This window comes from Quercus lobata, chromosome 6 (genome assembly GCF_001633185.2).
Source record: "Quercus lobata isolate SW786 chromosome 6, ValleyOak3.0 Primary Assembly, whole genome shotgun sequence".
In the NCBI taxonomy this organism is placed as follows: domain Eukaryota; kingdom Viridiplantae; phylum Streptophyta; class Magnoliopsida; order Fagales; family Fagaceae; genus Quercus; species Quercus lobata.
This window is the reverse complement of record NC_044909.1, coordinates 7675311-7747399: the sequence shown is the minus strand read 5'-3', so window position 1 is coordinate 7747399 and position 72089 is coordinate 7675311. Positions and strand designations below refer to the sequence as shown.

General features: G+C 35.6%; 5 protein-coding genes across 8 annotated transcripts; 2 read left to right on the top strand and 3 right to left on the bottom strand.

Annotated features, from left to right (window-relative positions):
* Positions 1 to 14646: 14646 nt before the first annotated feature.
* LOC115950932 (E3 ubiquitin-protein ligase Topors) lies at positions 14647 to 18059 on the bottom strand. The gene is made up of 5 exons (XM_031068212.1): positions 17680 to 18059; positions 16955 to 17092; positions 16608 to 16665; positions 16006 to 16259; positions 14647 to 15573 (listed from the first exon to the last, which is right to left on the bottom strand). The coding sequence occupies exons 1-5, from the start codon at positions 18036 to 18038 to the stop codon at positions 15504 to 15506; spliced, it is 879 nt and encodes a 292-aa protein (XP_030924072.1). The 5' UTR covers positions 18039 to 18059; the 3' UTR covers positions 14647 to 15503.
* A 3985-nt stretch (positions 18060 to 22044) lies between these two features.
* Positions 22045 to 30324, top strand: LOC115995481 (anaphase-promoting complex subunit 7). Its single transcript, XM_031120063.1, has 18 exons — positions 22045 to 22316; positions 22419 to 22487; positions 22599 to 22649; positions 23542 to 23676; positions 23814 to 23876; positions 24187 to 24302; positions 25229 to 25313; positions 25541 to 25600; positions 26608 to 26653; positions 27372 to 27445; positions 27612 to 27662; positions 27826 to 28026; positions 28115 to 28159; positions 28304 to 28397; positions 28541 to 28686; positions 28782 to 29011; positions 29461 to 29521; positions 29923 to 30324. Exons 1-18 carry the CDS (start codon positions 22248 to 22250, stop codon positions 30007 to 30009), a joined length of 1683 nt encoding a protein of 560 aa, XP_030975923.1. The 5' UTR covers positions 22045 to 22247; the 3' UTR covers positions 30010 to 30324.
* An 805-nt stretch (positions 30325 to 31129) lies between these two features.
* LOC115950627 lies at positions 31130 to 32579 on the top strand. 4 transcript variants are annotated; one of them, XR_004083088.1, is made up of 4 exons: positions 31130 to 31652; positions 31761 to 31859; positions 32015 to 32087; positions 32380 to 32579. XR_004083088.1 is itself a non-coding variant. In XM_031067846.1 (4 exons), exons 1-3 carry the CDS (start codon positions 31217 to 31219, stop codon positions 32070 to 32072), a joined length of 576 nt encoding a protein of 191 aa, XP_030923706.1. In that variant the 5' UTR covers positions 31130 to 31216; the 3' UTR covers positions 32073 to 32087; positions 32380 to 32579. The 4 variants fall into 4 exon arrangements, 3 of the variants coding, with proteins under 3 accessions (XP_030923706.1, XP_030923707.1, XP_030923705.1); XM_031067846.1 differs by having other exon boundaries at positions 31778 to 31859; XM_031067847.1 differs by having other exon boundaries at positions 31130 to 31668; positions 32029 to 32087.
* A 926-nt stretch (positions 32580 to 33505) lies between these two features.
* Positions 33506 to 41345, bottom strand: LOC115994740 (acyl-CoA-binding domain-containing protein 6). The gene is made up of 18 exons (XM_031118975.1): positions 41250 to 41345; positions 40969 to 41009; positions 40753 to 40828; positions 40264 to 40342; positions 40018 to 40176; positions 39812 to 39889; positions 39496 to 39600; positions 38975 to 39041; positions 38812 to 38873; positions 38136 to 38275; positions 37837 to 37963; positions 37589 to 37703; positions 36730 to 36818; positions 36074 to 36157; positions 35639 to 35980; positions 34660 to 35181; positions 34524 to 34583; positions 33506 to 33955 (listed from the first exon to the last, which is right to left on the bottom strand). Exons 3-18 carry the CDS (start codon positions 40788 to 40790, stop codon positions 33875 to 33877), a joined length of 2148 nt encoding a protein of 715 aa, XP_030974835.1. The 5' UTR covers positions 40791 to 40828; positions 40969 to 41009; positions 41250 to 41345; the 3' UTR covers positions 33506 to 33874.
* Positions 41346 to 49294: 7949 nt separating this feature from the next.
* On the bottom strand, positions 49295 to 49964 carry LOC115995445 (monothiol glutaredoxin-S2-like). Its single transcript, XM_031120016.1, has one exon. It carries the CDS (start codon positions 49817 to 49819, stop codon positions 49511 to 49513), a length of 309 nt encoding a protein of 102 aa, XP_030975876.1. The 5' UTR covers positions 49820 to 49964; the 3' UTR covers positions 49295 to 49510.
* Positions 49965 to 72089: the final 22125 nt, after the last annotated feature.

Genomic DNA, 72089 nt, shown 5'->3' with positions numbered 1-72089 from the left:
TTCTGAGAAGCTCGAAGCCTTTGAAGTACCAGCTAAAGAGTACTGTTTTGTACTCATCAGTTGTTTGGAAGGCCTCGACTGATCTGGCAGCAATTGTTTTAAGCTTTTCCTTGGCAGAAAGGAGCTGGTCGTCCTTCTCTAGAGTCAACACCTTCGCCTTTAAAGAGGTAGCCTCGTCCATAGAAAGAATTAGATTCTTCTTCAACTTAGAGTTCTCCTTTTCTAAGGCCTCCATCCTAGATGTTAAGGATGCCACTTTAGCCTCTTGAGTAAAATACTCAGAGGTGATGTGAAGACTTTCCTCAACACCTGGGAAGAAGTTTTAAGTCATCAGTACCCAAAAAAAAGGGAGAAGGGAGGTACATTAACACCCTACCTAAACGAGCCTATGGACATGACGAGACGCAAACTCGTTAAGAGGCACATCAGAGAGGGTCTTTAAGTCTGCTACAATCACGATCTCATGAGCCCTATCCACTGCCAATCTCTCGTCATCCCATATTGTGGACAACCAAGAATCAACCTTCTCCTTCTCCTTACCAGATACACGCGGCCTTTTGGAACCTGGGGTAGGGATCTCTTCTACCGACGTGGCAAGAGAAGCCATCCTCGTCGTCTCGGTAACAGAAACTATGGGATTGACGGAGACAAGGGGAGCAATGGAAGGACCCTTCCTGGTGACACGCACTGTCTTCTTCCCAATGTTTGACAGCGGCTCATCCTTCTTGGACCTCATCTTCGCGTACATATCCTTATTGAACTTGGTCGTCATTTCTGCAAGAGAAAAACACTTAAAAGAAAACCCAAGTGTACATAAGAAGAGTCGATACTGACGAGGTCAATACTTACTTTTCTTTCCTTCAATACCAATATTACGAAGAACGTAAGGAGACGAGTCAGGTCCAAGGTTGTAAAAGGCAAGGGTCCGTGGATCAACCAGATCGTCCCAACTTTCGATCGTCTCTGCATATCCTATCGCGGTTTCAACACGCTCCTTATGCCTGCTCTTAAGCTTAGGTCGTCTCTTAACTGTGCCAAACAAAAGGTAAAGGAGTTAGTAGCGATAAACAACAAATGCAGCAAAACTAAAACGACGGGGAGAAATACTGACGCACCTAAGGTCGGGGTTCGCCACCGACGAAGCAACCTCGGGATAGCACCCCAATCCCTGCTGGATTGAGTTTCAAAATCATCCCCGGACACAAAGAAAAATTGCGATTTCCAATACCTGAAGGACGAAGGTAAACCCTTGACAATCCTTGTTCTTCTCTCCCAAAGGACTAACTCATAGTATCCATACTCTTTAGACTCTTTCAAACGGTATAGATAGGTGAGTTCACCTACCTTAATCATATCTCCATTAGCAGCCAACCATATTTGCATACAGTTGACCACAATTCTCCACGAGTTGGGCATGAACTGCCCGGGAGCAATACCAAAATGGGCCAGAAGCTCCATCAGGAACGGGTGGACGGGGAGCCTAAGCCCACAGGTGAAGGCTGACTCATAAAAACATACCTCACCTGGAAAAAAATGACAAGCCCTATCCTTGTCATTAGGTCGACGAACACGAACCTGCTCTGGAAACTAAAACCTATCCTTAAATCTACTTACAGTGTTGGCATCCAGACCACACACCTCCCCGAGGGCATAAAAAGCCCTAACCTCTCGGGGGGCAAAGACAGTTGTATCTCCCTCCACTGGGTCACCATTAGACAATAACCCAGTCTCGAGGTCTCTAGACCTAACCTCAGACATTGCCTCTCTATCTCTCACCAGACCCTCAAACCAGTTAAATGATTGGTGAAGCAAAGGTAGCAAGTCGACCAAAATAACACTCAAACAATTACCCTCAAAGACAAAATTCTCTAAATGTGGGAAAACACCCAAAGACCCTCCTAGGTGGGCAAAAAGAAAGAAAATTGATGGACAAGCTATCCTAACCTCAAAACTGCTAACCATAGAAATACAAAAAAATGGGGGCAAAGGGAAACAACACAAGCTAAATCCCCAAAAGAAAATCAAAGACAAACAAAAGGAAAAAGAAGAAGAGAATCAGAGGCTATATCGCAATAAGATGAAAAGGAAAGGTAAAAACATGAAAGAGAAAACGTACCTTAACAAACAGCGAAGCACCGATAACGCAGCACACCAGTTTGAAGAAGAGTTGTAGAACAAAGATTCGAAAAAATTGCTTAGAACAATGATTGGAAGTTTTCTTTTTTTGAGAAGAGTAAAGGAAATAAGAAGAGGAAAAGTTTTAAAAATTCAAGACTTAAAACGATTGAAAACCAGCGGGAAGCCCAATAGTCCCATAAAGCGGAGCATTAACTCCACCAATCAAAAAGCGCCACGTGGACACTCCTTGTGAAGAGCCACCACTACGCATTTAATACAGCGCAAAGTCCCAAAAGAGTTGCTTACAGGTCTACCAAAAAAAAAAACCTTTTCACCTTCCATGGTCGTCATGACATGTCAAGATGACCACAGAATCCAAGGGCAGCTGATGGGACTAACAAAATCAACTACAGAAGAACCTAACATTACATACAAGATCATCCTCATGGACGAACCAAAACAAATGCCTCCATCACTAACGAAGGTATCAGGACCATTCAATACCACCAATAACACCTCGGACGGTTACAACAAAAGCTATGCAAACCGTTGAAAGCACGTTAAAACCCCATTATTAAGCAGGAGGCGTTACCAAGAAAGGCGTTAACGTCCCATTATTAACCACAATGGTCAGAATCCAAGGCAACATATATATAAGACTCTCACATCACCAACACGAGGTACATAGACACTCTCAGCTATATTTCTTGCTCTATCGTATTACATTATTCTTCCATCGGTAACTTCTTGATATTGACTTTGGCATCGGAGACTTTGTAGCAAGCACCACACCGGTGACCACCTTGAGGACACTATCCCCAAGGCTGAAGATCGATTCCATCTACCATCTCTGACTGATGAACTTACGCTTCATCAACTACAATAAATTATATCTTGCAATAATAAAATTCGATGAGCTCTAGCTCAAATGGTATCTACTCAAATCCTCCTCTTATATGGGTATGGTGGTGTAATGAGTTTCTAATAAAGTAATTCAATACTCATTTCCCTTGTTTTAAATTTTGGCAATGAAACCTTTCCTAATGTTTGATTGCAGTTCTACTCTTTCTTCCTTGTTATTGGTCTTACACTTCCAAAACATTGTCATTAGATCTTGTGGGGAAAGCTTGCCAAAATACTTTATTTTCATTAGATCTTGTTTGATTAATCTTGTTCATTACTCATTGTTGAGGAACAAATTTTTGGGCCTTAATTTTATTAGCCCACTGACAAAAATACCCACATTGGCCCACACATTATTCTAAACTCACATAAATATTCCCCATATATATTACCCAAATATTCTTCACATTATTGGGCCTTCACAAATACTCCGCACACAAGCCCATAAATTGCCTTGGGTCTCTCACAAATATTACCCATTATATCCCACATATTATCCAACTTGGATTTTCACACAAAATACTCACCATACCATCACCATATTAGGCCACAAAATTATGCCACCTCTATAAATAGCCCAACATCATTTAGCTTGTGGGCAAAACCCAAAGAAAGCCCAAACTCTCTAAAGCCCACTACGACATGGCAACTTCAAAGCCCACTACGACGTGGCAACTTCAAAGCCCGCTATGATGCGGCATCTCTAAAGCCCGCTACAATGCGGCATCTCTAAAGCCCGTTACGATACGGCAATATTTTTACAAAATCCTACAAAGCCCAAATACTAATTTGGAAACTATCTCTAAAAGCCCAAATAATAATTTGACACTATTTTCATAAAGCCCAAATATTAACTTGGCACTTATCTTACAAAGCCCAAATACTAATTTGGCAACTATCTCTAAAAGCCCAAATAATAATTTGGCACTATTTTCATAAAGCCCAAATATTAATTTGGCACTTAACTTGCAAAGCCCAAATACTAATTTGGCACTATTTTATAAAACCCAAATCTATTTTGGCAACTATTCCTACAAAGGCCCAAATCTATTTTGGCAAAAACAATTACTTTACACTCAAAGCCCAAATGCTATTTTGACACATATTTACAAAATGCAGGTATTATTTTGACATTTGTTTTTACATATACCAAATCCCACACTCATGGGAAATATAAATATTCATCCCTCAAGAAATACCTCTCTTACAAGATTTATAAAAGCCCATGAATATCACCCATGGCAAAACTATTCATTTTGTAAGGACAACCAAGCCCAAGGAAACTTAACTACAAAGCCCAGCTGGACCAACCCAGCTCACACACAAATGCCAGCAGCAAAAGGTCACGTGAGCTAACCAGCCAAAATCCAGTACAATTAAACAGCTGGAGCCCTTTCCCATCAAGTCCCAACTTGTCTAAATCAAATTAGAAGAGGACACGTGTCCATCAGGGGTTAAACCCTTCATCCACAAGCTGAAATTCCATTATCTCTTATATGACATAAAGCTGGGAAGCTTCAGCTAGCTGTCCTTTCTTTCTTCTCCAGCCCATCTAGTCAAGAGCAGCCATGACAAGGCCCTTAAAGCTCCTAAAGCAACATGAAATTAGTTCATTTTCATACTAAAAACGTGTATTCTCCAGTTCATGGACTAAGCACATGAACCCCAAATGAGAAAACTTAAGGAAATGTGGTTTGGAGGGCACCAAGGGGATCCCAGCAGAGTTCCCAGCAAGGGCTCCAAGGTTGACACCTGGCTTGGGATAGTCCAATCTGCCCTAGGGAACTCTGATTCTAGCAGCAGCACAGCCAAAATCATTAGCCTAAAAGCATGCTCTAATCCCATCAGCCAAGGCTAATCAACGTTCAATGCTAAGCCAGAATCCCAACTGTTATTCCCTAAAACAGCAAGAACCTTCCGAAAGTTGAGCTTACTACTCTTAGCTAAAATCCTAAGAATGATTCTCTAAGGATTTTCTGAAGATAGAGAAAGATTTAACAAAGATTATTTGCTAATCACCCCCTAAAAACCCTGATATAAATGGAACTCTCCATTAATGCTTCAACAACACACTAACACATCAAGATACACTCAAACATACACCAAAAAAGATTCTTCCTGAACCTCTCTGCTTAAGCTTTCTCTAAGCTCTGAAAAAGTCACTAAGTTCTTAGTTTCAAGCCTAGAAACTAAGTCCCCAGCTCCTAGCTCATAAACACTCTTCCTAACTCAGCCCGTAAACACTTACCTATCCCCAGCAAAAAGCTCCAGCAGCCTTACTATACACCCTCACTCATTACTCATACTACTCACAAAATGACTCTCTCTACTCATTACTCACTATATATTCACAAGCATATCTTGGCATCATAATGATCTTGCTGCGCTAGCTAGGATCTCTCTCTCCCCCCTCATCTCACACTGAGTTTTCTCCATTATTTGTTATTATGGAACCCATGACATCTACTTATTTATTTACTATCAATGGTTATGATGTAACTATTACTATAGAATTTTTCCCCCATATTGTTGTATTAGAAGGCTCCTCTCCAGCACTAACGAATGATGAGTCCGAAAGTGTAGACATTTTCCTTAATTCTTAAAGTAGCTAACAGCTGGAGATTTATCATGTTTTGTCTTACTTTACCATTGGGCTATTTTCTGCAGAAACACTTTACTGCTGGGCTATTTTCTGCAGAAACACCTTACCGTTGAGCTGTTTTCTGCAGAAACACTTTACTGCTGGATTATTTCTTACAGTATGTTTTTTAACCGTGCTAACGTGTCTGCTGTAGGAATTGTTCATGGGCCACTCTTGTCAGTTCCAATCTAAGCCCAAGGCATAAAATATAATAGATTTCTTAGATCTTCACCGATAGCCTTTGGGCCATGCATCAAGCCCATCGTCGAGTTTCGATTTAGACCCCCTAACCCAATATAAATCTCATTTGTCGGAAGGAAAACTTTTTCGCCCCCAACACTCATCTTTTAAGAGATTCTTTGGTAACAACAACAATTAAGTTTTAGTCCCAAATTTTTAGGTTGGTTAAGGATCATCATATAAATTTTTTTTTTCTTTTATAATGATCATCATATAATTCAATGATATAAATGATAAAAATAAATAAATCATCTAATTACTTCTCTGCATGACATGAAAACCATACAAAAGCAGTAGATTTCTGGAATTATAGTTCAGCGTGGATTAAGGTATTAAAAGTAGTCCTATACTAATACTAAATGTAGGCAATTTACACATTCTTTTCTCTTTCTCTCTCTCTCTCTTCAAGCAATTTTTTTTTTCTTTGCCATTTTCTTTTTCCAGAAGTCTTAATAGTATTGTTTAATATATAGTACCACACATAAATGCTAATTTGATTCTGTTCCACTTCCACACATTCCAGATAATTTCATACAGAAATCTTGAACCCAAAACCTCATTAATCACACACAAGGCATGAAAAGTGAAGACCACAGGACCAACACTTGAATTAATTGCAGCGCTATTCTTTCTTTTTTTCTTTTTTTTTTTGTCTTCTTTTCAATTCCAATGGACTCTTTTTTGGTTAATTAAACTTTCAGATAGGCTCGTTTGGTAACTAAGTTTGAGTAAGGTATTTTGGGTGTTTTTGATATATGTGTGGGTGAAAAAATGTATTGAAATGTATATAAGTGTGTTTGTGTGAGAGACCGCGCCCCCCGGCCCGTTTTCATTTGGAATGTTGGGTCAAACTCACGTGAATGGGTGGAGTCGTGTTATTGCCTCTCAAAATGGAGATTCGACTAGTTATATTTTCCCCTTTAGATTAAGGGTTTTACAATGGAGTCGCCACTTATTTAATTATTGGAATAAATAAGAAAACCAAAATTGAAAAATTCATCATTTTATTAATTTGTAATTGAATTTACATTGATCATAGGAAAATTACATGGCTTTGGTCCTAGATACAATCTAAGATAAAATACATGGCTTTGTTTCCTAGTTACAATCTAAAAATCAAAAATTACATAGATAAGTATTGGTCTATCAACCCTTGATCTAAGTTCGGAGGCTATGTTACAAGGTGAGAATGTATTAGGCACCTACCTTGCCCGGTGAAACCGATCTTCTAGATTATAGTGGCCAACATTCATATCACATCATCCAATATATCAATCAATTTGTATGCTGAATTTAATGTGTGTGCATGTAATAAACCATAATTAAATTTATTAAGCATGGCATTTGGATTGAAAAATAAACTCTAGTGAATGTGTGTGGATAGTGATAACCTAGATTCAAGGATTTGAAAGAATTACTAAACAAACATGTTTTTCATATTTTTGATGTGGATTTAAGATTAAATCTAGTGATATGCATAAACATGTGATGAACAACTAAGAACATGTGAAGAACACATAAGAACATTCAAACATATTCAAATGAATTATCATGCTTTAATCTTAAATGCTCATCATGGCAATATAAACAAACAGTTAGGGAAGGGGATTATACCTTTATGCAAGATCCATATAATAGAGGAGAAGATTCTTGATGGAGGTCCTAAGAGTGGAGGAAAAGAAGAGTTAGGAGAGGGAGAGTGAGTCTCACTCAATACCTTGAGTCTCAGGAAGACCAAGATATGACAAGACTACTCAACTTCACTAGAACTCAAGAGAAGAGAAGAAAGGGGGATTTTTGTGTGTCCTAGAATGAAGGAGATAGGGGGTTTATATAGTAGTGGTGGAGGAAATATGAATGGAATGACATTTAATGAGAGTTGACAAAGAATCATGAACCTAAACCTCATTTTAGCCTTGGGGGAAATCTGGTGCATTAAATGGAAAGATTGATAAGAGTGAGGAGCAAACCAAAATTCGGTTTTCCCGTAGTTGCTGTAACAACCTATAGAGCCAACTTTGAAAAATCATATCTGCCTCAATTATGACCAGAATTGTCTCATTCTTGTGCTCAAATTGAAGCTCCGGATGTCTAGTTTCTGGGAAAAATAACCACATTCACAGATTCAAAATATTCTAAGAGATATCAATGAAATGGTGAGCAGATGTCATTTGTTAGAAAATGGTTTCAGCACAATTAACACCAATAGGTCCCAAATTAGCTCCCAATTAACATTAAATGGCTCCAATCACTCTCATTTCAGACTTAATTGGTTCCAAATTTACTCTAATTAAAAGATAATTGCACAAATTACTCATTGAATAATTAATGTTTAACTATCTAGTTAATTAGGTGTGTGCAACATTACCATAAAATGTAGTCTTAATCAATCAAATTATGACACATCATCAATCTCAAATTGATTATACTTATAACCAATTGAAATCAATTGTTCATAATCACATATAGTCGGACTCAATTTGTGATAGTGCATCTCAGCCATTAAAACTTGATTTGATGATAACTTTCAATCTAATGGTCCGATTAGGGCTCATGACCAGTCGATTTGATCGTTACAACATCAAGATAATTTTGGTGAAATGAGATTAAGAATCTAATGACCAGAATCAAAATGCTTATTTCCAATGTGAAATTACCTTTTTACCCTCCATGTGAGGTTAAATATGGGTTGCAAAATAGGGTGTCAACAATTTGAAATGTGAAAAATGTGTGTTGAGGAGGGTTACCAAATAGGACATTTAAACAACATTACACACATTTCCACACACTCCCACACGTATTTCAAAAAACTCCAAATAACAATTTTCAAACTACTCTACCAAACATCCCCTTTAGACACTTATCCCATGGAAAATTTTCTGTTTCAGGCAGATTTCACTCATTGCCAAAGTACACAACGTAGAATCACTTGGCAAACAATCATTAATTTCCGAGTTCCAAGGAACAAACTGCCAAAGTTTGTGCGCCAGTACTGTTGTACATAACACCAGCCAAAGGTGGAGATAAGATGGTCTCATTGCCCAGAAGTGCCTAAATAGTTCAATTTCATAAGGCTGGTGATTGAGATCGAGCAATTCTTTTATCATTTTAAGAGATGATTCGGATGATAAAATTAAATGGATAAATTAAAATAATAAATTACATGAATAAATCATACAATTAAGTCTCCATTTCTGAACTGCAAAAGCTGTAAATTTGTGATATTTGCTTAACGTGGAATAGGGTGACAGCAACAATGTTAATATCTCAGATCATTAGCCAGCATTAATCCTATATGATATGACAATTTCCATGCCTGCAGAATTGCGAATTTTGGAAAAATTAAATAATAAAATGGAAAAGAAAAATAGTTTGACAAATACTTCTTGAATTTATGCTTAAGGGGACAGTATAAGCAGCCATATTTGGTATGCATACTAAACTAATTTGGAAAAATCTTCTCCAATTCACTACATGGCTGGCAATGTATAAAATTATCCACGTGTATTATTTAAATAAGTCATATGACTTATTAAAAAAGTCGTGGGACTAATAATATACATAAATGATCCTTTCAATCAAGGTATAGTGAATTAAAGGATAATCCCCCAAACCAGATTGGAGAATTCAACTTTGTTAAGTAGATCTTGTTTGATTCTTATACATGGGGTGTATATTGACTTCAAATCCTCCAGTGTACATGGTTAAAGATTAACAGCAAGCCAAATCTGAACCTCAAAAAGAAAGATATTTTAAATCTCTTGTTTACTGATACATATGAGAAACAATTTTATTTGATTTATATTTCCCTACTTCCAAAATTAAAGATCGGGTGATGTGGGCATGAAAAGACTCAGCCTGTTTAATTTGCATATGTATGATGAAAGAAAAATAATAATTCTTTTTTTCTTTTTTTTTGAAATTGTAATTTACATGATTGATGAAATTGAAAACAACTATTCAGGGTGCTACATGGAGAGCAGGAGAGGTGTACAAGATACAACCTCTACTATATCACACGTGTTGGCAGTGATAAGCATGGGAATCATCATGGCTTTGGGTTACCAAAGTGGCATGTATTCATCCTAATATCAGCCATCTGAAGAGTGTTGTGCTTAGGGATTTGGGAAACTCTTTTAAAATTTAAAATTCTAATTAAATACCTTACTTTGTATGTTTTCTTTCTTTTCTTTTTTTGAGAATACTTTGTATGTTTTCAATTCATCAAATTGATGTGTGAATACTTCAAATCGTAACGCTATTTAGATCTTTAATTTTTTGTGCTAGGTTTCATCCCACTTTCAGTTCTTTCATTGATTAACAAGCACATAAATTTCACTAAGTAAACACATAAATATCGAATTAGGATGAATTGACATTAAAAAAAAAAAAAAAAATACCTCTGAGAACTCACTAAGTAAGCATCTTATGGAAATTCAGGACTGGTAAAATTGTATTTAAACATGAGTGTTAATAATTTTTACTCAAGTTTCGTTTATTGTGGTTATGTAAATTTAGGGGAAAAAAATGTTTGTTTTAATTATTGTACTTTGTTTTAACACAATTTTAGATTTAATTTTCTACCATCTATTTGTTTGGTTTGGGGAAAATTATTAAGTACTCCCAGAGTACCGTAAATGCGTACTCCTTCCTATCACATAAATAATGGGTCCCACAATGAACTTAATTAATGGGACCCACCATTCATGTGAGAGGAGGGAGTACGTATTTATGGTACTAAGGGAGTACGCATTACGTTAGAAACTAAGATATTAATCCTAAAATCAATCATGTTCTGTCACGTATAAAGTAAAAAAATCTCAGACCTCATGTAAGAGAATATGAGATTTTTCCATGTGGTGTATTCTTTAAAATTTTCTTTACTTAGGTTTTTAACTCAACAAAATTTGCATTTATAACAACTTGGTACCTTTTATTTATTGGCAAGAATTTGTCGCCATTACAAATCACGGAAAATTATTAGATACTCTCGGAGTACCATAAATACGTATTCCCTTTTCTCACATGAATGGTGGGTCCCACCATAAATTTAATTAGTGGGACCCACTATTCATGTGAGAGGAGGGAGTACGCATTTATGGTACTCCGGGAGTATACAATAATTTCTCGTAATCTTGTGATGAGGTTATAATGAAGTCCTGTTCAATATTCATCTTCCTTGCTTTAAATTTTTGGCACTGAATAGTCATAACCATTCCTAATGTTTGATTGCAGTTCTACTGCTTCTTCTTTGTTTTTGGTTTTACGCCTCGAAAACACTGCTTTGTTTTGCCATGTCAATTTTACTTTATGACTCATTGATCCCATAGCATTTGCACAAATGTAGTACCCAAATCTTGTGCGCTTAAAGCTTATAGCACCAAGGCTGAGACCATGATCTCATTGCGGGGAAAGCTTGCCAAAAAGCTTCATTTTCATTGGACTTTGTTTGATTAATCTCTTTGTTCTTTAGTCATCTTTTAAGAGATTTTTTTTTGGTAACAACAACAATCTAGTTTTAGTCTTGAATTTTTAGGTCGGCTATGGTGGATCATCATATTATTTATATATATATATATATATATAAATAATGATCATCATATAATTCAATGATAAAAATTGATAAACCATCTAATTACTTCTCTGCATTACCTGAAAATCATACAAAAGCAGTAGATTTCTGGAATTATTGTTCAGCGAGGATTAGTCCAATACTAAATACTAATAATAAGTGCAGCCTGCAGGTCATTAGCAATTTACACATTCTTTGCTCTCTCTCTCTCTCTCTCAAGTCTTCAAGCAATATTTTTATTTTTATTTTTCTTTGCCACTTTCTTTTCCCGAAGTCTTAATAGTTTTGTTTAATATATAGTACCACGTACACACATATGCTAATTCAATTCTGTTCCACTTCCACACATTCCAGATAATTTCATACGGGAATCTTGAACCCAAAACCTCATTAATCACGTAAGGCATGAAAAGTGAATACCACTGGACCAATAAATGAATTAATTGCAGTGCTATTCTTTTTGTTGTTGTTGTTGTTTTTTTTTTTTTTTTTGGTGTGTGTGTATTTACAACTCGAATGGACTCCTTTTTGGTTAATTAGACTTTAAGATATTAGACACTCTGATCCATGGAAAATTTTCTGTTCCCGGCATACTTCACTCATTGCCCATAGCACACTGCCAAAGTACACAACTTAGAATCACCTTGCAAACAATCATTAATTTCGGAGTTTCAAGTAACAAACTGCCAAAGTTTGTGTGCCGCTGTACATAACACTAGCCACAAAGGTTGAGATACCATGGTCTCATTGCCCAGAAGTGCCTAAATGGTTCAATTTCATAAGGCTGGTGATTGAGATTGAGCAATTCTTTTTGCATTTTAAGAGAGGATTCGAATGATAAAATTAAATGAATAAATCATACAATTAAGTCTCCATGTCCGAACCATGCAAAAGCTGTAAAATTTGTGATATTTGCTCAACGTTGAATACGGTAAAAGCGACAATGTTAATATCTCAGATCATTAGCCAGCATTAATCATATATGATATGACAATTGCAATGCCTGCAGAATTGTAAAATTTGGGAAATAATAAATACTAAAATGGAGAAGAAAAATGGTTTTGACAAATATTTCTTTTATGCATAGCTCCTTAGCATCCACAGCAGTGGAGCAAAAAATATAGCTATTTAGCACCTACAAAAATCACTTTATCTATTTTACCTCTTCACACCCTACAGCAATGGAGTTATACTTTTAGCTATTTGATTAAAATAATACAAATAACTCATTAAAATAATAATAAAAACATACACCAAAAAAAAAAAAAAAAACACCAGCACAGCACAGCACAATAATCCACCACCACCACCACCACCAGCAGTCCACAACAGGAAAGAAAAAACCACCACCCCTTCACACTCATCCCGTTCGTGACTCATTCGAGTCAACTCGGCCCACTCGTCCTTCCTCAGATCGTAAACCCATCCCAATTCCTCGGATCGGCCCATTCGTCCCGTTCGTTCTTGTTCTCACCCATCAAAATCAGCTTGCCTTCACAGCTTGCCAACTGAGAAAACAACAGTAACCCATTTGGGTACTTAGGAACCAAGTCAACTAAGCGATGGGGCTTGGGGTGGGTCGGTGAGCTAGGTCGGCGGAACAGATCAGTGATGAGGGAGCTGGCCGGCAAGCTAAAGAGAAAAAAAAATAGAGGAAGAAAGAAGAGAAGCCGGAGAGAGAGAAAGAAAATAGGAAATATTTGTTTAATAAGAGAGAAGAGAGAGGAGTGTAATAAATTTTTTTTTTTTTTTTTTTTTACCTTTGCGCTACGGTGCACATCTAAAGATAGATGTGCACTGTAGCTGAGAAGCTAAAAATTTTAGATTTAGCTCCACTGCTACAGCTCTTTTTTTGTGTTTTGGTGTAGTTAAAATAGCTATATAGCTATTGTGGGGCCCAATAATTTATGGGCCAGGCACATTTGCTCGTGGAGAGTCCAAAGGTCCAAGCCGAGGAGAGCTATGGCCCAAGCCCGATAACATAGAGCACAAGACAATTTTGGAATACAGCCGAGGACAGTTCAGTCCTCGGCAGATCCAAAATCCCACCGGAAAAAAAGGGGTACAACTGGTATAGGACTAAACTTGAAAAGAGACCTAAAATATCTTGGGAAAGTTACCCTTATGACCCTTCCCAGATAAGACTCTGCACCTAACAAAGCCGTATTCTTCAGCTTTATCAATCATCCCCAACAATTCCGGGATTAGACTGATAGGACAAATATCAGTCTTGTAAAGGTTGACCCTACACGTGGACGAAGGACAGCGAACGCAGGCTAGTATAAAAGAAAAAGTAAGTGAATCTGGAAGGGACTCCCATTCCACCTCCAAAAAAAGGGACTCCATGGGGGAAAACATCAGGAGAACACCTGCACATCACAGAAAAACCCACCGTCGGGTAATAGGGGTAAGACCTCAATGATCCTCGGATCAAGTCCGAGGAGTCCAACCCCACAGGATGCGACACTATAGGGCTTAAATGTCCAAACCCTACTCCTCTTTCTATATGAATTCCTCTAAAATCAAGACCGGAACATCGCCCCATGCCCAACGGCTAGTTTTTCAAGCCCACTCTCTACAAATCATATTGTGAGGGATCTTTCATGTGCGAGCCCAACATCATCATTGGGCCGCAAAAGAATCGTGTCCCTACAGCTATTTAGCTACACTGCTGTGAGTGCTGTGTGACACTATAAGCAGCCATACCAATACTGTTTTGGAAAAGGTTTTTCTCTAAATCAAGTTGAAAGAATCTTCTCCAATATATTACGTGACGATTTATAAGACTATCTACATATATTATTTAAACAAGTCATGTGACTTATTTAAAAAATTATGTGACTAGTAGTACACATAAATATCCTTTCAATCACCATATAACGAGTTAAAAGGAGAATTCCCCCAAACAGATTGGGGAATTCAGCCTTGTTAAGTAAATTTTGTTTGATTGTTAAGCATGGGGTTTATATTGGCTTCAAATCTTCCAGTGTACATGGTTGAAGAGTAGCAGCAGGCCAAAATCTGAACCTCAAAACGAAAGATATTTTAAATCTCTTGTTTGCTGATACATATGAGAAACAATTTTATTTGATTTATATTTCCCTGCTTCCAAAATTAAAGATCAGGTTATGCGGCCAAGCCTGTTTTTAACGTAAGCACAACCTCGCGTAAATGTGCAAAACATTGCTTTTTGTATTGGTTGATAGACCAAATACTACGAGTCCTTTTGTACACATTAAAATCTCAAACCAAAATAAATTTATCAGCAAACTAAAAACAACTACCATGGGTTAAAAAATAAATTAAATCAATAATACCATCATGATTTTGCTGCAACAAATTTGGCTCCAAACATGATCCTCTGGAGCAATTGCATATTTTAGTAATGTATTAGGGCCAATGTGAAGGCAAAGATTTCATGCTGGACCATCCAAATCTGGGGAGTTCCGTCCTTGATTTTGTTGAATTTTGAAAAGTGGCTTAATTTACGATGACACAACATAACACCCTCGATTTTGATGATGCTTTGAAAAATTATGAAATTCAGAGATCTACGCCACTTCAAGGCTCAAAACTATTGCCTTGATATCTTTGGGGCTTTGGAAAGTTGTGAAACTGAGAGACCTAAGCCACTTCAATACTAAAAACCATTGCCTTGATAATATTTGGCTGCCCCAAAGTAAACCAGCACCTCTCCCAAACCAACATCTTGTAACAGAAGATTGTCAGTCTCATTATCAGATCAGCCCTTGTGGCTGCAATCTTTTATCCAGCTTCATCACAAGCAATATGTGGGCTTAAATCCACGTTAACTCCAAATTTTGTTTTGCTTCCAGTAACCAAGCTACGCTACCTCACATAAGATGCATGAAAGCAGCTCCTGGAACCTTGTTGAGCAGACCGACTTCTTTAAACTGGGAGGCAAGTTTAGAAAGAAGGGATACCTCAAGTTTCCAACATGGCATCACCAGGTGAAATAAAGGAAAAGGTTGTTCAGAATTAAGACGAACTGATAAGCCTTCTTCCGGCTCAACCCAACTGCTCATATTCAACTACCGCATCATATGTCTCCATGTTTAATGAACTCTCTGCAAAACACCTGAAAGGAAAGATTTTATAGTTAAAAAAAGCCACAACAGATGACAATATAATAAGACAAAGCTCTTTTCACTCCATCCATATACAGTGTAAAGGAAAATATTTTTATATAAATAATTAAAAGAATGAAACATAGGAATCTAATTAACCTCAATTAGTGTAGTGGAGTGCTAGACTGCTAGTAATGTGCTAATGTAGACCGCTGCTAACTCTTTTTACTAATGCTGCACAAATTTGCAAGGATGCCAGGCTTGCCAGCATAGTGATCAACTAAATTTCTTGTTCAGACAGCCAAAAATTCTTTCCCAACTAAAAATGCAACAGTTTGATATGTGTAGCCAAATTATTTTGACAGATTCCCAAACATAATGTATTCCGGGTTGTCTAAATTAGTTAAGCTTTTGAGGCTATCAATTGTATGCAGATTCTGTACCTTAATTCATGCCAAAACATACTGGTTCTGTCATCCAAGAAACGACGCAAAGGAGCAATGGATTCATCTTCAACATTAAGCTGTTCCGAATGGACATTATTATTGTTTTCAAGGCTTGCAATGAAAAGTGAGGAGGCGACATGAACAATAACAGATGGATCTGAGTCCCCAAGGATAGCCTGTAGCTCCCTCCGAATCCATGGTCCTATTCTTTGCACTATTCTTTCCTTTGCACCAATATTTCCTGATATATTCTGAGAGTTCAAAGATGAAAAATGAATTAGATCAGGTTAAACTCAACCCTTCTTTCTGATTGTAATTACAATTCAATAAAAGAGTTTTGTATTAATCGATAATCAGGTCCTTTGACAATGACTTTCATTACAAACAGGCATCACATCAAGATCAAACACTAATAAATGCATTATAAATCAACCCATTGAAGAGGGGAAAAAAAGTTCGTAGAGCTATGGATGCTAGAAAGAATAATGTGATTGGATAACAAAGCAGTCTGTTCATTCAATTGGTGATAACAATTGTATTCCGATAATGCAAAAACAATGATCCTCCATGCTTCTAAGGCGAGAAATAAGTAATCATACCTGCTCACAACAATTTTGGGAAGGTGAAGAAACAGCCCGCAAACGTCGCCTATAAATGCTGCACAAAATCATAGCCCAAATGCCAAAATTAGCACAAAAACAATCAGAGCTATCATATAAATGCCTTTAGGAACAAGGAAAAACAGAAGAAAAATTTAAGCCTGTTGCTATGTATGTATGTATGTTCATAACCCAAATGCCAAAATTAGCAAGAACCATGGGAGCTATTAGAAAAATGAACAGATAACAAGAAAAATTCAATACCATCGCTAAATATGTAAGTCTATGTACACGTCATAACCCAAATGCCAAAATAATATTCATAATTTGTATTTTAGATAAGGTACCTGGCACGCCATTGAAGTTTTCTTTCAGCAATAACATCAAGAGGCACAGATCCTGGCCGTCCAAAAGATCTCCGCCACGGCAATGACCTTGGTTGCCAGCTAAGGCTATTTAATTCGTTCCTTATTCTACGAATACTCCTATATAAAGTTGGGCAAAGGTAATAACTGAATTCAAAATCCCAATTCTAACAAAATCATATATACAAACAACAATGAACTCAATTCAATACAAAACAAAAGAAACAAAAACAAACAAAACACTCTATTTCTCTCCTTTACCTCACACTTTCTCAGCAGCCAAACACAGAAACAAATATAATAAAAACTCAACTTCGAGGCTCTACTCTTTTTAAACCAATTTAAAAAAAGAACGCCGCGATCACTTAACTATTACTCAGCCTATTTCACAAACTAAAAAGACTAGTTTTTCTTTCATTCCATTTTCTTTCCTATTCCAAAACGTAAATTTCTTTTCTTTTTCTTACACCTTCTCAGCAACCAAACAGAGGAACAAATATTTTTTTTGAAAATCACTTTCAATTATCTATTCGGCTAACATCAACTTTTATCCAAATTTTAAGCTAAAAAATACCACAACTATACTGAGAATAATTCACAAATTAACAACTTTTTTCTTTTATTCAAAAGTCAAATTCCTCTCTTTTTTTCCTACAGTTTCTCGGAAAACAAACAGCAATATATACATAAATCTCAAAATTACTCACCTTCGATGTCGATGACCTATTCGGCTGAAACCAACCTGAACGTCGTCGTTTCTAGTATTATCAGCAATATTATTGTTCAAAGCAGATAATCTCTCTTTGTAGAAGGTTCGAGAAGAAAGGGAGATATCGCAGAACCAGGAATCGAAGTGAGAGTTACAGAGAGGGCAGTTCCGTTTGAGACCACTCCACTTCCGAATGCATCCGACGCAGTAGGCGTGTTTGCAATCTGTGAGCACCGCGGCTTCTCGAGCTTCCATGTTTTTTAGGCAGATTGGACAAGATCGCCCTCGAATCGCTGGCCAAATTACCTTCTTTACCATCTTCTCGCGGTTCGGTCGAGAAGACGATGACGATTCCATGATTGCTTTCACACAGCGATAGAGAGAAGAGAGAGAGAGAGAGGCTTTTTGTTTATTTTAAGTTAGGATATGGGCTTCTTGGGCCAAAGTACAGGTTGTTCGTGGTTGGGCTTTGGGCTGGCTTTTATTTGCTGTAATGCCAGTCTAACCCGCAGGCATGGTCCGCATCCAACCCACCATATCTTTTTTTTTTTTTTTTTTTTTGATTGGACCAACCCACCATACCTAATACCTTAGGTTGGTGAGTGGGTGGATTGGGTAAGGTTGTAATTTTATTTGAGTTTCAGGATGTGCCGGTTTAGGTCGATAGGTTTTTTCAACTCATATAATATCACCCAACCCAACCAACCATATGCATATAAATTTATTGTATTACCTTTATTTTGATTCATTCTAGTATTGAGAGAATTAATTTAGAAAATTTGAAATATAATTTAAGCATATGTTAGGGTACTTTTTCTATCACACCTAATTTTATTTAAGTACCACCTATTCACTTTCAAATACACACACCTTATTATATTTAAAACCCAAGAATACTTATACTTACCAATATTTGAAAAGCTTATGATTCAAGTCCATAGCAAAACAAATTTTGTCAATGGAATTCAAAATCCATAATCGAAGCCCATGATTCAAACCCATGGCGATTCATTCAAAGTCCAATTCTCATTGGCAACATCAAAACCCAATTCTTATTGGCAACAATCAAAGCCTAATTCTTATTGGCAACATCAAAGCCCAATTCTCATTGGCCACAATCAAAACCCAATTTTCATTAACACTACTTTATCAAAAAGAAAAGAGTCCAAGATTATCAACGCTTGGCAAAGAAAAAATACCATACTACCGTAGCAAGAAAAGGCCCATTGCAAGTATTTATGAAGAAACCCAAAAAAATGTTTACTAATAAAATTCCATGAGGAATAAAAACCCGTGACAATATGCGCACACAACTAAGCCCATGTGAGCAAGAAACACCGGCAGAAGGCAAAGGAGAACAGCCCCTGTTCAGTCCTAACCAAAAAGAGCAACTAGGGACTCAATCAAGGGAACCAAACCTTTGAGAATGGACTAAAGGTTGTCCCCTCAATTTTCTGTCAACCCTCACCTGACGTGAACAGTGCCCAAGGGCTGTCACATCAGCTGAAACCTAAAGAATGATGGAACTCCATCATCTTCCCCAAAACTGCACCTCCAGCAGAAGGGGAGCTGAAACCAAATTGTTCAAACTCCAACAAATTGATGTTAAAAATGCTAAAAATGTTTAAAATGCGATTCATATGCCAATCCCATGAATCCTAAAGGGGGAAAATTGGGAACATGTGATTTGGAGGGCATAAAAGGATCTCCAGCGAAACCCCCTTGAAGTAGACTAGAACTTGACACCTGGCTTGGGGTGTTAAATCTTACTCCTCAGGGATCCGAATCTCAGTTGCAGCATTAGGATTCACTCATGATACACGCCTCAAATCACAATAATCAAACTCAGCCCCAAGAATCCTGGCATTTAATGCAAAAAGCTCTAAAATCTTATCTTTACCCAAAAAAGCAAAGCAACCCCCTAAATGGATTTTCCTACTTCTGAGCAAGAATCCCAGGGAAGTTTGACTCTGATTCATCACCTCTGAGTGGTCACACGTTTTTTGGAGCTTTGTCAATAAATGCTTCTCTGTAAACTTCATTATAAAAGCACAAAGAAGCTAACCAAAAAACCAACCAAGCCACCCCTCTAAGACTCTGAGACTCTAAAATTCGTTGGTCATTTTTACTAGTGGTTCAACTTTCTTCTAGCTCACCATCCATCACCTTCAACCCATACCCATCTGATCCCAGACATTCTTCTCCTTCCTTTACACTACCACAGCTCATGAGTCTCTTCTAGCTAACCACAAACAGCCCATTACCCATAAAAGACTTTAGTCTCAACATCAACCTCATCTTACTAACTCAAAAGCAGCCCACATCCATCTTATTCATGCCTTACAAATTTACACTCACTAAAGTCTTAGCTTAAAATTTGCTGTACTAAGCTGGGGGTTTTTCTCTCCCTTCACACCATGCCAATTAATTCTCCATTTTTTCTTCCTATGGAGCCTTTAATTTTTACTTTTTACTTTTTACTTTACTGTTGAAGGGTATGATGTATTTGTAACAATTGAACTTTTTCCTCAAATTGGTGTAACAATGGCTGAAAGCACAATAAATTCCTCTTGAATGAGACATATAAGGACCTAAAATTTGCCTAAATCTATCTAATTATTAATGGTTGGACCGTGTAATTCCACCCCTACTGTTGGACAATTTACCCTTTGGACTTGAGAACAACTTCACCATTACCGCTGGAGAATTCGTTTTCCCTTGGACTATCAAAACAGGACCACTAACATACTAATTAAGTATTGTAACGTATTTTTTATTGGGCCTTTGTTGCTGTTTTGTTAAGTGCAGTTCTTGTTTCTTCTTGCTTAGATAGGCTTGTCATCACACCGAAAGCCTATGGGTGTCATCTCAAGAGCCCATAGTTGAGTCTCGGTTTGGTTTCCCAACATTTCATTCAAAGGCATCAATTTCTTCCCTCAACAACATATTATGTAAATTGTAAAAAATAAAATAAGAAAAGCTTAAATAATTGATGAAAGTCTAATTTTTTACAAGAGATAAAACATCGCAACACAATTCACCAGTAAAATTTGCCAAACAGTATAATATTGGGAAAGTTTTAGGCAGATGGCATGCGTTCAAAGTTTATTAGTTAGTTGGACTGTTTTTTGGAAATCGAGTTCGGCAAAATCGACTTCCAGCCAAAATCGAGTTTACTATACTCAACTTCCTTTGTTATCCATCTCAGAGCAAATTCTCGGTAGGAAGTCGAGTATATTAAACTCGATTTTGGCGATTTTGGCTAGAAGTCGATTTTGCTATACTCGATTTCCAAAAAACCAATCTAACTAACTAAAAAACTTTGAACGCATGCCATCTGCCTAAATTTTTTTTTAGAATCATACTGTTTGGCAAATTTTGCCCAATTCACCAACCCAACCTAACTTATGTGGGTTGGGTTAGGTTGGTTTCAACACACGTGATGGTTATGTTGGGTTGAAAAAATCCTCTAACCCGAGTCAACTCAACCCAACCCAACCCGTGTACATCTCTACCACATGTAGCATAAAACATAATGTAAGGGATGACAAAATTTCCCTACAATTAAAAGTCTAGAGTGAGTCCCAATTTTGGCTCATTGTAATTGATGTATAATAAAATGATGTTAATGGTAAATTGATAGACTCAAGTGAAAAGATGTTACTTCAATCACAACAAACCGTGTAAATAGTTTTAAAAGGAGATGTGAAAAACATTAATTTGACTAGACTCGTCACACGTGGTTTACTTTGACTCAAAGATGGCAGGACGAGATGGATTTGTCCTTTCGTATCCCTCCTTGCCTAAGTAAGTGTATCCACACACATGGTTTCTAGTATATTTGTTTTATATTCTTACTGTCACCCCTCTCCCTCTTCTCTCTCGTCTCTCTTACTCTTAAAAGTTTCAAAACTAATGCATTAAGGATGGCAAAATATACTTACCTTACCTTGCCCCAACCTACTCCCACTCCTGGCCCAATCATATTTTTATGATTTGAACTCGTTCTGCTCCTGTTGTCATACCTATAAAACAACACCCATTATGAAAACTCAAGATTAAAATAAATAAATAAAAACTATTAAAGGAAAATAATTAAACAAAAAGAAGTTAGTTCCATTAACACATTAATGCTATTGAGCTATTAGCCCATTATCACACATCTCATAAAACTTAAATTAGTGAATTCTTTTTTGTTGAATAAGAGATCCAATATCAAATCCTGTCTACATATTAAAAAAAAAAAAAGCACGTTAGTATTTTAATAACATGATAGAGAAAAATTACCGTGAATCATACCCAAAATGATACAAAGTTTGAACAATTTGAATTTGGTCAAGCCCTTAGAAATAGGGAGGTAAAAACGGGGTTTTACCACTTGACACCAAAATCCAAACATATTTGCACTGCCACTACGAGAGACAGAGAAGAGGGGTTTTAAAAAGTGAGCGGGGTTAGAACCGGAGGCTTTCTTCAAAAACCTCACTCCCAAAGCAACACAACACGCGCTTCTTCTCTCTCTCTCTCTCTCACTCGTTACAGTCTCACTCAACACAACCAACCAGAATGGACGTCCCTAAAGAGCAAATCACTACTCTCCTCGAACACGGCCTCTACACCTCAGCTCAGACCCTCGTATTTTTCATTTCTCACTTCCCCTATAAAATCAATTTTCACTTCTTTACTCTTAGATTTCAATTTCGCTTTACTTTAATCCGATTGATTTGTTTGAATCAGGGTTGTTTTCTCGTTTCATCGCCAGCCGCTAATGCCGAAACCAGTCCTCACATCAAGGCCGAAAGCCTGGTTTGGATTTTTTTTTTTTTTTTCAATTTCAATTTCAATTTTCATTTTTTTCCTTCAAATTCGAAAATTTCAACTTCTTTATTCTCGTTTTCTTTGCTATTTCCACTGCAGGTTCTTCTCAGTGACGCATTGTTTCGTGAGCGAGAGTATCGCCGGGCAATTGTAAGAACAAACACACTCAGACTTAAACTTTTTTTGAAATTTACTGTGCATTTCAATGTGAAAAATGCTATGGTAACTTCTCAATAAGCAGAAATGTAGTAATTTTTTATTTAAATCTGAATAGTGAATACACAGTTATATCCAAATGTAGTCATTTTTATTTGAAGCTTTCTGTTATGTGTGTTCAAAAGAGTTGGATTGAGTTTGTGGCTTGATTCAATACTTAATAGGCTAGGATCTGCTGTGACTAATTCATTCAAATTTCGCAGCTTTAGCATCTTTGACACGAAAACTTGTAAGAAGTTGGGTTCATCATTAATGTGCAAAATTGGAAGGTTTTTATTAAGTGTGGTTTAAGACTTGCTGTTGTTATATAAGCTGGAGGATCGAGCAGAGGGTTTAGAAATTTAACATTTTGGTGCTGTGTTAGAGTAAAAAAATTTGTGAGCCTTCATTGTTTGATATTCTTTACATGATTATACAATCAAGAGAAGAACTTTGCCGTCTTTGCTTAGTATCATATAATTTGTTCACAGCCGGTCCCAAGCCTGTAGCAAACGAGAAGGATTGCAGTAGGTTGATGGCCAGTATAAAACGTTAGTCACTTTGTTATGAATGAAAAAATTAATAGAAGAATCCCAAACCATATGCAAATCACGCATTTAACTGTGGTTTGAACAGCAAACCTTCCTTTGGACTTTCCTATGAGATGAGAAGTACCACTAGGCTACAAGAAAATTGTTCAATCACTTGTAGATTTATTCTATATGCAATTCTTTTGGATCACTCCTATTGAATTATGCATATGATTATCATTGTTGTCATTTTTTTTTTTTATAAATTGGTTCGGGGATTTTTTTAATAGTTTTGTTGTCTTTCTGTATTCTAACAGCATACTTACAAACAAGCATTGCAATACTACAAGATTATTCCTAAACAGAATTCAACAACTTCTAGAAGTTCATTGCCACCAAACAGGTCATCTTCTCCAAATTCTTTTAACATCTCAGCAATTAATGAAAATGAGGTAGATCAATTATGTTCGTTATGAATTTGGTTTCATTTTCAGCTTATCTAGAGCTTAATAATAATTTTTTTTTGAAACTTTTTATGTTTAAGGTTAAGCTGTTTATGCATTGTTATCCTTTTCTGTCTAATGGACAGGTCAAGTTCAAAATCGCATCTTGTCACTGTGCATTAAATGAGAACAGAGCAGCCCTTGCTGAGGTTGAGCCTATTGATGCTCTCTCTCTCTCTCTCTCTCTCTCTCTCTCTCTATGCATATTCTTGTTGCTAGTCTCTTTCATTTAATATGAAGAAGAATGATAAGAAAAGTTTGTTGGTGGAGGAATTAGAGATAGGAAAGATCCCAGATTGCTTTTATTTTTGTAAGGGATCCTCATGTGGCATATTGTATAATGATGTACCGAGATCCTAAAATTTCTGATGTATATGTTATTGGTTTTGTTCATAGCTGCTTTCTTATCTTATACCTTTCATCTTTTGTATGTGCAATCTCATTATTTGTACTTTGCAGATGGAGGGAATTCCAGGAAAATCAAGAAATTTGCAGATGAATCTGTTGCTGGGGAAGCTTTATCGAAATTCTAGACATAGCCGTCATGCTATGAGTTGTTACAAAGAGTGTTTAAGGTTTGAGAAGTTAATTGGGTTTACACCTACTTCCCTTCATCTTATACTTTAATCTATCTTACACCTGTCGATTTGTCTTCTTGATTATCTTCTTTATTATCTTTTGCTGAAGAATACAAACTTCCAAATGTGCTTTTCTCCACATGCTGAATCCTAATACAATGAATTGTGTGAAGTACACAAATCTACATATGAAAAGGATATTATTTTTATAGGTAAAAAAGGAGAAAAAATTTAATTACACAATTTCCATTCTTAAACTTGAGTGGACATGTTTATTGCATGCTTACTTGAACATAGATACTAGAATGCATAGCCAGTAAGCATAGTGGTGAAGGTGCTGCCTTTGAAGTGAGGAAGGGTTGTGGTCAGAATCAGATCTTCAATTTGTACTGTAGGCCAAAATTCTCTCCCTCTCTACTTATCAAAAAATAAAAGAAAAAGAGAAATCTCTGCATCTCTCTCTCTGTATGCACACACAAGCCGTCACAGTAGTGTAGAAATATAAAGGGAGACAAAATATTTTGTTGAATCTATATAGTAAATTGCACGGCTCTTTCTTAATTCTATGCCTCAGTCTTTCCCTTGTGGCTCTAATATAATCTGAAATTAAATCTTTGACTAGAAATTGCTTACAAGTCCTGACCAACTCTAGTAGCCCTAGGCATATGCATTGAATGTTCTTTGGATTTGGATTGCCAATTTCTCTCACTAAGTTCCTAGACCCATGGACGCTGCTCCACTAACATCCTTCTTGGCAAGCCTTTGCTTGCCAACAGGTGTATACATAAAAGTGTATTGTTATCAAATGGATCTCTGCTTTCAAATAGCATGCTAAATCACCTGAATTATAGAAATAGTATTGATTTTGTGATTTATTATATCGGTTGTCAAAATCAAGCTTTATTTTTGTGTCTTTTTGATAGGCATTGCCCTTATGTCCTTGAGGCTATTACTGCTCTGGCAGAGATGGGAGCTTCAGCCAAGGACATTATTTCATTGTTTCCTCAGGTTTGTTGGTGAAACCATTAAACCAACTTCATATTTGTGATCAATCAATTTATGCATTGCACAAATCATATTTTTCTTCATTTTCAAGGACTTTATCTTGTATGAGTGTTACGTCTTCTCCTAATTGTAACTTGATTTTAGTACAACAATTCCTCCTAGTTCATAGTGTTTGAAAAATAAAATATCATCATTTTTATGCTGTTGTTCTTCTTAAATTTTAAATACAGACTCCAAATAGAAGTGGGAGGGCTTCATTTGATCATTTTGATTCAAGCCGCTGGCTGCAAGTAAGTACTTAATGAAGAGATATGATATTTTGTCCCATCATGAGTTACTAGCTTCATCATCCTCTGTATTATCAGCTTTTTGTTGGCAATTGCCAGTTGCAGAACCTCTTTCCCTTCTGTCATGAAAATCTTGTTGTGTGGGCTTATAAACCAAGTATGCACTCCAAGTATGATCATATGTATTGTAAAATGCGGATCTGGAATTTATTTTGATAGTTCAACAAGCTTTCTACCTAGTATGCCTTTGGGCTGTTTTCTTTGGTAGTTTGCTGCGCTGTTTTGTTGATAAAGTGCCCTTTAGATATATTTAACTGGTTAATACTAACTTAGCAATGATAATAAAGTGAAAATATGAGTTTCTATAGGCTGCATTGATAGTTGATTTAGCTGAAACTACTTCTGACAGGTTGATCCTGCAAGTCTATTTTATTGTTTCAATGTGAATTACAAATATTACATAGATCAAGGGCCTTGTACTCAGTGGTATTGCCTGGTCTCCTTTATAAGGAGAGACAGGGTTCGAATCCAACTCCCCTATTGTAACAATTGAATTATAAATAAATAAAAAATACAAATATTGTATAGAGATAGAGATCTTTGTTCTTAGCATGGTTTTAATTTCAAAAAGCACATATCATGATCAGGTGTCACTTAGCCTATGCTCACTTAGTCATGCAAAAGACAACATTTTGCACTTTTATCACTCAGAATGTCCCTTTTTCTTCTTGGAATTAGTCTTTTTTTTTTTTTTTAACCCATTTATTCCAAGTCTTAATTTATTGGCAGTGTCCATGTTATCATTCGTTGGCTAGATGCTTGATTCGTCTTTCTTATAAAATTAATAAACTTTGTTTATCCATTAAGTCATTATTAAAATACACAATGCTATATATACTGTTGGAGATTTTTTTTTCATTATACACTAAGATTGCTATTCCCAAGGGCCCCCCCCACCCCCCCCCAAAAAAAAAAAAAATGTTAGTTAATTATTATTCCTTTTTGTGCAGCGCTATGTTGAGGCCCAATGTTGCATTGCTTCAAACGATTACAAAGGTAGACTAATATCTCTTCTGATTTTGAGAGTTTTATCTGTGTGGTGTGTGCTGTAGAACTGCATCATATTCAGATCATAAGGCATGATCTACATTTTTCAATTTTCTGTTGGTGATTTATGGTGAAATCTGTTATCCAATTGTTATGAAGCTTCCAAATAAAGAAGCTTAGAACTACTGAGCTTGTTTCCAATTGGCATGGTCTACTGATAAACACTGTATTTGCATGAAAGTGTAACCTCTTCTCATAGAAACGTGTAAAGGATAACTAACAGCACTCAGGCTGTTGAAGATTACACAATATAACTTTAATTTTTTGTAATGATCCTGGAATCACACTATCTGTCAAATTTTGATAGTTTGTGCAATCTTCACCTCTGGTTTAAGAAGAGGTTGCTCGTACTTGAACTCTTACCCAAGGCAAATGATAAGGAAAAGGACATAGAGGAAATAAGGCTGGGAATTATAACTGTTGATCACTTGGTCTATTGTTTGATTAAATTACATGGGAAAGACATGTAGATGATGTCCTCTATGGTAGGGAAAAAGTTGTTTGCTACTGCTACTCCTAATATATGTGTTAGTTTATGCCTCATAACTTTTCTTATTCTCAGGTGTAGTTTCATCGGCAGAATTGATTAATTCTAAACTTTTGCTTGTTATCTGCCTGAATTTTAACTTTTAATCAATGATTTTTATTGTTCTTTTTTCGTTGCCAGGTGGTTTCGAACTCTTTGCAGATCTCTTGCAACGCTTTCCTAATAATATACACCTATTACTTGAAATTGCAAAGGTAGGGCTGATTGTATTTCAAAAATTCCAAAGCTTGTTTAATATGCCAAAATTTTCGCATTTAGTGCTCTTGAATTTTACATTTAGTAGGTTGGTACTAGCAAGACGACAGCATTTTGATTAATCTTTCTGTTTTACTTGTACATTTATAAACCTATCATGTGAAGATTGAAGCCATTATTGGCAAGAATGAGGAGGCCATAATGAATTTTGAAAAGGTAATGAGTTCTTTTTTATACAATTACTATCCCCCCCCCCTTCTCTCTCTCTCTCTCTCTCTCTCTCTCTCTCACTCACGCACACACACACACACGCATCAACCAAAACACGGAGAGAGGTACATGCAAGAAGATATAAACGTAAAGTTTTTGGTCTTTACAGGCTCGATTAATAGATCCATACGTTGTTACTTATATGGATGAGTATGCAATACTTCTTAAGACAAAGTCTGATTATACAAAGCTAAACAAGTTAGCACATGATTTGCTGAGTATTGATCCTACAAGGCCAGAAGTGTTTGTGACTTTGTCTGTACTGTGGGAAAGGAAAGATGAAAGAGGAGCTTTGTCTTATGCTGACAGGGTCAGTTGGTTAATTTGAAAAAAAATACTGCATAGATCTCTTTTCTTATTAACATATCTCATGAAATCTATTAATTCTTTGCAACCAGAGCATTCGAATTGATGAGAGGCACATACCAGGTCACATTATGAAGGTATTAAAACAATTTAACACCTGATAGAATAGGTAGTTTGATTCCTGGATTCTGATTGAAGAGCCATATACCCCATAAATATTTCATTATATTTTGCTCTTTATCTTCAGTTCCATGATCAAAAAAATTTCTTCAAGTTTTCAGGGTAACCTGTTGTTAACAGCGAAGCGAGCTGAAGCTGCCGTAGTTGCTTTTAGGTCAGCTCAAGAATTGAGACCTGATATTCGTTCGTATCAAGGTGCAACTTTCAAGGGGGAACGCTCACCTGCATAACATGCAGCTCACTTTTACCATAGACGTGTATTTATTTTCTAAAGAAAGTGTGAATAACAGAAAAATGCAGAAGCCTTGAAATGATTAAGGACTCATTTATGATTTCAGGTTTGGTTCAGTCTTATTTGGTTCTCTCTAAAACCAAAGAGGCTTTGTATGCTGCCAGGGAGGCAATGAAGGCAATGCCTCAATCGGCAAAGGCGCTAAAATTAGTTGGTGATGTTCATGCCAGTAACTCTGGTGGCAGAGAGAAGGTAAAGCTTTATATATCTTTTCAGCATCAGCTTAGAAGTAAAGGTTGCTTTCATCCAGATTTCAAAGATTGTTAATTTTTCTAAACTTGTAACAGGCCAAAAAATTCTATGAGTCAGCACTTAGGTTGGAGCCCGGTTACCTAGGAGCCGCATTAGCTTTAGCTGAGCTCCATGTTATTGAAGGTCGAAATGGAGATGCTGTATCTCTGCTTGAGCGATATCTCAAGGATTGGGCTGACGACTCTCTTCATGTTAAACTAGCTCAAGTATTTGCTGCAACAAATATGCTTCAAGATGCTTTATCACATTATCATTCTGCGTTGAGGTAAAATCTAATATAAGATATGAATCTCTTTCTGGATCAGGAGATTCCAGACATAAATTCTGCATTGTTGCAGATTTTCTTCCATTCTCAGGCTTTTGAGCATGAGAATGTCTCATTGTAATTTACATAGTATTTGAAGTTAAAAGTTCTTGATTAGAGCCATCACTACTACTGATGGAATGGTCTCATTATTAAGTTGTGCTGTCCAGTTTGAAATGGCTGCTACTTATGAATTTTTTTGGTAACATGCTACTTTTGAGTTTATCTATTCAACTTTATGAATTTCTATGAGTGGTCTCAGGCCATTCTACTTCCTGAGGATGTAAAATTGGACACTGAATGTCAATGAAATATGTGGGCAGCCTATGATTAAAAGAACAGGGGAGGGTAAAACCTCCAATGCCTTTATTCAAAAATGCTTTCATTTTTACTCTTTTACTGTGTTGCAGGATAAACCCACAAAATGAAGCTGCAAAAAAGGGGCTAGAGCGCTTAGAGAAACAAATGAAGGTTTCTGATAATGTTGCTCTTTCAGCTTATTAGTTACAGTTCCTTCAATTTCTCTCCATACACTTCACTATTCTTTGCTTCATGATTATTTTTTGTATTTTATGTAATATACTTCAAGTGAAGGCAATTAAGAAAAAAATTTCTTAAAAAAAAGGAAATGCAGAGGAATTAAACTTGTTAGAATAGTGGTTAAGATTAAATTCATACTTTTCTATCAATTTAAGATTTGGGGAGAAATGGTTATTTAGCATCGTAACAGCAAGTGGTCATGAGTTTTAGTCATGTCTCCTCTCTACCAAGAATTTAGAAAGTTCAAAATTTCATGTTTGGGGCAAGAGGTAAATTTACCAAAGCCCTTAAGAGTGCATTTTCCTTGGGATTAACCTTGTATTTTCTTGTAGGGCATGGATCCAGATGCACCCGAAGAAGATGAAGAAAATGAGGTAGAGGATGCTGAGGGAGACCAAGAAGAGACTGATCTTTTATGAGGAAAATTTTTAAAGTTACATATATGAAACACCTTATAATATTATTCAGTTGTAAATGAGTAACATGTAATGTGAGATTGCTGTGCTGCCTTGCAAGCAAACTTGTGACCCATAATTACAGATTTCACGTTAGGGAACTGAAAAATTGAAATTTTTGAATTTAACCATTATAAAAAGGTGACATGGATGTATCATGTGGGCTGGATGTTGATTTATGGGGGTGTACCTGTGATGCGGGCAGAAACGAAAAATAAGTTATTTTGAAAAGAGCAATGGTTACACACACTTGAAGTCACGACTTCAATTAAAAACAAAGTGTGGATGTGTGGAGCCCCTTTTTCGAAAGATTTTTTTTGGGTTTTTAAATCAGAATGTACATAATATGCTGTGTAATTTTAATGGAATTACTTTCTTTACCAAATGTATATTGTGCAAGACAAATTGACCAGACGATTCTTACACTGATATATCCAGTTGTCTTAGACATATATTATATTTTCTCTTTATTCAGCCATAAATAAATAATAAAAAAATCAATATGCTCTTGGACTTATTATGTGGTGGATTGTGGTTCCTTACGATGATTGTAGCATGATAAGATTTTGGAGCCCTCGAAACAGTAACCCAGTTGAAGCAAAGTCCAAAATAGGGCAGTAGTACTTGCGTTTTTGAAGACAAAATTTTGTCTTTTACATGCTTGTCATTCACGGAAGAGAGTAAAATTATTACATTTGTCGATGGTTTTCAATTCTCAAAGGTACACTAGTAAAATAAGGGTATTCGAACCCTAATAAAGAAGAGCAGATTATGCCATTTGGATTTCTAGCAATATGGGTGGTTTGCTCATTAGGAGGATGCCTTAGATAATCCTTCGTAGAAAGGCTTCACTCTCGCATCTTACTAAGTAGGAATTACCAATACTCACATATTAATGGGGTTCCCTCCACATTAAGCTTGCCTTGAATTATGTTAGTCTGTAATTACAGGTGTATCGCTTGGCATCATCTTGCTTTTGTATGTTGCTGTGGTGCTTGATCCTCGGAAAAAGTTGGATTATTGGAATTATTGTTTATTAAATTTGTATGGAGAGAATGTTGCTAAGGTTATCACTGACCTTGTGGAAAATGAATTGAAACACTTGTATGAGCATTATAATTCAACTCATTCATCATATGTGTCTATACAAAGTGCGAGTGAGATATCAAGGATGGAAGGCGTTGGTGTTGATGTTGATGATGATGATGATGATGATCCAGATAGATTTATTGCCTCTCAATACAAGGCTTTTAGGCAAGGAAAACAACCTGTTGGGTGTGTAGATGAGGTTGCAAAATACTTGATGGAGAATATTGAAGGGGAAAATGACAAAACCTTTAATATACTGGCTTGGTGGAAGTATAATACTAATAAGTATAGTATACTATCTCGACTGGCACGAGATGTGTTGGCTGTACCTGTTTCTACTGTGGCTTCTGAGTCGGCATTTAGTACAGGAGGACGTATACTAGACCCATTCCGTAGTTCACTTGCCCTTGAGATGGTACAATCTCTCATATGTACTCAAAATTGGCTTCAATCTTCAGTGCAAATTTCGCTTCGACAAGCCATGGATGATGTTGAGCTATTTGAAGATTATGGAAAATGTAATGTTCTTAAAATGTATTAACTTGTACTTTAACTAAAATTTAATATATCTTGTTAGTGCATCAAATAGAATTTAATATATATTGTTGTTCTAAAATGTTTTGTAGCTTTTTTGGAAGCGAAGTTAGCTTCACCTTCAGTAGCATCACCTTCACCATCAAGTACTGTTACAAATCTAGATTGATCTGCCTGCATACATTGGATAAGTATGACATTTGTATTTGTTTCCTTGGAAATTATGAAACTTTAGTGTCCAATTATATCAAAGGAATCAGTTACTTAATACAACATATCTAACATTCTTTTACCGTTTGCTCTTTTTTTTTTTTTTTTTTTTTTTTTGACTTTATATTAATTATAGTTGTGGGATTTTAGAGCTTACTGAGAACATAAAAGAAGTTGCGGAAGCAAAAGCCTAACACCACAACCACCAGGTACTCCTTTTTTTAATTAATGTTATTTTATATATATAGAACTTGATGTCCTCATCAATGAGTTTATTTTTAAAGAGAATATCAGATTTTTCTTTTCCCAATATTGAATAGCAGTGCAATCAAATTTTAGTTTGTAAAAGTGTTTGATAGATTATATTGGTAATTTACACACTAGGAAGTACGGACACTTTATTTAGGGTGCCGTACTCATGTCTTATTGGCCATTTTATGTTATAATTTTTAAAACTAATTGCATCCATTCAGAATTTAAAAGAATATTTCTTTTTTGCAGCAACCCCATGTGTATGAAACCAAGTTTAATGTTGGAGCTTGAAGAAGTGCTTACATGCAGGATTACTGAAAAGAAACTTTTTTTTGACAACTAAGCATTCTGTCCAACAATGGATTGCTGTAATTTGTTTCACGACTAAGCATTTTGTTGTAATGTAAAGCTTTAGATATCTTGTCATAGTTTTTCATTTCCGGCTCTTTAGTGCTTGTGTTGGTTTTTATGCATTTCTTTTGCTTTCTCAAAGTTCTAACACTGTTTGGAGAGTACACAACAGAATGAAATGAATTAGAGTGGATAGGTTATAAATGAATGGAATGAGGAGGACTATATTATTTTCTTTTGTTTGGTGTGCTTTGGAGTTGCATAAAAGAAGGAATGGAAAGAAGAGATATCATACTTGCAGCTTTGATGGTTCAGTGAAGATATTGTTGGTTTTGTGTTTTTATTGTGTATATCCATTTAATAGTCATAAATGTGGCTTGCTAAGGAGATTTTAGCTTTTATTTTCATAATTTTTTTTTAAATGATTTGATATTGGATTTTTTTAAAAATAGTATAATTATTTTTTAAAAATGATTTGATATTGGATATTTTTATTTTTAATGAGAGATTATTATTACAAAAAAGAATATAGTAGCTAAATGCTCATGGAAAACAAGCAGCAGCAGGCAGGAAAAAAAAAAAAAAAAAAAAAAAAAAAACGAGACCCGACCCGAGACCCGGAAAACCGACCCGATTTTAGACCCGATTTTCCGGGTCGGGTTTCAGACAGAGAAACCTGATTTTTTTCGGGTCGGGTTTCGGGTCACAGTAAACCCGACCCGACCCAACCCAATATCAGTCCTAAGACTTAGTCCCAACACACTTTTGACCAATGTGTGTAGAAACTTGGATTGCGAAACTTAGTAGAAGCCTATTGAGGATGAATGTTCATATATTACCCGGCAGCTAGTTCTGATAGATGGAATCAACTGCCCTTAAGTTTTACTGGCTAAAGACGAGTCCAAGGACTCTCTAAACAAAGATTTCCTATGTTATTAAAAAAAATTGGAAGCCCTTTCTCATAATTTCAAATTTTTAATACATAAAGGTCGCAATGTACAGGAATGGTCAGCACACAAAAGCAAGATTAACTTCTTTTTGGCCGTTAATTGGTCTTCCAATAAATGAGGCAAGTATGGTGGAAGTGTTTTCTTTAGCTATTATAAAAGACATACAAAATATTACAACAAAACATACGTTCCCAAGTCACATTAGCTTCACTTATGTACAGAACTGAATTACTAAAATTCTCTAATGCTAAGCTTGAAAATGTAGATTATTGCTTCCAGTTGGACAATTGAGGTGGTTTTACAGGCTAGATAGTTCTGGGTTTTGTCCAACGATTCCCACCATGGTTATCTTATATTGCCTGTCCCCCATGGTCTTCCATAAGACAGCCTGTTACTGTTGATGGATGGCCTTGATCATTCAGATTTGTTCTCCATTCTCCACACTACACATTGAAAGGTTTCCTTGGGGTGGGCGCTCTGTTCTCCATAGATTGCAATCTTTGTTTGAGATGAAAGACTTCGACCTGCATGACAACATGAGGCAATGGTGGCCTAAATAAACCCAGGAAGGGAAAATAGGATAAATATTAAGACGGATATGCTCGTTTAATAACATAGCTGCAAAGATATGAAGATAGTTTGTTTGGGATGTTTGAGAGTCACATGCCATTGTCCTAAACCACAGGCTTTTACCTCATAACAACAATAATAACTATCACCACCTAGTCTTTTAGTCCCAAACCTTTGGGATCAACTATGAATTCTCAATAGACTAATCAGGATCAGCCACATATATTCTTTTTTGTCATTCTATTCTATCCAGAGTCATACTCTACTATTTCTTTAATTGTCATATCATTTTTTACCACTTCTACTAACTTATAAACAAGTTAGTCTAATCGATCAATCACCTACAATGTCAAAACATCCACCTGACAACCCTATTATAAAAGGGTAATATATAAATCATAAAGAGAAGAACAATGGTAAAAAGATGGCTATGCCATGTACAAGTTAAGCAGCAGCAATAGCAAATAATTATCCCTCTTTCACCTTTTTGTGGCTACTAGTACATTTTGTTCAAAGCCATACCTGTAGTTGGAAGGCCCTTGCCCTTTCTCCTGCAAGAACTCCTCTAGTTGAGTGCAGCTCCTACAAAAGATTTCAAAAAATCAGCAAAATGCCATAATTGATGTAACCATTCATAATACAAGATGGCTGCATTTACCTTCTGAGTATCGTCCAAGACTGCCTTCAGGAAAGCCACATCATGTTCAAGCCTTATATTGTCAGAGTGGACTATATTTGATAGGCTGTTAGCATCTTCTTGTGCCATCTCTACACCAGCCAGCTTCTCTTTTAGTAACTCCATCCCCTTCACAGTGTCTGCCAATTTTTTCTCTATCTCCTGTCTGCTTTTGAGAACAGATGACAAATTCCTTTCTGCAGCTTCTCGGCTTGCCACTGCAGCTGCCAACTGTCCTTCTAGCATTCCATTCTTCCTTATTAAGGTAGCCATATTTAATTCGTAAAATTGATATACACTGGAAGAAGTTGAAAACACTCCAGATTTGATATCACTTTCTGGGAATGCCACGTCCTCAAATTCAACTGGAACATTTCCAATTCTGTGGTTATGAGTAAATGCATTATCAGATTCATACAAAGAGGCTTCCTCTGCATTGAGTTTGCCTCCAGTTATTTTAGTCTGAATTCCCGTGTTAGATCGATTAATTCTTTGTTCTGTTGCCTGAGATTAACACAAAATGCAATATTAAATGAATTTCACATTAAAATCTTAGGAAATTCCAAGAGTAGAGCATGGAATCAAACTTAGTTATCAAGCACCCCCCCCCCCCACGCGGCGGGCGGCCTTCCTTTTCTTTTTAAGCGGGAACATCCCAGCTTATTTATTACCACTGGAATACTATGCTATATTGTGGCAGTCATGGGTTGGGATTAGAAGAAGAAACCCATCACTGAATAGATGATCAAGATCAAAGATACTGTTGGGAGGGAAAATATCTTTCTTTTGGATAAAGTAGGCTCCCAATTGGACCCACAGTCAACAACAATCTACGAGAAACTACCCAAAATTAAATTTAGAGGTTTTCAATTCATCCAAAATGAATCTGCATGTCTATATCTCAAATAAATTTAATAAAAGAAGATTGACATAGTAAATAATTGGAAACTTCTCAGTCTACCTGTAAGGAAGAATTGTCATCTTCTGATCCATTTGCCATCTTAAAAGGCATTTTGTATTCTTCCTCATTATGAAATTGCTTGCGAAGTGAAACATTGCCGGGAACAGAATTTGGATCAACAATTGACTCTGACAAAGATTTTCTTCCTGAACCATGTTGTTCAATGGCCGATGCTAGATTTTGTCGAGCAACAGAATCAACAGAACGTTGGGAAGAATCATTACTAAGGTGAGCAGCCAATCCTGTGGACGATAAGCGTTTCTCAAATAGCGGGGCTCCTGTACCTTTTCCAGGGGTAGATCTTTGGGATGATTTACTCTTATCCATTAGCAGGACCTCAACCTGCAACAAAACAACATATGGTTAGAAAATAAAGGAAGTCAATGATCAATTGCAGGTCAACAAATGTGCAAATACATGATTTCTGTATCCAACCTGATTTGACGGCTCCTTTTTGGATCCCCCAAAGGCAACAAGAAAATCCTTTTCCTTGTGCTGTACAAGAACTAGGCTGAAACCCTGAAAATACAACAATCTTTAGACAAATAATTTCATCTTGCCAAGAAGAATGCAACTAACACTAGACACATCATCTCAAAATGATATCATATAACAAATATCATAGCAATTATGGACTAATTACATCAGCTCAGGCAACCCATAAGCTCAAATGTCATCCTTATGCGGTATTCCCATAAGCTCAATGGTGAAAGTGAAAGCCATACAAAGGCTATGCACAATTTGAGATGGCGTCATCTTACCACGAGGGTGTGGCATCAATATGGACTTCCCATCCTAAAGCTAAAAGCCAGAATATTAGCTTTTAATTCCAAGGTTAAACTAACAGCAAAAATGGATGAAAAGTTTTGACTAATTTGAGATAGTAATCAAAGAACCAACAGATAAATTCAAGCCTTCAAGGATAAAATAGAAAGCTCATGGATTTATGGCCATTAAAATGTTTATTACTTTTATAGAGATATCAAAAAAATTAATTGATGCATAATTTTGGCACATCATATGGCATGAGGCTAGCACTAAAAAAATTTGCAATACTTGATAATGCAAAGAACAAAATCTATATGACTCACCTTGTTGGTGGTGATGGAAGATGGCAGTGATGCAACAGCCACAGACCACTCAACCTTTAAAACATCAAAGATCAAAGTCTCCACATGTCCTGGAATAATTAGGAATAAAAAGTTCATAAATGAATGTCAAAAAAAATTTATTGAAACTAGAGAAAAATTGCTCAAAGCTGCATTGCATTTGATCCACATCAGAACTCAACTCCCAGGCCAGTGAGACATTGAAGATCTTAACACGAGGATAGAGGACTTAGTTATGAAGGTGAAAACAACATCAATAGCAGCTAGACAGGGTCTGAATGTACACAAATTTTACAAATATAAACTTCTTCAAATCATGGGAATCAAAGGAGTTGAAAAGCCTTCAATCTTCCTCTCGTTTCTCTTTCTTTTTTCCTAAATCATCAAATGCTTTCTCAGAACCAAAATCAGGTTGATTTTGATAGCCTTCCTACATTATAGTATAGGTGGCAACTTATATGGTTGAAATCATCACCATGCTCCAGAGTTTAGAACCATTGCAACTCTGTGTATAAAACAAGCCAAGAAAAGAATAAGAAACACTGAAACATATGGCAGGAACATCCTAAAGTAGGTAGGTCAGGATTGTCTATCCAAGAGTGAATGATGTGAAAGCAAGGGTATCGGAGGCATGAAGACCCTTGAAGATCAATTAGAGGGGAACAAAAGGAGGAGCAAAAGCTACTTCTTGCATCAAACCTAACATAATACTATAATGTGCAACAAGTTCAATCAATTCATGGTTGCAACATGAGAGAAAGGTCCACATGCTTTTTAAGTGACCAAATGAGAGAAAAGGGTCAAAATATTCTAACAGTGCTTCTAAGCTCATAAGGCATACGTTTTTTCCTGCTTCCACCCCCCGCTATATACCATTTAGTTCCACACAGGACTCCACAGGAACCGGCCCTTGGTGATGGATGGAAACCGCGTATCTTTATTCTTGACCATACCATCTGAGAAAGAAGATCTAATTATCAAAATGTCAAATCTAAAGAATTTTTGGCTTGCTTTTATGAGAGATGAAATTACTCACTCACATAATCCATTTATAAAAAAAAAAAAAAGATGAGGAGATGTTCCACATACCGTTTCAAAGTCAAAAGAGTACAAGTCATTCAAAGTCTTGGACTTTGATGCTCCTCCAAACAAAAAGAGAGTTTTATCATCATAAAGAGTTGCCACATGGTTAGATCTAGGAGATGGCCCTGTTCCTCTGTACGTACAATTAAAAAGAATAAGAAAACCCCTTCGCTTCTAAATCAAGGGATATGGCAACAAGAAAAGCAACCAGAATTCTCCATGACAAAGGTGACAAGTACAAAACTTGGAGCTTGTGTGCAAAATAGTATCAACAAATTTCACAAAGTACACTAGAACCTACTCACGTGTAATGAAGAGGAAGCCATGTCAACGATTTCAAATCAAACATGTGTAGATCATTTAGTTTCCTCTTTTTAGCATCTTCACCCCCAAATAGGAGTAAAACAGAGCTTGCCCTTACCACAGTATGACCACTACGAGCAACCTGCAATACATAAACTTCAGGCTAGAACTTCTTACTTTTCATGGACCTTTTAGATTATAAATTTGGTATCTTAAAGGAAAGAAATGTAATATCATTTTTCCACCTCAGTAAGGTATATAACATTGTCCTAATCCAAGACATGGACTATCTACATGAATTGCATTCTTACACCCCTCAGCAAAATTTGCATAATAACAAAAGCAACCAACAAGTTCTTTTCTCACGTTTCATGCTTGCCAATTATCATGTTTGTTGGAGATTGATAGCCGTCTTGTCCAAATAGCAATCCAAATTAGCATTCTAATTTTAATTCATTATTAAAAATAAAACAATTATATGGATCATGAGGATAGAAACATCTAATTCTCATGATATTTGGCACACATGATAAGCATGGGAGGGGTTTCTTTTCCAATAATGACCTTGCCAAATTGTAACTTCCAAAAGAAGAAACGGTGGGTGGTTTTTGGGGTTGTTAAGTAAAGCTACTTCTACAACACAGCTAATCTAAAATTTTATCAAGCCACGTGATATACCGGTATGTCACCCTTTGCTTCTATAAGTGACCAGCACTCCGTTTCAGTGTCAAATGCCCACACTACAAAATCCAAAATCATGTGATTAGGCATCATTTGGAAAAATATAGTAAATGAAAATATGACAAAACAAAATCAAAATATACACGCAGAAATACCCAACCTGAAACTCTGTCACTGTTAGGTTCAGTCTTTCCTCCAATCAGGAGAACCTTTTTTCCCCAAGAAACCTAGTCAGGGAAGGCAACAAAAAGAACTGTCAGCACTTGAGCAATTTAAGGTTTTTGCAGCCTACATGACCTGGGACAATATGATTAACCAGCAAACTAACACTAGGGGATAGTCCGCATATTATATGCATTATGCTTGATTCAGGGGAGGAAAAAGAAGTGCACACAAAGCTCAACTGACATACATACAGGGGAGTGGCATTAAAAAACTTCTGTAGGGTGCAAACCATGGTGCACGCCAACCTTTTGCACCCACAAAATAACAATTGTTCTTACTTTTTTGCTTGAGCAGAGGGTGTTCATAGATAGATCCTCAGAAATAGAACCCTAAATTCTCTCGTCCATTACATACAATATCCCAATATTGAAAAATCTCAAATAAATAAATAAATAAATAACACTTCAGCTACAAAACAAAGCAAAACAAAATAGTAGTTGAGACATATAATAATACCAGACTATGGCCCTTGCAAGCAGGAATCTTTAGTGGCAGACTGCTTGGTGACAAGTAAATCTTTGATGATGCTGTTGACCAGGTAAATCTATCGAAATTAAGCACCTGAAAATACACATGAAAAATAATATACACGTAAATCATGCATTTATGGTGTGAAACTAAATTAAAAATCTAATTTAATCAATTACTTTGATGATAAACATAAATAATTTGGTGTCCTCCCCCCCACCCCCCTCTCCTTTTTTTGAACAACTTAAATCTATTGGTGCCACTTTGAATGTAAAGTTTTTAAGGGAAAAGGAACATTCCCTACCTGTACATCATCCAACAACCCATTTCCAGATTCACCACCGACCACTATCATCTTGTTCCCAATCAGAGTTGCTGCATGCTATTCATGAAAAGAGTAAAATGGTGATTTTTTTTTTTTTAAAAAAAAAAACTTAAATTAATCAAATTCAATCAGCTACACCATATAAATCAAGCTCATTCAGGAGTTACTGCTAAATAACATTATACATTAAATCGAGGAGTAGGTTTTTCTCCAGCAATTGACAACACCATCCAATTCTCCAAGTTACCCGATGCACAATTACTAATCTCAGGTGCAGCAGCAGAAGACGAACACTGGTGATTGAGTTCATCAGAAGCACTAGTTGAAGGTGCAGCACATTCACTCTGCAAAATTGTAAATACTTCACACACATACTTATCAATGCAAACCCACTTGAAAAAAAAATTCAGAATTAAAATCAAAATCCATACTTTTGATCCACTAGTCTTCTTCGTCTGTCTTATGGGACTTCGAGTTCCCTGAGCAGTGTCTGGTAGATGGAGTTTCAATCTGATGCACCTCCCCACATTTCAAAATTAGTATCAACAAATGTATATTATACCATTTTTCTGTTTTTTCAACATGATTCTAAACTTTACAACATTTGTTTTTGTCAATCAATAGAATAACATTATATGAATTAACTACAATGTTGGTGTTTATCAAAAAGATCATATAATGAGTTGAATGGCACTAACTTTGGAGATTTTATATTGATAATGCATTTATGTTTCAAAAACTTCAATAATCTTTTATTTTATTTTCCTTTTTTATATACATGAATAATCGATATGCTTCAAAATCAAGCTCAAATTTCTCCACTAACTAAAACAAAAAATAAACAACATTTCTGCATAATAAAATAAAAAGTAAATGGACAACAAATTTATAAATAAAGAGGTAAATAAAGAGAAGCTGACCTTGTATGCTTCAATTTTCTACGAGAAAAACTGAACATTTTTCTGAGATCAGAGCTTGAAATGCCAAAACCAGACCCTAAAAATTAACGAATAAAGCCACATTATCATATTACTTAAAAATAACAATAATAACAAAAAATATTCACTGACAATAATAAACAGAGATTATTCGAGATTTTTTTTTTTTTTTTTTTTTGAAATGACAAACAAGCTCACCTCTGAGAAGTATTTAACAAAACAATGAATGACCGCGCTAGCTGTTTGGTTACCGAGAAAGTTAAGTAAAATAGAACAATATGAAAGTAAGTAAGAAAAGTAGGAACAAAAAAGAGTTATTATTGAAGAAGCAGTGGAAGAAGAAGGATGGTGAGGAAGAGCAACATTGTAACAAGATGAGAGTGAGATTGAAGACGAAGTGTTAGAAATGGATATTTATAATAAGTAGAGAAAAAAAAAAAATAGTTGAGACTTTGAGAGAGTAAGTACAAAAAGAAGACCTTCAATGATAGACAGTGTTTTATAATACTACTGTTTTCCACACATTGTTGCTCTCTCTCTCTCTCTCTCTCTCTCTCTACAGTGAGCTGTAATAATAACCAGTGAGTGACTGAAGTAACGTTATATAGTGCGTAGGTTAAGCATTTGTTGAGTTTTGTGGTGGAGTTCTGCGGCCGCAAATAAACTCACATCTTTTATCATAGTTTTTACATGACAAACTCTAATTAACTGTCATTTTGCATAAATCAACTGATAATTTTTTTGTCTTTCTTATTATCTTATTTTTTTCAACTTTAAAATGTCTTTTTTATTTTTTATTTTTTATATCAAACAGTCTTTTTTGCCGGCTTGTTAATATTTTTCTTTTAGTAATAATAATTAACTAAAATTAGGATCATAATTTTTATCATAACTTACTCTTATGATAAATTATAAATAATAAAATTATAGATTCATAATTTTTATTCCACCATTTAAAGTGTAAATGTAAAAATTATGATTATTCTGACAGATTGCTGAACTAGTGAAGTAATAATAGCCAGTGAGTGTAGTGAACCAATGAAGTAACATTATAGTGCGTAGGTTAGCATTGGCTGTGCTTTTTGTTTGTTGTTTTGTGGTGAGTGTGGGGTTTATTTGAGTTTTAGACTAGGGAGAGAGGTTTTGGTTGGTAGTGGTTTTAAAAAAGCAGTGTGAATGACCGTTGAGTGAGTGAAGAGAAATACGTTGATGGGGTCTTTTGTTTGGTTTGGTACTCGAGGTAGAGACTAGAGAGTTTGTGACATGTGACTTGTAGAGAGAGAGAGACATTTATTGTGTATGGGCCATAGCTTCAGGGCTTGTCTCGGGACTTGGAATATGTGAGAGGAGACTCACCCATGGGATCAGAATCTCTCTACCACGCACGTGTTGGGATTTGTAACTTTGTAGTTTGAAGCAATTCAAGCTGACTCTCTCTCTGCAACTGCATTTCGTAGACACTCTGATATCTTTTCCTTCAATTTATCCAAGTAAAGTCACTTTTTCCTTTTCTTGTGAACAGAAGTAAAAGTCACTTTTTAGTAAAAATAGTTGTCAGGTTATATGTCACAACATTTTCGGAATAGGTGAGATGTCACATCTTCCTAAGCTATAATATATATATATATATATATTAGAACGGATTAAATTCAGTAAATAAATAAAATAAAATTCATATTTTACATATAAAAATAAACATAATTATATTTAATTAATTTTAATATTCATATATAAATCTAATTAAATTAAGAGTTTATTGAGATATTTTTTAGTAAGATATATTAAATTATAGGTAAAATATTGATGTAACAATCTTTTATTAAATAGTTTAAAATATGAAATTTACCCTCAATTCTTGTCAAATTTAGACTCACTTTTAAAATGTTATGACATTTTGACAAGTTACTATACTTTTCATTTAAAAAGAAACTTATAGATTGATATTATAACCAATTTAGTTTTTCTTTTCGACTTGTAAAAAATAATAATAATAATAATAATTGGCCATCGATATTCAATAAAATTACGAATATTTTTTAATTAATATATTATTTTGTATTTAAAAGTTAGATAGATCAATTGGTAAAAAATACATTCAATAAATGTTATAGTTTTCATAGCAATGCTCATAAAATAAATCCATTTAAGAGTAATGTGTTTTTGATCATGCAATTAAAAAGCTATACCTAAAAAAAAGGTGGGGTTTAAAAAAAGTTACAGTTTGAAATGGCATGGTTTTAAATGAGATGTCAAACATACACTTTAACAACTTTTGAATTTTCTTGAGATTATATAGGAATTTGGCTTCTCTCTACTTGTGGGAGTTTAAGAGAAATTTTTTTGATTGTTGACTTCGTTATCAAAGGAAGAAAATAAATTTGTATTATAAGAAATGTGATCGATTTTTCTTTTTTTAAAATTAAATTTGGCATATGATTTTGTGTAATTAAGTGCAATTGTAACGGATTCAAAAAAAAAACAAACAAACAAACAGTGCAATTGTAACTGTCTAATTTTAGCTCTTTTTTTTTTTTTTTTTACTTTTTAGGGGTAGTCTAATTTTATCTTAATAATCTAATTTAACCAAACTTGACATTATTTTATAAGAATCTTGAAAGCATTTGTGCCTGCATATTAGAATATTAGAAAGATAAACTTCAGGGGTTAACCTATTAGCCTCTTGAGGGCGTGATGTGTTGGTAGGAGTTTTGGACTTGATCATATTTGCGAGTTTAGAAGTTGCCAGGTTTGGTTTGAGTCGTGCGCTTCACAAAAATGCTATGTCATAACGCGGATAAGCCTAACGTGCTCAGGGATGCCCCACGCCATCAATAGCGGATTTAAGTGGGCAAGGTCAATGATCACATGCGTGAGACCCTTTTTTGTTCATAAAAAAAGGGGGGTTAACCTATTAGGTTCTCGCAAGATCCATAAGGTCCTGGATTTAAGGGTCATCAAATAGCCCATGACCCATAGGCTGGCCCAATAGCCCGCTAGCCCACCAGGCTAATGGGCAGCCCAGCCCGGTAATATTGAAACCCGTGGGCAGCCCAGTAGCCCAATGGGACAGGCTATGGGTTGGTTTCTTTACCCATGGGCGCCTGGTGGGCCGGCCCGTTAGCCTAACCCAGTAACCCGACCCGTTAGCCTGACTCATTGCCCAAAATTTATAACAAAATAATTTGGGGATTGGGTGGGTGAGGGATTGAACTTTAGACATTATAAAAACTTTAAGACCACACAGCTAACCACTAAATACTTGGAATGATTGTGATACAATATGCATAATAAATATATATATTTTGGTATTAGTCTAGTAGCTTTGATTTTTAAAACAAAGTTACTAAGATGACTGTTGCCCTACCTCTGTGCCTCTAGAAAGAAAGTCATTCTTTCCTTTGATAAATTCCAATTCTTTCCTTACAAGTTACAATTATAGAAGAAATTCCTTTAAAAAAAAAAAAATCTTACCGTTGGTTGGAAGAAATTCTTTCCTTAATGAGTTGATATTTGATTCTTCATATATTTCCTTTAAGAATTGATATTTTATTCTTCAAATATTTCCTTTAAGAGTTGATATTTAATTCAATGTACTTATTTATTCTTATCAATAAAAGTTAATTAATCTTATTTTAGTACCTTTTTAAGAGGTATGTCTTAGTATTTTTTTTAATAGAATATTTTTAGTAGATTTAATTGTTCAATTTGATAGTTTGTAATAATATATAATTATAATTTTTTTGGTTAAATTTTTATAACCCCATTGAAGATCTATTAAAAATGCCCATGGATAGCCTATTAAACCGACCTTACTAGTCAAGCCCGCTAAAGCCCAAATGGGCATTGCCCATGGGTAGGGCCATGGGCTAGGGTTTTTCCATCCAGCCCGGCCCGACTCAGCCCATTGACTAGTCAACAGCCTGTTAAGCTCAGCCCATTAGACTTATGGGCCAAGTAAAAACGGGTCGGGCCGGCTAGGCCCGGCCCATTGACGAGGCCTACCTGGATTTAAAACACATAGGCTTTATTTGGTTGAGAAGATGAAAAAGTTCAAGAATGGAAAATTTTGGGAAGATAAAAAAAATGTTTTAATTTTCCATTTTGGTAGGAATGATGGAAAATTCAAATGATAGAAATTAAATTACTATTATGCCCTTATTATAGTTTGAAATAATGGGATAATAGGGGTAATAGTGTCTTTTAAACTTCACATCCTCTTTTTCTCTCCATTTTGGGGAGATTATATTTTGTGGGCCGGTTGGAAAATCACCCACCAATTTTCCTTCCCCTCAATCAAACAATGCAAAACACTCATTTTCTCCCCACCCCTCTCCCCCTTTTCCATCATTCACCTTTTCACTCCGAGCAATTGTAACATTTGTCAACATCTTAAAGACACCTCAAAGGAATTCCTCCTTATAAATTACTTGATGAGTGAAAGAAGACATAACTACGAGAATAGTCAAGTGGTTGAAAGCTCTAAAACATTGCCTTCCTTACATTACATAGGCATAGACCACATACTAATAGGCCTCTAATTTCTTATCCCCCCCCCCCCTTTCCATCATTCACCTTTTCACTTCAACCGATTGTAACATTAGTCAACATCTTAAAGACACCTCAAAAGAATTCCTCCTTATAATTACCTGACGATAATTACTTGACGAGTGTGAGAAGGGAACTACACATAATCACGAGAATAGTCAAGTACTTGAAAAGCTCTAAAACATTGCCATCCTAACATGACATAAGCATAGGCGGATAGGCCATATACTGATGGGCCTCTAATTTCCTAAAAAGAAAACACTAAACTGAGTTTTAAGTGCCCAATTGGGAATGTACAGCCATGTTGAGATTAGGCCGAGGACCAATGGCCTGCCTAAAGATTCCTGATTAAGCCCAGTTCGCTCCCAACTAATTTCTTTGGGCTGAAATTAGCTCCATTCATTTTCAGAAGTGGTTTGGACTGAGTTTTGGGCTAGCCCGTGATTGATTAGGCTAATTTTAGTTTTATTTTTCCTTCAAATTAATTTTTTTCCTTCTTTTACTGCCAGCCTATTGCTCGAGTGATTTTTTATACAAAAAAAGAAAAAGAAAAAAAGTCCAATGCATTAATTATATATACATTTGCCATATGCATGGGATGTTGATTTGTGGCATCTAATACATTTTTGACATTTATGAGTCTTATAACTAAAGGGAAAATGCTCATGGTGAAGGAGGGACTAATGAGAATTTGATGCACAAATATGTCACTATCATTGTACGTACCATAGAATGCTTTGTCATTTGGATAAGAAAGAATTAATTGGGACTATATGCATAAATTTAAAGTCCAAGAAAGCCATATTGATGGAGATAGTAGTAGTACAGCATGCTAGGGCTTGGAGAAAGAGACGGGGAATAAAAAAGAAGCTAAGAAGGTGTTGGGGGGATAAAGACCTTGGTGAGTTTCTTTGAGTAATTAATATAACATATAGAAGCGTACTTTAACCCAAAATGCCTAAACCTAATAAGTATGTGCTCAATTATATTATATTAACCACTAGTTCTTCTCATCTTTATTCAATGTGAGACTTCACTTACACGTGTAACCCAACAATCTCACCCTCACGTGTGAGTCTCTGCCTCTCTATAGGCTTCAAGACCTCTCTGTGGGCCATGAACAAGTCCTACTCACTCCCCCTTACCTAATGGGCTTTTTACTTCATCAACGCATCATCCATGGGTCTCTCGTATGCCATCCATGGGAACCACATGTCAACCCCGCACACACATTCATGGAAACTCCGCACGTCCATGTCAATGGAAACCTCGCACCACACCATTATTTACACGCCATTAGCAATATTCCTTTGTTGGGCTATTTTTTTTCTTTCCTTTGTTTGGCTTTTCTTTTTTTTACTTTACTTTTTTTTTTTTAGAATCTTTATGTGTGGGCCGTTTAGGCTTTCTCTATCCCCACTGGTAGGGACCATGAACACCTCACCACCTTCGCCGCACATCATCATGGACTCTGATACCACTTGTTGGGGGGATAAACACTTTAGAGAGCTTCCTTGATTAATTAATATAATATATAAAGACACATTTTAGCCCAAATTAAAAAGTCTAAGCCTAATGGGTATGTGCTCAATTATTTTATATTAATCACTCGTTCTTCTCATTTTTATTCAATGTGGGACTTTACTCACACGTGTAACTCAACAGAAGTATCAATTTTGTTAATTTCCTATGAGTTTAGGATAAAACCATTGCTTGGAGCTTTGGAATTGATCTCTATTGTAATTATTGTTATATCTATCATACATGTTGTGCGTTAAGCTTTTGTAATTTTCCTTTTCCAGTTTACCTGGCAAATACAAGAACTTCAAAACTTTTCAAGAAGATATGGAAGTTTTAAAATTATATTTTAGATAAACAAGACAACAAAACATAGTATTTTCTGAAAGAGTATTTTGATAACATTTTTTTAGATGAAATCATATTTAAAAAAAAATATAATTTTATTTAAAACTATCACAGTAGGTATTATACTATTTATATAAATTATTAAAATTTCTATACTCCAGTATAAAAGCACATAGATGAATGGCAATAAAGCCTGCCAAGTTGAGGCAAGACTTTTTATACTATTTGTAAAAGAGATACCACCTTTGGTTTGCCCGACAAATACTTTGCCTACTTGTGGTTTAAAAATTGTTTGACACTTTATTCACTTGAGGTAAGCTCCACCTGTTACCCACCTCTGTTAAAAAAATAGGTAAATTTGTATTTTTGCTATTATTTTGTGTTCCTCTTCTCTCAAAACATAAAAAATATTAAAATTAAAATTAAAAAAATAAAAATAAAAATCAAGAGAAAAGAAGATCTAAAAGTTAGGTTTTGTAAAAATCAAAACCTAACTTTTAGATCTTTTTTCTCTAACCTTTGAAGGAATTCATTGTCCCATGCTTGAAGTCCAAGAGTCTTTCATGTTTGAAGTGGCCCGATCTCTTGGCTGAAGTAGTCCTTTGCTTTCTTGATGCTATGCTCTAATGCATTAATCCTGGTTAAAGACACGGATACCCCGAGTTCAAAGCCAAAAAGACGGAGAACAAAGTTTGCATTTAATTTCTTCTATTCTGGGCACTATTTTGCTACGCACGTGTGTCTAGAGAGAAGGGAGTTCCCAATCCAAATCACTATGCTATTAAGGCCTTCAAAGACAATATCAAAAACTTTCAGATTGTAAGGCCTTCCATTGATATATTTGACGCAGAGAATAAATATTAACCCATGCATTTCGAGTTCAAATATTTTGAATCCACAAAATTCAAATCTTGGTTATCAAAGCATGACCTCAATTCAATGACTTAGAAGGTCCTCGAGTACTTCCTTATCTCAAACATGACTAAAGATATTGACACAAGATCCTTGAAGCATGTATTCTTTGAAACATGAAGACTCTTAGACTTCAAGTTTGGGACAATGAATTTCTTCAAAGGTAAGAGAAAAAGATCTAAAAGTTAGGTTTTAATTTTTACAAAACCTAGCTTTTAGATCTTCTTTTGTCTTGATTTTTTTTAGTTTTTTATGTTTTGAGATGAGAGAAACATAGAAGGGTAGCAAAAATAAAAATTTGTCCATTTTTTTAATAGATGTGGGTAACTGGAGATAGATAGAGCTTACCTCAGGTGGGTAAAGTGCTAATTTTTAAATCACAAGTAAGCAAAGTATTTTCTTATCTCATACATGACTAAAGATATTGACACAAGATCCTTGAAGCATGTATTCTTCGAAACATGAAGACTCTTAGACTTCAAGTTTGGGACAATGAATTTCTTCAAAGGTAAGAGAAAAAGATCTAAAAGTTAGGTTTTAATTTTTACAAAACCTAGCTTTTAGATCTTCTTTTGTCTTGATTTTTTTTAGTTTTTTATGTTTTGAGATGAGAGAAACATAGAAGGGTAGCAAAAATAAAAATTTGTCCATTTTTTTAATAGATGTGGGTAACTGGAGATAGATAGAGCTTACCTCAGGTGGGTAAAGTGCTAATTTTTAAATCACAAGTAAGCAAAGTATTTTCTTATCTCATACATGACTAAAGATATTGACACAAGATCCTTGAAGCATGTATTCTTCGAAACATGAAGACTCTTAGACTTCAAGTTTGGGACAATGAATTTCTTCAAAGGTAAGAGAAAAAGATCTAAAAGTTAGGTTTTAATTTTTACAAAACCTAGCTTTTAGATCTTCTTTTGTCTTGATTTTTTTTAGTTTTTTATATTTTGAGATGAGAGAAACATAGAAGAGTAGCAAAAATAAAAATTTGTCCATTTTTTTAATAGATGTGGGTAACTGGAGACAGATAGAGCTTACCTCAGGTGGGTAAAGTGCTAATTTTTAAATCACAAGTAAGCAAAGTATTTTTCAAGCAAATCATAGGCGGGCAAAATGTAATTTCCCTTACTAAATAAATATTAAAAAAATTGAAGCTCGTCAGTTTGCCCCAACAATGAGCTTATTAAGAACAATATTAAACTTAGGAGTTATGCCATTGATGCAAATTGGGACAACATTAGCAAAAAGCATAACATTACATTATTACAAAAAGCTTAGAGTACACGTACGTAGTAGACTTTATAGTAAGCTCTCACTCTATAGGTTTAATACATCTGACGGCTATTTCTCATGCATATATTATTGTGTTATAGCCACAACATTTATTAGCGCCTGATGATGTTATAAGCTATGTTAATCAAACCCATATTGCCCCAGCACGTCTAAGCATTGGGATTAAGGACCTCTTAAGGTGAAGACTCATGACCTCATTGGCTCCCCCCACAAGTTCACCTCCAATGAACACAGCTGGGACACTTGGGCTACAACCAAGCCTTGAAAGAGCTTGCTCAATGTCCCTCCCTCTTTGAATCTCATCAAGCTCATACACAGTTGGGTTCACCCCAAAATCATTGAAGAGGGTCTTGATCGAGTGGCACATACAACAAGAGCTCTTGCTGAAGATCACCACAGGTCTCTCTGATGCCAAGGTTGTCACTCTCTCCATTGCCAATTAATGCAAAATTTTGAAATGTAGTATAGGAAAAAGACTAAATTTGGACACAATGCTAAATTTTGAGAGAAAGGTTTCACTCGAAAATGTAGCTAGGGTTGTGAGGAATGTGAAGGCAATTGAGTTTTGGTGTGGAGGACTTGGCTCCCATGGCTACTTATTTATATAGGATTTGCATATCATACATTACAAGGGGGAACATTTGATAGTGAAGTGAAACGAGAATGTTCCTTTAGATATTTTAAATTGGGTCTTTATGTTGTTCTTATCATTACTCGAAAGCGATTAATATTTGGCTAGAGAGTGACTAAAGTTACACAACAACGAATATTGGCATACAACAATGGAAACTTGTCCTTGGTAGGACTTGACATTTAGTATTATCCAGTGCCTATATGTGCATACTTTTTTTATTGTGAAATCTTCTTTTAATTCGTGCTCCTTTTTCTTGCAATATTATCAGTATATTAGGACAGTTATCTATGCAAGACCCGATGCCTCTTCTAGATTTACGTACATTATATTCCAACTCAGTGACAACATACAGAGTATGTGAAAATATAATGGGAGGAGTAGGAATTATTTGGATAAAATAAACTCATTTTGTCTTATCAAGAGTCTGGTTACTCTGTGAGACAGACTACATATATTACCTTTTTTTTCATAGGGTGAACTTGGTTTGTATTTTGGTAATTTGAAGGGGGTGCATTTTTTTTCTTTTTTGTTTATTTATTTTTAGCCGTATCTATCTTGGAGGCATCTGTTGAGTTGGAGAAAGAAGTTGGATTTATCCAATTGTGGACCTCTATTTTATAAATAGAATCGCATCTAATTCAAGAAAGGGAAACATAATAAAGCCAAGTGAGGGGAAAGTTTATTGGGAAATATTTTTCACATAGACCACAATGTTGCAAGAAGGTGAGAGAGACATCCAGCATTAAACTGTTTTATGAAGAGTGAATCTCTCATATATGTATAGTAATACTACATTAGGATATATAACCCAATTATGATTATTAAGAGCCTTAAAATTTAGTAGCATTATCTTGATCATCTATATAGGAGAAACTTAATTGGTTTGGAATTTGGATTCCCCTCCCCTTGTTGTAAGGAAGAAAAAAAACAAATGATCATGGTAGCATGCATATTATATCACCAGCCAATTGAAACTAAAGTTTCACAGAAGATATATAATTGGCATAAGTTAATAAGGAAAAAAAAAAAATGAAAGACGATTCCACACTTCACAAGGAAACTTTCCTAGCAAAAGATTTTTGTTCCCTCTCATTGCTAAGTAGCTAAGTCTCCACTCACTGTCAAGCGCACGTTCCATGCCAAGAAAAGTAGCCGCAAATGGAAAGAGAAATATTGCAGATGCCATAAGGACAAGGTCCCCAACATTATCCTCTCTCTTTGTTCATTTTTCTAAGAAGAAAAAGAAGAAGAAGAAGAAGAAGAAGAAGAAAATCCCCGTTCTGTGGTGATAAAATAATAAGAGTTTTATTTTGTTTATGATATTGAAAATACCTAATCAAATGTGTTTTTAACGGTTGCAAACTGAATATACAAACGGATGTGGTTGGTTGAGATGTATTAGTCCAATACCATAAGTCCTAGCTCAATCTTATATTGAGTGCAAACTAAGTCTTATATTTGTACAATAAGTTTGTTAATCATAGTGTATGGTTAGTCTAGGATTTAGCTTATTATATACCCAATGTTGGGTTCATTGTAACACATGATTTGTACTTCACTCTTAAAATAAAAATGTAATTTTTAAGGGGTTTCCTTCATAGATATAGGCTATCAGGTTGAATCACATAACCCTTATGTTCTACTTTTATATTTTTGCTTCCATATTTATTTTAGTATATTTAACAATATGTATAGCATTCCAACGTGTAAGGCTTAATCAAGTATGAGAGAAAATGGCTCGTAGGATTAAAATTTTCTAGAGTTTTATAATTAATTTTATTATGAAAATTTCAAAATCTTATTCACATATGTAGTAAAAATTGATATTTTAACAGATTCCTTGACTTTGTACATTAAAACAAGAAATTGTTTCAAAATTTAGTACATAACTAAGCATAAATAAATTTGATGATATAAAAGAACGTCGAGTTCCATTTTTATATATCATAAATGACTAAGTCGAAATATGTTTAAAAAATAGTTATTCATATCTTTTATTATGTTAATATTTAATGAATAATAGTTTATCCAAATGGAAACCTCTATTTGGTAAATAAAATTATTGTTAGGGTCTTATTTTTATGTAATTGGTATAATATTTATTTGATATTTGGGTAGATTTAAGTGATTCAAGAATATCACGAAGTACTTTGAAAAAGTTTTTAAAGCAAAAAAAAAAAAAAAAAAAAAAACCAAGTGGTAAAAGCTTAAAATAGGATTCTGGACACCTAGCTCCATACCTCTATCTATCAAGAATTAATGAAGCTCGACACCTCTCAATTTATCAAGTTTCACAGATTTAGAAATCTCAGATTTGTTTTTCGACCCATGATGACTTGGCTTTTCTAGGGTTTCGTCTTTTAACCTACCAGATGATATAAAAGCTTTATTTTACTATCATCATCATACACAAAGACTCATATAAAGAATCTACATGCTTTTTATGAAGCTACTGCGTTCTTATGCACCTTAGAATTTTGTAACCAAGTTGCCTTCAATTCTCTACAAGTATGTGTAGTGAAGAATTTTGCATCCAACAACAAACTTCAAGTTGTTAAGAGTTACTCACAGATTAGAGATTTGTGTAATTGAAGAAGTTTCTACAAGATCAAGTTTAATTGGAGACTGGCACAAGGGTTATAATTGTAGGTTGGTATTTTGGGATAATTTGCATAGTGGTAAGATTCCTTATAATTGTAACTGTTTGTTCTTGGGAATGGTGACCTAAAATTTACCCTGTGGGGTTTTTGCATTGTGAAGGTTTTTCCCATAAAATCAACAAATCACTGTGTCAATTTATTTTCTGCTACACTCTAGATTAGATTTGTGATTTGTTTGTACCTTCACTGTGTTTGCATAAAATCTAAATAATTAATCAATTTGGGTAATTGAATTAATTAACTAGGGTTAATCAATAACCCAACAATTACATCTATTTTTTTTAAAGAGAAATTGTACTCCCTCCGTCCCACTTTGTTTGTCCAGTTTGAAAAGTCAAACTTTTTAAGAGAAGATTATTTATTGTCTTGTCTACCTTTTAAAAATGTATAAGTTTCCAAAACTACCCTTAATTAAATTTATCAAAAAATTGAATTAGTAAATTAACAGGGGTATAATAGGAATATTAGTAAATTAGTGACTTTTATTTTTAGAAACAAGACAATATTTTGGGACATCCCAAAATGGAATAAAGGACAAATAAAGTGGGACGGAGGGAGTATCTAATTTAAGAAAAAGGAAACCTAAGGAAAAAATTTACCTCCAAACCTTTGTTAGGAAAACTCTTAAAATTGATAAAACCATTCCCACGTACATATAATATATTTAATGAATCATATAACTTGTTTAAAACTGTAAATAATATATCTAATTGGTTTTGTAAAACAAAAGGGCAATCAGTGAAAGAGAAGATTATTGGGAAATACTTTCCAAATAGGCCATACTATGAAAAGAATACGAGACATCAACATCATTGATTCAACCGTTTGATGAAGATTGCATCTCACGTATTTAATTAAAACTTAAATAAATAAATAAAATAAAAAATAAAAAAACTAAAACTAAAACTAAAAAATTTAGATGCAACCGGATCATGGTAGCATGCATGCTATAACCATTCAATTGACACAAAGTTAATTTCACCAAGATTCTATAGTAAAAAAAAAAAGTTAATTTCACTGAAATAATAGACTTCATTTTTTTTGGTGGGGTAAATATGAGTCAAAATCTTCTATCCCACTCTTCTTCCTCCACTATATACTTCACAAATAAAAACATGCCACGTGTCCTTCTAATTTATTAAATTCTAAATTTATGTATTCTATTATTTCAATTTCATAAAATAAATAAATAAATAACCCATCATATTTAGGTAATTGAAATAATAGAAGGCAAAAATTTAGCATTTAATAAATTAGATAGACATGTAGTATATTTTCATTTGTGGAGTATATAGTGGAGCAGGAAGTGTGAGATAGAAGATTTGGACTTGGGTAAATATATACCCAATTATTAAGTTACCCAATATATAAATATATAAATGAAAGACCAATTATTATAAATAAATATAATAAAAAAATGACCATACCACGCGTCATGTAGAAACTTCTCTAACAAAAGAAATGTTTTGTACGTTCTCATTGTCAATGAGCCGAGTCTCATCTCTCATCACACTTTCGAGCACACGTCCTATACCCAGAAAAGTGACCGTACATATGGAAATAAAAGGCAGAGATGCCATGACTCATGAGGTCCCCAAACATTATCCTCTCTATTCGCCCTTTTTTTTCAAAGAAAAAGAAATTCCCCACTTGTTGTGGTAAAATAATAATAGAAAATATATATAAACTTAATTTTATTAAGTTATAATATAGAGTAAAATATATATTATATATACTCGTGGATGTGAACCATCAAGAGTAGTGCATAATTTAAATATTGTGAGTGGTTACTAATCAATACAGAATTTCTAAGGATAGACTCCATGTCCTACATATGACGCAATAAATTGCAGGGTATATATATATATATTCACCGCCAAAAGAAAAAAACAAAAGTATATAAAAACAAGTGTTGTAGCTATCAGCCAATACATTGTTTGATCGATCACAATGAATGGTTTATTCAGAAAGATCATATGTGATTTCTAGAAAGATGTTATCAAATCAAAAGCTTCTTCACTTTTGTTTTCAACTTTTTGTCAAAAATTCGAATCGTGCTCGTGCAATATTTGATGGTAACACTAAAGTATAAGTGCTTTGTATACATATATGATATATACTCCTTGTTTGTGAATTGTAAATTCAGAAGTGACCGACTTAATTCCAATTGGGAAGCCAGTTTGTAGGGTTACTTGACCGTACGTAACACAGAGCTTTCGTACTTGTTAATGCATGCATGCAGATCTAACTTATGTAGTAGTATTACACTATTACTTATGCCTAATCACAACCATACTTAAAGCATTATTATTGGTTGTGCTAAAAAGTTATTTTATTATTTTTAGCACCGCCGAATATAAAACTATGCTTACATTGATGGAGCCAAAACTAAATAATTTGGCTCCACATCTATGCACTGTAGTTCAGACTTAAAAAAAAAAAAGAAAAGGTATTCATGTGTTCACATTGCTATGTATTAAAAATATTCTTTTTTTTTTTTTTTTTTCTTCTCTTTGAACTAGCACTTCCTCTGCCCAGCGCCGACCTCACCAATCACTCTTATCCCTTTCATTTTTTTTTCTTTCTTCCTCCACTCAACCATTCCGGATATTTTCTCTCACAAACATCTTTATCTAAACCCAATCACAATCAAAATACAAACTCAAATCACAATCTTAAAACTAATCAAATTAGAATGATAAAAAAAAAAAAAAGATTAAAAAAAAGACAGCAAACAAATCTGATCCATCTGAGCCGATCTCTGTGTGTGTGTGTGTGTGAGAGAGAGAGAGAGAGAGAGAGAGAGAGAGTTGAAGTAGAAAAACAAAAATGAAAATAAATAAAGAAAAGAAAGAAACATGTATGAATGAGACTAAAGTGTAAAGTATACATGTGTGGAGAAGAAAAAAAGAGGAAAAAAGAAAAAATGAAAAGAAAGAAATGTGTATGGATGAAAACAAATAAAGAGATAAAAGGGAAAAATAAAATTAAGAAATGCTACCATAATATTTTCACAATATTTTTACAATAAATTAATCTTAAGTAGTAGGTTATTACTAGCTAATATTGGTAAGAAAAAAAATTGAGAAAGAATAAACTATTATTTTATTGTAGTGGCGGTTGTGATGGCGGTGGTTGTGATTGTGATCGTTGTTTATTGTAATGAATATAATATTTTATTATAATGGATATATTATTTTATTGTATTGAAAGCTAAAATAAAATCACTGATGTTAGGTATTTTGTAAAGTAAGAAGGCAAAATAAATAAAGTAACTTTTTGTAGTGCCAAATTGCTAAATTATAGCTCCATCAATGTAAATGCTCTTATACATCTTTATTTATGCATCCTAAGAATTTTCAAAGACAAATTATTTTTTTTTTTGATACTTTGATTGTCTATATTGAAAGTAAAATTACTAAGAATTTTAGATCATATTTGATACTTGGTGATTTTAGTTCTCTAAAAAAGCATGGGCTACAACTTAATTCACAATATTTAATTATTTTTTTATAGATTTTTTTTCTTATTGTACCTAGCTACCCAATATTTCTATGATACTTGATTAGAGATAGATAAAATTGTCATAATATTCTTGTTAATCTTAGTATATTTTTAGTGTAGTTTGATAGAGACTTTTCTATTATACATTTCTTGGATTAAGAAATATTGTATTTTGATTATTGTGTTGAGCTATGTGGAGCTTAGTTGTGTTTAATTTGTATTATGACCCTATCCGATATAAAAGTGTTATGATCTTTAATGGGAAATTTTCTAAGAATAAGTCCATGAAATATTTTTGGCCCATTTTTAGCCCATTGTGAATCTTATACGTGGGATATAAATACCATTGTTTCATATTAGGGTTTAATGTATGTTGTTTTGAGAGAGAGAGAGAGAGAGATTTTACTACTGCATCTTGTATTTTTCCTTGAAAATAATAAATCACTACAATTTGTGAATGTAAGCAAGTTGCCAAACGACTTAATTTCTTGTATCATGTGATTACCTTGTGTGTGTTATATTTCTGTATATTTTTTTGTCTCTCACAAATCATGAAATTCATGTATATTCCCAATATATTTTGTTTGTAATTCTCTCTATATATGTGTATATATATCAATCTTCATAATTTTAATTTGGTCTTGACAAGAATTAATTGCCATCATACATACGTAGGTGTATATATATATATATATATGTGAAAGAAAATACAAACATGAGGAAGGCATGACTCAAGAGAATGAGATGCACCTAGTTAGAGAAAAAGAGAGAAAGGGCATGGGGATAAGGGTCCACAAGAAATAAAGGAGTGTGGGACGTGCAAGGTGGAGAGAGAATGTCAACTTTTAGCGCAAAAGATAAAGAAGAATGCAAGAACGGATCCTAGCATCACACATATATATTTAGCTATATAGGGTTTTGGTTTGATGAGGCGTACCGCATTACAAACCCTCTACAAATTGATAGCTTATTATTCCTCTCAAAAAAAACAAAGAGAGAAGAAATGGAAAGGCCAGGGAATTTTTACCTTACATTTTATACTCTTTGCCTTTATTGCTTTTGTAGATACGAAACAGAAATAATATCTCTCTCCCATCCAAAACCAAAAAGCAAGAAAAAAGAAGAAAATTCTCTCAAAAACTTGGGTCACCTCAGATGGATTATCGAACAAAATATATATCATCGACGCGTGTGTGATCGTTTTAATTATTCAAAAACTGATTTTCACATGTTTTGTTCTTTATTTGTCTTACTTATTCCACCAAGATTTTATAAATATTTATTTTGATTCTTGTTGTTCTTGGTGCTAGCTAGCATCCCCTGAACATTGCTTTTGATGTCATACTTAGAGTATGTTTGGATACTGCTTATTTTACTAAAAACTGAAAATACTATAGCAAAATAATTTTTAAATATATGAATAGTACCGTGAGACCCACTTTTAATGAAAGTTTTGGTGAAAAAAGAGGTTTGTGAGTCCTGTGAACAATGCATAGGACCCACAAACCTGACAGAAACACACTTCTTTAAAAAAAAAGGGAAAAACATAGACGCTTGACGCGCATCAACACTATCCAAATGCTGCTTTAGGGTGTGTTTAGATACCGCTTATTTTGTTGAAAACTGAAAATATTGTAGCAAAATAATTTTTAAATGTATGAATAGTGCCGTGAGACCCACTTTTAATGAAAGTTTTGGTGAAAAAAAGAGATTTGTGGATCCCATGAACAGTGCACGTGACCCACAAACCTGATAGAAACGCGCTTCTTTTAAAAAAAAAAAAAAAAAAAGGAAAAACGCAGACGCTGAACGCACATCAACGCTATCCAAACGCTACTTTAATCTATCAGTATACAATGTATTACTGTGCATAGATCTGGGATCTCTTTACAATCTGATTAAGACTCTTTTGGTATACAATTTCAAAATGAAATTAAGTTAATTCATTCTTCAATGTAAGTTTTTTAAAAGCCTTATTTTTTTAAAGATAAAATGTAATTTATTTTAGCTTCACCAAAATAGATTATAGTAAACTGACATTTTGCTCTTCTTGATCTTAAGAATAGAGTAACTTGTGCTACGATCATCTTCTATTATTATTATTATTATTATTATTATTATTATTATTATTATTATTATTATTATTAGGGTTCGGTTAATATATACCCCATCCATTTTTGGAAACTGTTTATGGAAATTTGGAAAAACTATAAAAAAAGTTAATTATTTTTTCATTTTATCATAAGGGTTTTGTTAGAAAATATTATAGAGTGAATAGGAAATTGACTCCTAATGTGTTCACTTGAACATAATTTGAAGTGGTGAGAATCCTTAAGTCCCATATAGAAAATGATAGAGAATATAAGTTTTGGGTTAGATATTGAGTTGGGTTTTAGGCATGTGTGGACTGGGACCACTTATCCAATTAATAATAATATTTTATTATTTTATTTTTTGAGTCAGTAAGTTTTTATACAACAGTTATTTTTGAAACAATTTGTCTGTTCAGTAACGTATATTTTCATAACTCCTCATTCATGAAAAACAATTTTTAAGAAACTCTTTTAGAGAGAACTTTTGTACATTCATTTAAGTCAAAGAGAGAGAAAGAGACATAGAGTAGTTCACAGAGCATGGACCTTGTGTGCTTCTTCTCCATGCTGTAGATCATTTTATCCTGGGAGGTAGATGTCCGTGAGTCTCAAAACACCACAAATTGTGTGAGGGGCGAAATCTGCTTTAAGGAGATTGTATCAAATACAAGACTTGATTTGAATCATTCATCCTTCACGCATTTGATCTGTGAGTTTTTAATTATTTGTAGATTTCTTTTTATATATATACAATATTTATTTATTACTTTTGGCTATCATATCTATTTGTGTTATTACTTGTATTTAGATCCATATGTTATTCCTTTTGGTTAATCACAAAAGTAAATTGTTGAAATATATTCAACAGGTTTTACTAATGTGTGCCGTTAGAGCATACATTAGTAAACCATTTTAGAAAAATTTTTTATAGAAAAATGAAAAAAAAAATAAGAAAATAAAAAAGTAATTAATTATTTTAACAGTTTTTTCAATTTTCAATAAAAACTTTCTCAAAATAGATGGTTAATGATGTCCTAAAGACATACATTAACCAGACCCTTATCATAAAAAGCTTTCTTAAATGGTTCCCTAACATATACCTTAATCCTTATAGAAATATGTTAATAAAATCCTTCTTCTTCTTCTTATTATTATTATTATATTTTTTTTGGTTAGATTATTATTATTATCAAATATACTAATTAATTAGCATTTGAAAGTGGGGAATGTACGCAGTATGCAATATACACACACGCATCCCACATGGTTTATGCGACATGTTGATTTGATTGTCTAGGCTAGACATGGGAATTATAAATTCTTTTTGCAAGTTTAATGAATTTGATTTGACAAGTCGAAATACGAATTAGTGCTGATTTGAAATAAAATATGTTAATTACGTACCAATAAAACAAAATAATACATTGAAAAGAATATGTTATACTTATTTATATATATATATATATATATATATTGCATAACTATATGTGCTCCTTTGTAAGTGTTGTTAAAGGACAGTGAGACATCAAAATTGCCGCACGGTACAAGCATATCGGCATTCAGTGGAAAATCCAGCGATATTCCTTAAAAAATTAATTAATATGTACCCGCCATAAATGAATCAAATTATTCATAAAAAGTTTAACTCAACTTAATTTCTTGAAAATAAAATTTTATTTTTATTATTTTATTTGGTAAAGAATCTAAACTTAAGTCTAAAAATATTCGAATTTTAAACACATCAAGCAGTAGCACTATGTAATCAAGCAAGCTTGTAAGTATGTAGCTTATTTGAGGATGTGTTGTCTGTGTGTCTTATGCATATATGCATTAAAAAGACTTATATAGCTCAATTTATTTCAAACGGAAAATATTTTCTTAGACACTGATTCATCCTTTAAAAAATATTTTCAAAAAATTAACTTGTTTTCTTGTATTTAGTTACAACCTTGCAATAAGTCAAAAGATATATTTTATTAACTCACACAAAAAATCATCAATATTTATTATAATTCCAAATTACCCTAATACATTTTTAATTATCAATTAAATCATGTAATCAGGATTCTAATGATTTAACCAATAAAAGGCAAGTCACCAAATTTGGTACCAAGGCAATAAAAGCAATACAATCATGAGACATCGATACGGTGTCAAGTAAAAACCAATGGAGAACGCATTCAAAAGAAAAACCATTACGGGGTAACGTAACCCAACTAAGGAAATCCATTAATCTAGAAAATGACCCTTGTTAACTAGAATATACAACTCAATAGATGAACTCACTGTTGCGACCTGCAACAGTTTCAAAACTTTGAACTTCTCGTATAGGGACCCCTTCACAAAAGGCTTGTCCATGTAAACTACAAAAATATCTTACTAACTTCAAGGCACCTATTGAAGCTTTAAATAGCAGTGAAATCACTGAGAAACAACACTCTGTGGTTTCAAGCTCTTGTTCACAACTCACAAGTATGAATGCATACTGAAAATGTATCACTATTTTGTACTCACGAAATCACAAGATGGAGGCTTTGATTTTCTGTGTGTAGTATTTGCTTACTACTTCTATCAGCTGCTAGGAAGTAAGTACATAAGTCTATATATAAATGTGTTTTAGTAGGGTTAAGAAAACAAACCATGACTTCAATTAAAACACGTAATTGAAAAATAGAGTCTGCGACGTCAATCAATAGAGTAACTGATGAAATCCAGATCTCAATCAATCAAGAATCAATTGAGGAACTATTTGATTTTGGTGATCAAACAATTGAGTGACTGTCGAAGATTGCATAGAAGGTACTTCTTGAATTGCTTCAACAAACTTTGATCTTTGAATAGGAAAACAAACCTTGATCTTTAAATAATTATAAGAACTAAACCTTTATTTATGAAATCAAACCTTAAATAGGATTTAAGAATCTCAAATAGGAAAACAAACCCAAAAATTTAGAATCTACACCCAAAAAAAAAAAGAGTAAACAAGAAAGTAATTTATTTATATATATAAAATATAAAAAAAGAAAAAGAAAAAAAGTTAGTGGTTGGCCAACATTGGTGGATTTCGTAAATGATAATCAATGGTCCGTTTATGGAGAGAGAGAGAGAGAGAGAGAGAGAGAGAGAGAGATTGCCATTAGGGCTCTTTTTTTTTTTTTAATTTTTATGTTGTATAGTTTATTAATTTGTGATAATTTATTCAGTATATGATGTTTTGAAGTAAAACAGGACAAAGAATTTCTAATTTTCAATTAGGATAGAATGTGGTTATAGGATTATGGAAGGGAAGATAAAATCTCTCCCTTTGGTAGGAGAGAATAATGAAGAAAAATTGAGAGGAAGGTAAAACCAGTGTCAAAAGTTAAAACTGATTATCTATTCAAATTAAAGTGGATGGATTGGAGGAGGAAAGGTTTTCTTCAAAAAATTGTATGAATTGTCAATTTTGGTTTCACCTATCAAATATTTATTTGTTTATTTTTCGCTTTAAACCATTTAATTGAATGGAAATTGTTTCTCTAGCCTCCTTTCTCCTTCCCTCTCAATTCCTCCTCCTTTCTATCCTCTTGATGATTCACTTGGCCCCCGGCCCCTTACTAATTAGTGGTTCACGCCCATGGTTATTTCTGTTTCCACACTTTTTATCTTCTCAAGTTTTGATAGAGAAGTGTGCTACAAACATATACATCATATCTAAAGCTCAACAACTTTATGTAATATTCTAAAAAATGATGCTCAAGCTAAGCCATGCACATAAATGGCCTTTTGTGATGCAACTATCCGTGCATGACTTACACGTAGATCTGTCACCTTCTCATCCCACGTTATCATCATTTTTATCCAAAGTTTGACATTCCCCACCTGCACGTACCCAAAAAATTATAATACCACCAAAAAAATGCACAATTCTTGCCATAATTATTGATTTACGTGGTAGATTATTGGAGAGGATAAAATTGAGGTAGACGAATCAGTTCAATAAGGTTAACCGTAGGCGGTGATATTAAGGAAGTGGTCGGGTTATGCCCCAAACGAAGAAACAGGAAAACAGACGGACCCTCCATAATGGACGAGTTCAAATTAGACGGATGCAAAGGAGATGGGTAGTTAAGCTACACGGCCTAAGTGGTCTCCAAGAAATCTTAAATGGAAACATCTTGTGCCCCACGATTAGCCTCAATCAAAGAAATCTCTATATGGGAAAAATTCCGTAAAATACGTGTATTTATGAAGATCTTCCCTATAAGGAAACGTCTTCTTCACCAAGAATACTAAGGTCGGTTCTACACTACTATAAAAACCCAAAACCCCCAGATATCGAGGTACGCATAACTTATCCTAGCTCTGGCATTCTAGAGTGGTGAACATTCTCTAACTTAACCTTTGGGGGGTATTTTGCCGGTACCACACCGATACTCTCTGTAAGGTTTTTTTCTTCTTTGTTACGCAGGTTTTGTCTAGAACACGTGAGAACTGTGCAACTTACTGACAATTTCTGGCATCATCAATTGGCGCTATCTGTAGGAAATATTAGACCAGAGGCCATACTACCGCTTCCTAGACAAAGAGTTGCATGGTACTTACTCGCTCGATGACAACCAACAATAACAGAGAGGAACCACGCATTACTGCCCTTGAAAGACAGGTACAGACCCTAGCTGCAGCGGTGGAACGCCTTACTAAGCAAAACCACAACCTGGAGGAATAGCTGCGCCGAAGGGATGCTGGACCCAATAGTCACGGAGAAAAGCAAGAGGGCACTAGTGCTAAAAGGAGGGACCAAGAAGGACCGGAAGGCAACAATGCTCCGAGCAGACAAGAGCAACAAGATACCAGTTGTCCATCCATTGCAGAAACAACAACACCACACATGGTTGCAAAGATGTAGATGATGAAGGAGAGGATGGACTTTATGATGAATGCCTTCAAAGGACGGGTGTCAAGCAACCTTGACGAGTTAGTCCATCGGACGGACTTGCCTTTTACCGCACCCTTCACTTCATTCCCTTTCCACCGAAGTTCCGTATGCCACAGGTAGAAGCCTACGACGAGTTAAAGGATTCCTTAGATTACTTGGAGTCATTCAAAACCCTTATACACTTGAAAGGCGTGGTGGACGAAATCATGTGCCAAGCCTTCTCGACTACTCTGAAGGGTCCTGCAAAGGTATGGTTCAGCAGGCCGATGCCCAACTTCATCAGTATCTTCAAGGAGCTGAGCGCGCAGTTTACCTCGTACTTTATCGGGGGACACAGGTATAAGAAGTCCACTACGTGCCTAATGAGCATCAAGTAACGGGAGGACGAGACGTTGAGATCTTACATAACCCATTTCAATAAAGAAGCCTTCTCGATAGACGAAGCAAACGACAAGATACTTTTTGTTGCATTCACCAATGGATTAGGAAAGGGAAGTTTCTATTCTCTTTATACAAAAACGACCCAAAGACCATGTCAGACGTGCTTTATCAAGCTACTAAGTACATGAACGCCGAAGATGTGTTACTAGCTCAAGAAAAGAAACCTAAGAAGAGAGAAAGACAGGAAGATACACCTTAGGAAAGGGGACAGAAGATAGCTAGAACTGGAGACCAACGAGAGGATAGACGCTCCGAACCCCTTATTGGAAGGTTCACAAACTTCACCCCGCTGATTGCCCCGATTGATCAGGTGTTGATGTAGATCAAGGACAATACGACCTTGACGTGGCCGAGCAAGTTGAAGGGAGATCCCAACAAGAGATCCAGAGACAAATATTGCCGTTTTCATCGAGATCATGATCACAACACGTCTGAATGCTATAACTTGAAATAGCAGATTAAAGCCCTAATTAGGCAAGGGAAATTACAATGGTTTGTTAACAAAGAGAGGGCAGACCCACCACAGGAGAAGGTAACAGGAAGGGAGAACGAGCGCCCCAGGCCACCCCTAGGAGATATAAGAATGATTGTAGGAGGCACCACAGCCACCGGTTCGTCCAAAAAGGTGCGTACTCTGAAAGATCTTGCAAGGGTATGGTTCAGCAGGCTGATACCCAACTCCATCAGTACCTTCAAAGAGCTGAGCATGTAGTTTACCTCGTACTTTATCAAGGGGCACAGGTATAAGAAGTCCACTGCGTGCCTGATGAGCATCAGGCAACAGGAGGACGAGACGTTGAGATCCTACATAACTTATTTCAATAAAGAAGCCCTCTCGATAGATGAAACTGACGACAAGATAGTTGTTGTTGCATTCACCAATGGATTACGAAAGGGGAAGTTTATGTTCTCTTTATACAAAAACGACCCAAAAACCATGTCAGACATGCTTTATCGAGCTACTAAGTACATGAATGTCGAAGTTGCGTTACTAAATCAGGAAGAGAAACCCAAGAAGAGGGAAAGACAGGAAGATACATCGTAGGAAAGGGGATGGAAGATGGCTAGAACCAAAAACTGACGGGACGATAGACGCTCCAAACCCCTTACTGGAAGGTTCATAAACTTCACCCCGTTGACTGCCCCGATTAATCAGGTGTTGATGCAGATCAAGGACGATATGACCTTGACGTGGTCGGGCATGTTAAAGGGAGATCCCAGCAAGAGATCCAGAGACAAATATTTCCGTTTTCATGGAGATCACGGTCACGACACGTCTAAATGCTATGACTTGAAGCAGCAGATTGAAGCCCTAATTAGGCAAGGGAAATTACAATGGTTTGTCAGCAAAAAGAGGGTAGATCCACCACAGGAGAAGGCAATAGAAAGGGAGGATGAATGCCCTAGGCCACCCCTAGGAGATATAAGGATGATTGTAAAGGGCACCACAGCTACCAGTTCGTCCAGAGAGGCGCATAAGACTTATCTAAGGATGGTTCAAAACGTCCAGCTGACGGGATTCGTCCCAAAGATGGCACGGATTGAAAATCCCACAATCAGATTCACAGAGAAAGATACACGGCGTCTCCACCACCCACACGACGATGCCCTCGTTATTAGCATATGAATGGTGGGCTACAACACTCACCGGGTCCTTAAAGACAATGGGAGTTTCGTTGATATCCTCTACTACCCGGTGTTCCAGCAAATGAGGATTGAGAGAGAACGGCTAATTCCAACTAACGCACCACTTGTTGGATTCGGGGGAATAAGGGTATACCCCCTCAGTGCGGTCACTTTGCCCGTGACTGTTAGCGATTACCCTCAGCAAATCACCAAGGATGTCACGTTCCTGGTCATTGATTGTTCGTTTGCTTACAATGCCATCTTGGTCCGTCCTACTCTGAATTCATGAAAGGCCGTGACTTCAACTTACCACCTGATGATCAAGTTCCCCACCATGTACGGAGTAGAAGAGGTACGACGGGACCTAGTGGCAGCACACAAGAGCTTCGTCGCCATGCTGGAGATAGACGATCATTTACAGACCATATGTGTGGAAGAACAGTGGACGGTGGCAAAGCCCGTGGAAGGGTTAGAAGAGGTACCTCAAGATGACTCCAGGCCTGAGTGAATGACCATGATCGGCACTCTCGCTAGCCCATACGTTCGTCAAGCGTTCAGGACATATTTAAGGGAGAAGCAGGATGTCTTTGCCTGGAGCCACGAGGACATGCCCAAAATCGATCCTTCAATCATAGTCCACAGGTTGAATGTGTCGCCCTCTTTTGCTCCTATCCGCCAGAAGAAGCGAGTGTTCACACAGGAACTAGACAAGGTCATAATAAAAGAGGTTCACAAGTTGCAGGAAGCAGAGTTTATACAAGCAGTGTACTACTCCGACTAGCTGGCCAACATAGTAATGGTCAAAAAGGCCAACAAAAAATGGAGGATGTGTGTGGACTTTACGGACTTGAATAAAGCATGCCTCAAGGATATCTAACCACTCCCACGGATTGATGTCCTTATGGATTCAACGACAAGACACCAGTTACTGAGCTTCATGGATGCATTCTCTGGATACAACCAAGTCATGATGGATGAAGCCGATTAGGAAAAAACTTCGTTCATTACCAGTCAAGGCCTCTTTTGTTACAAAGTGATGCCATTCGAACTCAATAACGTAAGCGCCATGTATCAAAGGCCAATGAACAAGATGTTCGCATGTCAGATTGGGTGGAATCTGCAAGTCTACATGGACGACATGCTAGTAAAAATCATATTGGAGGACAAGCAGCCTAGAAGCTACCGAACAGATGGCACTATGGGCAATCAAGTTGAGCGAATTCGACGTACAATATCGCTCACGTACGGCCATTAAGGGACAAGTTATTGCCGACTTCAGCACAGAATTCACAAATATGGAAGGCCGGGGGCAGGAGAGTGACCAAGATGGAGTATCCACATGGACGGATCGTCTAACAAATAGGCAGGCGAAGCTGATGTGATACTCCACGGCCCAAAAGGGGACGAGGCCGAATGCATGATCCGACTCGATTTCCCTATGACCAATAACGAGGCAGAGTACGAAGTTTTAATAGTAGGGCTAGATCTTGCCAAAGTAGCAAGAGCCACGGATGTGGTCGTGTATTACAACTCTTAAGTAGTCACAAGTCAAGTAAACGGCGACTACGAGTGCAAGGGCGAACGGATGAAGAAGTACCTGGAGCAAGTGAAGAAACGAACAAATGATTTCCAAGCGAAGTTTGTTCAAATCCCAAGGGAGAAGAACGAGTAAGCCGACCATCTTGCCAAGGCTGCATCAATAGAACATATGCTAATCCCTAGTCAGGTACTATCCTTTGTTCAAATTTCACCATTAATAGACAGCGTTAGTGTGCAGGAGATAGGTTCTGAAAGCAACTGGACTATACCAATAACCTCCTACTTAAAAGACGGCATACTACCTGACGACAAGGAGGCCACTAGGAAGTTAAAGGTCCAGGCAGCACGGTTCCTGCTAATGAAAGGCGTCTTGTACAAAAGGGACTTCTCTCGTCTGTACCTGAGGTGTCTTAGCTCCAAGGAGATAGACTATGTCATGAGAGAAGTCCACGAAGGAATCTGAGGAAACCATTCAAGATCACGTTCTTTAGTGCACAAACTGATTAGGGCGGAATACTATTGGCCTACCATGTAGAAGGATGCCCATGCATACGTTAAAGCTTGTGACAAGTGTCAGAGATTTGGCAACCTCATCAGATAACCAATGGAGGAGCTCACTCCAATGACGGCCCCATGGCCTTTCTCTCAATGGGGGTTAGATATCAGGGGCCTATTCCCAATAGCAGTTAGACGGTTGAAATTCCTAGAAGTCGATATAGACTACTTTACCAAGTAGGTAGAAGCCGAAATGCTAGCCACCATAACAGAGAAGAATGTGCGAAACTTTGTATGGAGGAACATCATCTGCAGGTACGGTATACCTAAAGTACTGATCTTAGACAATGAGAAGCAGTTCAACAATGACGCATTCAAAGATTTTTGCTCACAGCTAGGGATCAAGAATCACTACTCATCACCCGCCCACCTTTAGGCCAATGGATAGGTTGAGGTCACGAATCGATCCTTACTCAAAATCATCAAGACTCGACTCGAGGGGGCAAAGGGTATATGGTCGAAAGAATTGCCGAGCGTTTTATGGGGTTACAGGACAACGACAAGGACGCCTACAGGAGAAACACCGTTTCGACTAGCATATGGAAGCGAGGCAGTCATCTCGGCTGAAGTGGGACTCACGAGCTCCAGATTAGGAAATCATGATGAGAGTAGGAATGATGAAGATATGCATCTGCAGCTTAATTTGGTGGATGAGGTCAGAGCAACGGCTGAGCAAAGTTTAGTGTGGTACCAGGACCTTATAACCAAGTACTACAACTCCAAAGTCAAACACAAAGACTTCCAGGTTAAAGATCTTGTCTTAAGAAAGGTAACGGGTGCCACGAGAGATACCTCCAAATGGAAACTAGGACCTAATTGGGAAGGACCATACAGGATCACATCATGGCATAGAAAAGGTATCTACCATCTGAAGACACTAGATAGGCAAAAATTACACCACCCATGGAACAACAGCACTCCTCATTTCTAGTTTATTTCTTTTTAAAATTTTTATTATCTACAGTACTTATTAAGCCCGAAGGGCAGGTTTTTATTTTTTAAGAACAATTTTTATATGTGCATGTTTATCACAATAAGAAGAGTCATTTAGAAATACCATGTGTATGTTATCTACATTCCTACAAAGCTATTATCAAGTCCAATAGTGGATGGACTCATCCCATGGAATGATTCGAAATTATTAAGTCCATAAGTGGACAGGTTCATCCCAAGCGGTGATCTGAAAATTATGAAGTCCATAAGTGGACGGACTCATCCCAAGGGATGATTCGAAATTATTAAGTCCATAAGTGGACGGGTTCATCCCAAGGGGTGATCTGAAAATTATGAAGTCTAATAGTGGACGGACTCATCCCATGGGATGATTCGAAATTATTAAGCCCACAAGTGGACGGGTTCATCCCAATGGGTGATCTAAAAATTATGAAGTCCATAAATGGACGGATTCATCCCAAGGGATGGTTCGTGGATGGGTTCATCCCAAGGGGTGATCTGAAAATTATGAAGTCCATAAGTGGACGAACTCATCCTAAGAGATGATTCAAAATTATTAAGTCCATAAGTAAACAAGTTCATCCTAAGGGATGATCTGAAAATTATTAAGCTCATAAGTGGACGAGTTCATCCCAAGGGGTGGTCTGAAAATTATGGTCCATAAATGGACGGGGTTATCCCAAAATGTGAACTAAAATTATAATCCATAAGTGGACGGATCCATCCCGAGACTTGATTTTGCAATCTTTACTACCGTAAGTGGACAGGTATATTATTTAATCTAAAAAATTAATAAGTTCATATCCACAGATGAACGGATACATCCTAAATGCTGGCCCCAAGACAGACGAGCAAAAATGAGTCACAAAAATAGGAAACAACAACCAACGGACAAAATAAAAGACGATAGATAAAAAGCCCATGAAAGTCGAATGTTTACATCTAAAGAAACCCAAAAAAATGGGCGATGGAAGGAATGGATACTGTTCTTGCAAGTGGTCAAAAAGTTAATAACATACAAGTAAAAAAGAAAAAAAGTAAAAAACTACTGCTGGACGACGGGGGTCTCTTCATTCTTCTCCTCAACCGTCTGATTCCCTTCAAGTTGACGGGCACCGTCCTTGACAGATTTTTCTTGATCAACGTGAGCAGCCACCCCGTCACCTTAAGGGTCGGGGTTAGTATCATTAGCAAATAGCTTGTCAGTTCCTTTGGAGTCATCAGGACGGGCTGGAGTCTGGCCTTCGGCATCGATGGTGATGTGGGACAGGGCTAGATCCAAGAAGGAAGCTTTGACCTAACTGAGGCAGTCGTCAAAGTCGTTGGAAAAAGAACTACCTAGTTCAGCTAAGAGAGTGTCGGAGTTGCGGTATTCCTTTATTGCGTCCTCCTTAGCTCGACGAAGCTACTTCTTGGACTTGGAGATTTCATCCTTAGTGTCCTTAAGCACTTTCTTCAGTACCTCTATCTGCGCCTCCACCTCTTCCAAGAGCGTTTTTGTCAGATCAAGCTTGTTCTCCTGGACGACCTTCCAGGCCTTCAGCCCCGCCAACTCTGCCTCCGTCGCCTCTGCCTTCGCCTTTACACAATCCACCATCGTCGCCTAGGACACGCAATGGTCCACCAGGTCCTTCATCCTAAGCACCCCCTACAAAAATCAAAAACGAGGGTTAGAAAGAATAAAGAAACAACATGACATAAGAGAAAGAAAGACAGACACATACTTGAGCCAGACTGAAGAGATCTGTCTCCCCAATGGCCTTAGTTGAATGGTTTCCTAAGTCCTCATAATCATCACTCTTGATGATAGACGAAAGCTGCTTAAAGGCATAATGAGGGTCTTCACGAAGGAGGACGGGGCGTTTCTCGGCGACGGGGCCCTGACCCATCATTAAGCCCTTACCTTTCCCATGGACGGACGAAGGAGGCAGCTTTCCTTCGTCAGGAGTAACCCCAGTAGACCTTATGTTAGGACATATGTGATTCAATGGTAGAAATATATGTCACTATTTTATGTAATTGGCTAATCTTTTGACAAAACGCACTTTACTTGTAATTTGGTAGATCTAAGATGTGTTTAATACTTCAAGAAACAAGGTTTCAAGTTCAAGCGTTAAAGCATGCAAGTTTGTCCAATAATCAAGTCAAAAAGTGTAGGATTTTCAAACTCGACAGCTAGCATCTATCAAGGTTTAAAGAGAGTTGTTTCAGCCCAAGGCTCGACAGCTACTCAACAGATAGGGTATCTGTCTAGATTTATGAAGTTCTGATTTTCAGTTTTAATTTTCATCCAATCCGTGAATGTATGTTTGGGCTTTCTTTTCTCACAAACCTAAACATATATAAGGATTGTTTTAAGGGCGGTCACAGCTGATGCAACTTAATAAAAAAGTTTTTGCTTGCTCACTCCTAAGTGCAGGAGATCGTAGCAATATAATTCTTGGAGTACCAAGGTCGAACCACAAGGAGCAGCATAGATTTAAAGACAATATAATTAAACAAAATTTTGGGTAAAGAAGAAAAATATTTTTGCTTGGTGATTGTTAACAAGAATAAGAATAAAAACTTATTTAAATCAATAATGTAAATACTAGGGCATCGGGGTGTTTCCCTATATCGATATGAAATTCTTTGTGATCTAAGAAAATATCTATTTCATAATTGATTGTTCTTATACAATTAAAAATTTATGATTCGGTTGAACTGAGACAATTTAAGAACGCATGATAACCTCGATTAATAATGCGGTTAGAAAAATTTTCAGAAAAACCCATTCACTTTAAAACTTAATTTCTATTTGAAACTATTAGAAATTCATTTAAACAATAAGAAAAACATGATTGAATTTATTGAAAGCATGGAAGAACTAATAAATCAAAAGAAATCTAATTGAACAATTAAACATGTTATTGATAAAATCTTAGAAAGAATCACATTGAATATTCATACCGTATAGAAGAAACATAACCCCTAACCCTAGCAAAGAGTTTACGTTGCCATTAGAGAAAAAAAAATACAAGGTTTTCTCTGCCAAAATTCATTCTACCAGCCTCCCTTCAAAACCCTATTGTCAAAAGTGTCCAAAGAAAATAAAACATTTAATATTTTAATTTTCGTCCAGGTTTATACCAGTAACTTGTGAGTTAATTTCGGCCTTCAAATATTGAGAATTTCGAAAAACTCAAAACTGGAAAGTTGTAGATATTTAAGTCACGGTTCCAACTCATCTAGTCTTGTGTCAATTGGATTTTTGAGGAGAGAGATATGCCTAAAATACTGATCAGTGCTCAAATCAGATTTTTCCTTTTCAGATTCTGCCTCTTTGATTTCTTTCCTTATTTGAAACTTCCAATCATGGTAGACGATCCAAACACTCCAGCTGCACCTCCTTAGACATTTAAGCATGGTCCCTTAGCTCCACTTTAATTCTAGTTTGGTCTCCATTCTCTCACAAATTCCTGTAAACTTATCTTTCTCATATGATTTCTTGAAAGTAGAAAATTACACACAATAAATAGTATCTTATTCAAGAAATTATGTAAAGATAAAAAATAAGAACTAATGAAAATTATGGCTTAATTATACAAATTAAGCATAGTAATAAGGAGATAACGCCCATATAAATATATAACAAGTATACATTTTAAGGCGTTATTAGTTTTTCATAAGCATATGTGAACCAGAGACATATGCCCTAGTTCATCTTTCTCTTAAAGAAGTCGCTTTATTTTGTACACCATAGGGTTTTGTGACCAAGTAACTTCATGATCTTCATCGTG

Coding starts and splice junctions, on each gene's coding strand:
- LOC115950932 (XM_031068212.1), bottom strand. CDS start 18,038: ATGGAATCGTCATCGTCTTCTCGACCGAACCGCGAGAAGATGGTAAAG. Junction 16,666..16,954: donor AAACTTCAATGGCGTGCCAG/GTACCTTATCTA, acceptor GATTTTGTGCAG/CATTTATAGGCGACGTTTGC. Junction 16,260..16,607: donor CCCAAAATTGTTGTGAGCAG/GTATGATTACTT, acceptor TTGAACTCTCAG/AATATATCAGGAAATATTGG.
- LOC115995481 (XM_031120063.1), top strand. CDS start 22,248: ATGGACGTCCCTAAAGAGCAAATCACTACTCTCCTCGAACACGGCCTC. Junction 22,488..22,598: donor ACATCAAGGCCGAAAGCCTG/GTTTGGATTTTT, acceptor TTTCCACTGCAG/GTTCTTCTCAGTGACGCATT. Junction 27,446..27,611: donor TATTACTTGAAATTGCAAAG/GTAGGGCTGATT, acceptor TATCATGTGAAG/ATTGAAGCCATTATTGGCAA.
- LOC115950627 (XM_031067845.1), top strand. CDS start 31,217: ATGGAAGGCGTTGGTGTTGATGTTGATGATGATGATGATGATGATCCA. Junction 31,669..31,760: donor AAATGTAATGTTCTTAAAAT/GTATTAACTTGT, acceptor AATGTTTTGTAG/CTTTTTTGGAAGCGAAGTTA. Junction 31,860..32,014: donor TGCCTGCATACATTGGATAA/GTATGACATTTG, acceptor TATTAATTATAG/TTGTGGGATTTTAGAGCTTA.
- LOC115994740 (XM_031118975.1), bottom strand. CDS start 40,790: ATGTTCAGTTTTTCTCGTAGAAAATTGAAGCATACAAG. Junction 40,343..40,752: donor AGAAAATTGAAGCATACAAG/GTCAGCTTCTCT, acceptor GAGGTGCATCAG/ATTGAAACTCCATCTACCAG. Junction 39,601..39,811: donor GGTTGTTGGATGATGTACAG/GTAGGGAATGTT, acceptor GTGTATTTTCAG/GTGCTTAATTTCGATAGATT.
- LOC115995445 (XM_031120016.1), bottom strand. CDS start 49,819: ATGGAGAGAGTGACAACCTTGGCATCAGAGAGACCTGTGGTGATCTTC.